Here is a 72,089-nt window from a genome sequence, read left to right on the forward strand (position 1 = left end):
TATTATTTTTATACCCATCTTTATTTATGGAGTGCACTTGAGGGTCTAGCTCAGTGGTCAACAGGTGAGGCTTGCTTTGCCCCCGTCCCGAGTTCGACCCTCCATGTGCACGCCTGTCACCCCCATGGTGCCTTACCTGTCTACTGGGCTTGCAGGATGTTCAGTAGACCCAGGGAATAGTCGTGGTGCGCGCAAGCTGGCCCGGACACCCCGGGTTATCAAAAAAAAAAAAGTTAAGGGGTGTTAGTAATTGAAGCCGGATCTGTTTTTTTTTAATTAAAATTTAAAGAAAAAAATCTTGTTTTAAATTAATATTTTAGTATTTTTGGATTGTGCAGTTAAAAATAATTTTTTAAAAATAAATAAAATATTATTTTAATATATTTTTAAATACAAAACATTTTAAAAATTAATATTTACTGCTGGAATACCTGAATCTCAATTTCTTATACATTTTTTTATTATTAGAAAGGGCATATCTCCATTGAAGATTCACGTTATTTCTTCATATTCAATTTCCATTAAATAAAATAAATAGATCATACAAAATTAAGTATTTTATATTTATTAAATATTGTTTTTATAAAAGTAATCTTATAAATCAATTTACATATAAATCTTAAAAATCATATATATATATATATATATATATATATATTCGAGTATAAAGGTCATTATGATATTATATTTACCAAATAAATTGAGTAATTTTATCCGCCTCCACCTCTACTTCAATAAAATAAAATAAAAAGTTTCTCCACGCCCACTTTTATTAGAGGATACAGAGATGAGCCTCGAAAAAATAATTACTTAAAATCTCCGCATCATATTATGGGATTGGGAAAAAATCGAATAATTTTTGAGCATGTGTTCGAGTAAACGGTTTAATGTAGGGGTGATTGTTTTCTGTTGGATTTGGTTTTTATAAAAAAAAATAATTAAATCGAATTTTTTTTTAAAAAAAAACCAAAACCGGTTCAAACTGACCGGTTTCGGTTTGGTTCGGTTCGGATTTTTAGAACAAAAACTGGTTCAACCAGTTTGACTCGGTTTTTTTTGTTTCTGTTCGGTTTTTTCAGTTTCAGGATAATAAAACCGAAACCGAACCGAACCAGTCAGTTTTTTTAAAATTCTAATCAATTTTTTTTTACGGTTCGGTTTTTTTGGTTATTTGTTTTTCCAGTTTTCTAATTTTTTTCTCACCCCTAGTCCAATATCTAGCTCACATGCATGTATATGAGAATTGTCACATGCTATATCTAACAAAAAGAAGAAGCTAGGACTACTTTTAGCTATGATACTAATAAAGAAAAATCATCTCTAGTTAATTAATGTACTATAGCTCAGGTGATGTCCACATTAGTCCATGCAAATTAGGGCAAATAAAATATATAAAAAAATTATCAATTACCTAAACATGATATGGCACAAACTGATTTAAATAAATATGTTTTTTTAAATAATTATCTTATTTGATAATAAATAAAATATGATTATTGTTAAACCCAGCTCGAATCCCAACCAAAATCTAACCCAAAATATATTTTTTTATTATATAAATATGTATGTAGAATATTTATTTTTATTTTTTGAATCTAATAGAATATATACATGTCTTAATATATATAGATATAACACACACATATACACACATATTGCTATATTTTTTTAATAATAAATAATAGTCGGGCAATGAATATCCATATAGATTCCCAATGGATATAATATAGACATCTAAAATTCTCAATCAAAGAGTATTAAATAAAGTATAAATATATAGAAACTTGACTTGTGGATATCCATTATCATGCTTACTAAAACAAATAAAGATAAAAACTAAGTAATTATAGTTGCACAACAAACTAAAAAAAGGAGGCTTTTATTGTTACATTTATTATATGTCATTCTCTCATAAATACATTATGGATTAGTGTAATATATTTATAGGGTCATTTTTAAATCTTCATCAAGCACATAAAAGAAGAGAAGAAAGAATTGTTTTTTTAATATTTGATCATTGTAATTTTCACTATATGCCCTCTTTAAACCTTTGTTTTTCATATTTGATCCTTGTAATTTCTAGTTTTAACATTTAAATCCTAAAATTTTATTTTTCTCATGTTTAAATCTCTAGATATTGAGAGATAAGAGAAAGATACTGGAAAATAAGAGAAGAGAAAAATATTTTGATTGGTCATATTATGCTCACAAAATGATCAATTTTAGTATCAAAATGTTCATTTTGTAGAAGGAATTCCGATAAAAATGACAGAGCTTTTAATCATGTCAAGAAAAGTAGATCACAACCCATAAAGCTTTTTTATATTCAATTTAATTTGAGTTTTGAGCTAATTAGAGAGTGTTTTAGGATTGAGAATGAAGTTATTGAAAAAAAATCATCATGGATATTCAATGAGAATGAAATGTCTTTATTTATTTATTTATTTATCATGGAGTGGTTTTTATAAAAATTTATCAAATTAATATTCCTATATTGTCACATATTACCATAGAGATTATCAAAACATAATTTTGTTGCTTTTTTATTTGAACTTGTTTTTCAAGTCATGATAAATCTTTATTAAAAAAACATGATTAATAAAAATATATATAAGTTATTTTCTACATAAATTTATTAAATTTATTATTCTTTTATTTTTTATATATTCATGTATAAATTATAAAAGCATGTTTTTAGATTGAAGCTTGCTTTTTTTTATTATGATATTTTTTATTTTTTTTAAAAGGCTTTTATTTAAAAAAAACATGTTTTTATCAAAACAAAAAAGAAATACATGAATAGGGAATGGGAGTTTTGATTAAAGGAATATTTTTTTCTTCTTAATTTAAATCAATGAAAATGTTATGAATATTTATTTTAATTACCTTAAGTTTCAATTCAAAAGATCATGTTTCTAATAAAACATCCATTTTTCCACAAAAAAAATATAAATGTGTAAGTAGGAAAGAAGAAATTTGACTAAATTTCTTTTTTTTTCAAAATATATATACTTTTGATTTTTTTATATTTATTTTAATTTCCACATAATTTAATAAAAAAATTTCGAAAAGGCCTTGAAGGACCACCATACTACTATCTCAACTACTTTAAAAATAATATATATATATATATAATTGATTTCTATTTTTGTATTTGAGTACCTAATCTTTATTTGTATCTATTTGAGTTACAAAATTTCTCTTTTTTCTTTTTTCAACTTGTAGCTAGATGGTCTCGCGCATCGAAGAATCCAGAGTGACCTTCTCTACATGTTGAGATTGCTTGGGGATATTCCATGCAGCAACTGTGTCCACTTCCATTAAATTCACTTTTTAAGTTCAAACCCATATATATGCCCAGAAGAAGCCATAGAGACCTTCTGGCCCAGGAATGTCTGTATTGATATTAAGAGCGTGTTTGGTATTGTGGTAGCTTTTGTGGTTGTGGTTTAAAAAAAGCAGTTTAATAAAAAGTACTTTTTTGTAAGGTTGATTTTAAAAAAAGTTGGTGTTTGGTTAAAACTATGGTTGAAGTTGTGGTTTAAAAAAAAACAGTTTCTTGTGTTTGGTTAAAAAATTGTGGTTGAAATTGTGGTTGAAAAAAAGCAGTTTTGTGTTTGGTAAAACTGTGGTTTAAATTGTGGTTAACAAAAATAGTTTTTTTTGTTTGGTTAATATGGTTTGTGTTTTATATTTGATTTGAATTAATTAAAAGGACATATATAGACACACATATATAATTCCAAAACATAGATGTTTTGTAATTATGATTACATAACAAAATGAAATATCATTATACATTAATGTACTCCTTTATTGTTCCATCAAACTATTTGCAATTTCATCGCGTACAAAATCCATACGTGAAGGCCTTTGTGAGCCTTGAACGGCCGAAGCCTGAACAATATCAGGTAAAAAGTCATCTGGAATTAAATTGGGGTTGCGATCATACTCAGAAAAAACTGCATCATCTTGAGATCTCCTTCTAATATAGTTATGTAGTGCCATTAATGCAACTACAATCTCAACTTGTGTTTTGTATGGATAAGCAGACATGTTTTGCAAAATTTTCCACCTCTGTTTCCATACCCCAAAAGAACGTTCGATCACGTTACGTAGTGACGAGTGTGCACGATTAAACACTTCTTTCCGACCACTTGGTTGTCCACGCCGCCTAAATTCTTGGAAGTGATACCTCTCGCCTTTGTAGGGACCTAAATACCCATACTCGTTTGGATATCCAGCATCAACCAAATAGTATTTTCCTGCAAATAATAACAACATGGTAATTAATAACAGAACTTTTTTTAAAAAAATATTATATTCCTTCAATTACCAAATCTTCAATTTAGTCAAAATCACAACCTTCCGGAGGTTTTGGAAATTTGATATTGCTATTGTCAATAGCCTCAAGAAAAATACGCGTATCGTGGGCACTGCCTTCCCATCCTGCCCACACGAACATAAATTGCATGTCGAAACTACAAGCGGCCATGACATTTTGTGTTGGTACACCTTTTCTTCCAATATATGGAATTTGATTTGCAGATGGTATGCAGACACGAACATGTGTTCCATCAATTGCACCGACACAATTCTACAGGCCAAAAAAACATTAAGTACTCATAAACATTTATAACATATTTCATATTCATTTGAACAACTTAATTAAACTACTGAATTAAACAAAAATTCATCTTACCTTGAAATGTGGCATAAATCTTGGATTCATAGCAATTTCTCTTGGTATGCTCGTAAATTGTGGATCTACTGGTTTTATGACTTCCACAGCAAACAAACGTAATGATTTAAGCACTTCTTTAAAACATCTACTAATAGTTTCACCTGAATGCTGAAATCGTTCCTGCACTTGTCTATTTGACGCCCCAACTGCTACTGTAAATAAAAACATTGCCACCTTTTCAATAACGCTCATTCTTCTTGACGGTTTTAAGCCATGATGCGTTTCTAATTCAGTGCATAGACTCAACAAAGTGGTTGCGTCCATCCTGAACATGTTAACACTTCGTTTCCAATGACCTCTTAAAACCTCTGTCAACCAACGCATCCCTGTATTATACGAAACCATACATGGTTCTTTATACATATAATTAATATAACACATGTTTATAGCTCCAGCTGTGCATATAATTAATTTTTTCATATCAAAATGCGTCATTAAAATAAATTCATCGTCATCATCACTGTCATCGTCACCGTCATCATCACTGTCATTGTTACTATCGTCGGCGTCGTTTCCATCACTGTCATCTCCAGCACCAGAAAATGAGGCACCACTACCTTCACAACTAGGATAATTAATGTGGTCTACAATGCGGTTCATTACATTATCATAATTGCCATCGAAATCCCCATTAAATATGTCATTAAACCGTGAATCATCCATAACTTCAATTACATGGAAAAAAAAATTATATGTTGTTAATAAAAATATTTAAATAATTACATATCATTCAATAAAAAAGAACTATCAAATAGTTGGTGCAACATAAGTTTTTTCATACCTGTAAAGCCAAACAAAAACAGTGTTCCACTTGCTTGTATGAAATGCAGTTGAGGAGGTTTGAGAGATTTGTTATGAAGCAAAAAAGTTCTTTGAAGTTGGCTTACAAACAATCCTCTTTATATAGAAAAAACTCACTGCTTTTTACGTCTCTTTTACAAGCAATTTTATTCAGTTTACAATACAAGTACATTATCACATGTAGACTGTAAAAGTAACATATAATGTTACTTTTACAGCTAATATATTCTGACATGTATTTTTTCACCTTTTGTTCTCATTATATTATTCAAGATTCCTTGGCCCACTTTTTTTTTCTTTTCTTATCACCATGACAGTGCACACTAACGTGTACATAAATCATCTGAAAAGCAACAAATATTGTATTCCAAGAACTGTAACTGGAGATTCAACTGACACCTCACAAAATAAACATAATTTATATATGTGAACTCCAACAGCAACGCACAAAAGAGAGCAGCATGTATTCCAATAATAGGTGACAAATCCAGCAGCTCAAACAGCAATGACAGTAGCACATACACATATATTTCATGCACTGGCTCCTATGCACACAGTAGCTAAGACAATATTCAAAACTCACTTGCACACAATAGCTAAAACAATCATGTTAACAGCAATGAATAGCATTAACTACACAAGCACAGAAATGCTCAGCTTCCATCAATTCTCACTGCAGAACAGAACACAAATGCTACTTATCACACTGCACAAGCACACAGTAGCTGCACATGGTATCTCAATTACTTGCAGCTTTCTTATCACCATGCAGCACACATCAACTCACAGCAGAAAAAGAAAACAAACAAATATTCACACAGCTTCACACATACGGCTGCAGCTCCCATCACCTCACGGCAGAAAAGAAAACACACCAACATTTCACACAGTAGCTGCACATGGTTTATTACAATTAGAGCTGGACACACAAGGCAACAGATCCCATCAACTCATGGCATAAAAGAAAACAAACAAGGCTGCACATGGTATATTATAATAGAACATACATTTTAACAGCAACACTCAATATTCAAGACCTTCAGGGAATAACACAGTGAAGGAAAATTACCAACAAATTCAATCCAATGGTCAACCATTTTAACATTAATAACAACAGAAGTGACAGTTTTAATTCATTGATAAAATACACCATTAAAAACCAACAATATCCTCATACAAGTATATTAGCTCCCGAAAAGTAGTTTAATATAAATACAACAATAAATAAATTACCGCAAATGGAAATGCCCATATATCTCAACACGAAATGTGGAAGAATACAATGACTCGGATAAACTTCGGCAATTGGAAAAAACTCATTTTTAAAACCGGCATCCCATTATTCTGCAACAATAAAATAAAACTGTATAAATACATTAAGCAAGTGAATAGTTAATTGATTAACGGTTAAGAAAATGTAATAATACCATGTCAGCTAAGCACGTTTAGTGCATGCATACATTCGTTGCAGCCATCTCAACTTCTGCTCCTTATCACCCATACTAGCCCACATTTCTCTTTTCCTTCTTAAACTCAAATACTCTGTAGCAAAGTCGTGGAACTCATCTTCAATTGAAACTCCAGGAATTGAGTGCAGCTCGGCCATCACCTCGCGAATACTACAGCCTTCGCGATCCAAAATAACAGACGTGGAATCACTCTTAGTCGATATACTCTCAAGTAGTTGATTGCACCTTGACAGCAGCTGAATTCCAGATGCTTTCTTCTTTCTACCTCGCACATCATAATGATCTCGTTCTTTTCTTTTGTCACCGCTTTTTGTGTTGCTGCTGCTAGACATATTTACCCCTCCAACCATTCGAGCCATGTCAGTCTAGAAATCTGGAATCACATCTTCCTCCGAATCACCGCTGCCCTCTTCCAAACCATCATGAGCAATGCCGGCATTGCTTGTACTAGGATCAACATCACTGTCAATAGGTACACCTGATGAAGGAGCCCATGCATACGCTCCAGTTGCGACAATGTTGGAATACATTCGGTCAAATTTATTCTTCAAAGACTGCTCAATACCGACATGTCTGAATTTTTTTGCTCCTCTAATTTCCTGCATATAAATTAAATCAAGTAATAAAGGATCAAGACTAGTAAAATTTTGGTGTTGGAATTTGACAACAATAAAAGAAATTGTTAGGATGATAAGGAATGTACCTGAATTTTTTGTTTCCACCACTCATCGCTAGCTGAAATTGTGCCTAATTCACTATTCCAGCCAACACCAGTTTCAGAAACCAACTTATTCCATATCCTCTAATCCTTTTTGCATCCATCCCATTTGTTTTTCAATTGTGTTTTGGTGAATGCATGACCAGTTTGTTCTTTGAATGATGTTATGAGAAATTTCCACCCCGTTTTATCGAAATGAGTATTAGGTCTCATTCCCATATCAATTGCCTTAATGCATATATCACAAAATATATGCAACATTTCCTTTGTCCAAGCAGCCTTATCAAAAGATTCAAGACCTTCCATGATATCTTTTAAAACATTTAACAAAAGTTTGAAATCAATCAATGATATCAATTACATTGTGGGACATACATAAATCGTGGACTAAAACAATAATAGAACACTCAATGTTCAGCATTTATAAAAGTTGTGTGGTTAGCAACAAACATTAACCATGCATGTATTTGAATGAAAATGTTCCCATTAATGCGTAATGAAAACTAATTGAAACCCATTAATTTTCAACTGTTCAGGAAACTCAGTTTCAGCCATGATATAATATTTGAATTATCAAGAAACACTTCAATGTCATCATGTTGTTTGGAAGCTAAAAAAAGAAGGAAAAAAACAAATAGAACATAATCTATTTCTACATTCAAAGTAACCCAACTTTCTTTCGCAGCATGCAAACACACAAAAGGAAACTCAAAATTTTGATTTTGACTGCACAAGTAGAAATAAACATAATCCTACATGACATGCTAACAGGGCACTCATTACGATTACAATAAACACACGCACAGTAAAGAAATCTACGGTTGCTCAAACAGAAACAACATTAATGTGCATTGTAAACATATCAGACCATGAAGAACAACACATAAATGAAATTTCAAAGCATCACATTGTTTCCAGTAAGCAAATAATCCAGCAGCAGCACTATCAGCTGGTAGTAGACATAAAAAACAAAACCAGATTTAAACAAAGAACAACAGCAGACAAGCAGTACATATAAGCAATTAAACACTTCTTTCCGACCACTTGGTTGTCCACGACGCCTAAATTCTTTAAAGTGATACCTCTCGCCTTTGTTACTATATATTGTGCACAAGGTTATCACAATCCATCATAATATCCATGTCCAATATTACAAATCACAAAAGTGTGAGCTATACTAGCAATAATCAAGGTTTTGCTATCTATTAGCGATATGAGAAACTAGAAAACTAAGAGATCTACATACATGTATTATTGATCATGTCTTGTATGAAAATCTTGTTAAAGAGATAAGGGAAATATCTAAACCAACAACCAAAAAAAGTCGGCATTTATGGACAAGACCATCAAATTCAACAAACAAGTGAATCTTATGAAATGAAAAGCAGAGAAACAAATCAGTTTGTATTGTAACAGTAGGAAACTACCAACCAACGAAGTGGGCCGAGATATTTCAACTGGGAACAGAATACAATAGAGCAAATAATCCAATTGACCCAAAATTAATTTCATGGTGCCTTAATTCCAATATAAAACACACGTAATGTGCACAGTAAAGAACTCTACAGTTTATCAAGTAGAAACAACCTCAATGCGCACAGTAAACAGATCAGCATGGATGCATGATATTGTTTCCAGATTAATTAATTTTAATGAAGCAGCAGCATTGTAGGCTAGACATCAACAGAAAAACAAATTTCAACAAAGAACAACATATAATTACGCACAATACAAAGACCAAACAGCAGCACAGAAATGAAATTTTTAGCTCAAGTAAAAAAAATTAAAGAACGCATATTACAGGTCATGAAGCAACACAGAAATGCAATGAAATTTGCTCAATTAAAAAAATTGACGAAGACACAATAAACAAAAGAGAAGCAGCAACATCAAACTACTCTTTTTAGCTTAATTCAAACAAACCAAGAACGCACAGTAAACAGATCATGCAGCATCACAGAAATGCAATTTTTAGCTAAAAAAAACTAAAGATGGAGATAAAGGCAAGAACTTACCTCTGTCTCTCTCTTATGTGACTTTTCCCAGCACGGTTCTGCAGCGTTTTTCTACAAAAAGAAACAACGGAGACCCAAAACAGAAATGAAATTTTGAGCTAAATTTTAAAAAAAAATTAACAAAGATAAGGCAGGTACTTACGGGTCTCTCGCTCGTGTGACCTTTCCCAGCATGAAGCTATTGGGTTTTTCTGCAATGGTAACAATGGAGGGACAGATCAGTGAAGGTTTGGGTGACGATCTTTGTAGGTGTTTGGAAAGAAGAAGGGACTGGGGAAGGATGCTCTCAGAACTGGCGTCGTCCTATACGTGATTGTTTTTGCAAAATTTTGAAAAAGGGTTGTTGTCGGCAAGAGACGAGAGATGGGAACAGTCTGGGGAAGGTGGAAAATGGGAGTTTGCAGATCAATGGCCAAATTGATTTGCCAATTAACCGTGCTGTGAACAATTTGGGTGAGGGTTGGGAAAGTTTTGTGACTGTAACGGGAAAGCAAGGGGAAAGTGTCGGTGATGAGAGAGAAGAGAAAATGCATGAAAAGCAATTGGTAATTGCTTTTCAAAAACTGCAGTCCAACCTTACTTTTGGACTGGGACCCACACCAATAAAAAATATGGTTGGTGTTAACCAAACACTATGTTGTAGATTTTACTTTCAACCGCGACCGCAATAGCAAATCCAAACAGCATCTAACAGCCACGAAGAACGAATGAAATAGTTTGGGGTATAGTTTAACTAGTCATGTTTTAAATTTATTATTTAAAAATTACCAGTTTGAATCTTACAAGCTTCATAGCTATTGAAAATTTATATGATTATTAATTTTAAAGCTCATAAAATTAATCAAAGTGTATATAAGTTAACGCAAACAACTGTGTTAATAAAAAAAATATATATATTAATGAGCATTTGCATGCTTATAATTGATTACATCATAGAATTAAAGCATGCGATTATCGTCATGTATGATGTCATACAGTGCAAATATGACAACAGCAGGCAACCTAGCACCAGCAGCCACTTCACACAAATATGAAGCTGAGAACTCTTTATATATTAATTCCACTAAACGAATTTAAGATAGAGTAAGTTAAAACCTAGGTCGGTCCAACCATGATTCTTCAAGTTCTGTATGAACGTGGTAATACTGGGAAAAAAAGAGAGATGAAAACCAGAGCTGCTGGTTGCCTATTTCATGATTTTGGTTACATCAGAACAAAACCCCTACCATAAGCAGAACAAGAATGGAAATAGGTTAAACCCTACCGATTCCAGAAGCAGGGTAGGGTTTAACTCAAATTGTTTAGCTCAAATTGTTTTGCCTATTTCATGTCAGAATTGTTTAGCTCAAATTCAGAAGCAGCAATCAATTAACAGAATTTTCGTAAGTTTTTGATTGGGAAAGAACTCACATATATCATTCTCTAGGGAGGTGACAGTGATCGGTGAACCTCAAGGAGTTTAATGCCAAAACGAAACCAATTGCTCATGGTACATCTGTTCTCGTACTTTAATACTTAATATTGCGTCGACCTTTATTTTTTTTTTAAATAAAATTCTAGCATCTTGTTTTTAGAAAAAAAAAAAAATCTGATTTAAGAAATTATCACCTAATATCATGGTCACTAAGAACTTTAACTAGTCAACAAAGATTTTACAGTATAAAACTAATTACGCAAAATGAAAAATAATATCACCCCTTAAACATCTTATCTAAGGTAGGCTGCATTGTTGATTTTGTCTTAAATTGCTAAGAATTTGTTGTATTATGCTTTTGATGGTCTGCCTACAATATACCTGACTCTAGCGCCAATGAATATTCAACTACAAATACTTCAATTCCGGTATTGATAAATATTACGTGAAGAAAATATATAGTATCCCTGATTTTAGCGTCAGTGAATATTGAAGGATCAGAATAATTCTCAATCCTAGTGTCAATATTCAAAACTCTGATGTTAGTGAATACCGAGAGCACTTTTAATTTTGGCATTAGTGATTACGAATATTCCTAACTCTAGTATTAATATATAAATAAGTAAAATTTGAATTGAAAGCAAAACATATTTTTGTATTTTTGTAATGAGGGAGCTTTTTTAAAATAAAAAAAAAAATTTATTTTTTAAAGAAAATTTAGAGAAAAAAAAACAAGTATATATTTTATACCAGATTCATATTTTATAATATAAATCTAGTCCAATATTAAGTAAAGTCATTGAAAAAAACAAAAGAAGGACCCACATACAAATTCAAAAATTTCCTTCAAAGTTTTCAAAATTTACTAAACTTTTTAAAAACCTGTTTGACTAAAACAAAAAATTAAAAATGAAAAGAAATGAAATAAGAGTATGTTGTATGGCTCAATGAGCTGGAAAATACGAATAAACAGTTCATGCTTATATTAATTATTTATGATGACACGATCAGTATAATAATATTATTTTACTATTACGAGATTACATTTCTACACCTCCTACGTTGTATGAAGCAGGTCAAGTCAGGTAATATAAAAGAAAGCTTAAGTATCCAGAAAAAAGGTTTGAAACCTTATGCTTTGAGACATAAACAAAATCTTTCTTCTCCTTCTTCTCTAACTTCTACATTTTCTTCTCTTTCTTCCTCTTTATCTTCATAAAAGCTCATTAATATCTTCATTAATGTTTTTTTGCCATATAAAAATATCTCATACTGACTTAATCTTCGGAGGGTCCTCCTTCAACACCCTCAGGGGTCTCTAAGAGACATTATGCATGTATTCATTGAAGAGAAGATTTACAATCTTTGAAGATATACATTAAAGAAGAAGTCATTGTAGTCTGAAAGTGAAGGTCGTAGAACACACTGTAAATGATATACAAGTATCTTAAGAAATAATTCATTCCATAATATTCCCTTTGATTTTTTGCAGCCTCATCACTATGAAACAAGAAAATTTGTATTCCAATAAAGTTCAACAGCAAACCATACTAATTAATAAGCTTACAATAAAAGTGCTCCATCCTACTTTGGTACCAGCGGGCATGCTACTCAAATCATAGTTGCAAAAGAAAGTGTGAATTCGAGTTTTCTCTGGATTGCTGATGACCTGAAGAAAGAAAACGGTTTTGATCATAAATAACACATATTTTCTACACCAACAATTGCAGTTGCTAAAGTTTGAATGAAACAGAACCAAGGTCTAATATTGTCAAAGGTGGAAGAAACAATTTGAAATAAACAAATTCATCGAATGTCAAAGGAACTCATGATCACCAAGAAGGTTTGCAGAGAGATATGAAGTAGCAGCAGTTGTATTCGACCTTTCATGGGTATACATACGCAAGCGGCTCTCGACAATTTGAGAATCATCATTACTGAGGCATCTTTTAAATTTGTGTCCCCTATACTTGTTCGATGATGAATTCCCTGCGAGATCGATGGATGCATAAGACAGAGTAGATAGCAATCTCCATCTATACTGGAGATGATTCTCGAAAGAAAGACGACCAAACCAAGTCAGCAGTGCCTTCCAAGGAAGATGGACGAAACCCTTTGCAGAAACCATTAATGACTTTAAATTAGAAGCATGTTTCCTAAAAACTAGAGTTAAGTGTGTGTGTGTGTATCGAACTTCTAATCTATCATTCAGGTTAGATTTTTAAGCCAGAACACCGGAGATAGTCGAGTGCTTTGCAAGTGATACAGAGTTTATCCTTGAACATCTGTTAAGTTTCTAAGCAAAGTGCTTCTCACATGCAATTCACCTAACAAATTTTGATGGGTTGGCCTCAAAATCTCGCCAGAATGATATGCTATAAACTCAATAAATAATCAAGGATAAAATTGGCTCCAAGAATATAAGAACAAATTGGAGAAATACTTAATCATATAAAGATAAATTGAGTTATTAACTCCAAGCAACTTTTTTGAAGAATATATATTAAAAAAATTAAAATTAAAAGAAAAATGATCTTTACTGTAAGAGGGGATTTCATAATTGGGGTTTTGAATAAGACGAACTTTTCATTTTATTTTTTTCATATTGAAAAAGTAATAAGAATGAGAGGTGTTAAGCTTTTTATCATCCTCGCGTCGAGCTATTTTTCCGCAGGACCCTCCCTATAGTATCTTCACCGCATCCTTGTAAAACACTATTTATTATATTGTTGTTGTTTTTTTTCAATTGATACTTTTTTTTAAAATTTAATATTATACTTATTTTTTATTGGGCCTGGTTGACTCAGAGTTTTTTTTAATTAACCTTTTGTTTTTCATAATTTCATCCTTTAATATTGGGTTAAATCAATGATTTTATTATTTTTTAAATCCTTTAATATTATATTTGTTCTTTATTGGGTTATCTTAATCTCAAGACACACATCACAGGTTTAGCGGGTTAATCCGATTGATTTGAGTTTTTTTCTTAATTAACTTTTAGTTTTCCAACTTTATCGTTTCAATATTGGATTGATTGAAAATTAAATTTCATAATTTATTTTGTTTGCTTTCTATTAGGTTATTCTAGCTTCATGACACATGAATATTGCTTAACATGTTAACCCAAGTTGATTTGGGTTGTTTTTGTGTTAATTTTTTAAATTGATATTTTATTCAATTTCATCATTTAACATTGGATCGGTTCGGGATTGAACTTTATACTTTGTCTTGATTTGCTTTTTTTGGAGATATCTTGGTTTCATGATGAAGGTCGTGGGTTTTGACATTTTAACCTCGGTTAAATCGGGTCATTTTTTTTATAAGAGGTTATCTCGGTCTCATGACCTAGGTCACAAGTCCTCCACATTTGATTTGCTTTTTACTAGATTATCCTAATTTCATAACTCAGGTTGTGGGTTTGACATGTTAACCTAGTTGATTCAGTTTTTTTTAATTGATTTGTTTTTCAATTTCATAGTTTAATATTGTGTTTGATTGAGAATTAGGCTTCATGATTTGTTTTGGTTTGGTTTTTGTTAGGTTATCTTGACCTTATAATCCGGGAATAGTGATTAACGAGTTAGCCTTGGTTGATTTGGCTCATTTTTTGTGTCATCTTTTTAATTAAAAGTTTTACAAATTTCATCGTCCATCTCATGATTAGATTCGCAGATCGACAAGTTAACCCCTGTTAAATCAGGTTGCATTTTTTATGTGTTTTTTTTCTAAGAAGTTATCTTAGTCTTATGATTTGGGTAATGAGTTTGGTGGATTGACTCAAGTCATTTTTTAAGTACTTTTTTAATTGATTTTTTTAATCTCATCCTTCAACATTGAGTTGTTGGAAATTGGACTTTGTAATTTCTTTTGATTTGCTTTATATAGAGTTATCTCAATCTTATGACCTAGGTAGTGGGTTTGATAGGTTCACCCGAGTCATTTTTTTAAATCTTTTTTTAATTGATTTCTTTTTTCAATTTCATTATTTAACTTTGAGTTGATTGAAAATGAAACTTTTTTATAATTTGTTTTGATTTATATTGTATGGAGCTATTATAGTCTCATACCCGAATAACAGATTTAACATATTAACTCAGGTTGATTCAAGTTAATCCAATATGTTATTATCTTAATATTAAAAAAAGATATATCTTAAATTTTTTTAGTCAAATTATGTTTTTAGTGGTCGTCCAGGTTGCTTTTGGATCCGCAAAGTCAATTAGATCACATCAAGTCAACCCTCACATAATTTTTTTTATTAGAAAAATATTAACAATACTTGAATATTTTTTTTATATTTAAAAAAAAATTAATTTGACCCGCAATATAGCACGAACTAAAAAAATCTACTATAGTAGAAGGACCTTTTGATTTAAGTCCAAAATAATTTATAAGCATATACTTTATGACTTTTCTATAAAAGCTATAAAAAAAAAACTTAAATCAATTCGCAAAAGTCATAGCAAACAAAACCGCAACTTAATTCATGTCCAATCTAAGAAAAACAGGCTTAAGGCAGGCTGTTATCTCGTGCACGTTTTGTTTTGCATCATTCTATGTAGAGACACCATATCCTTTTAACTGAACCAAGACCTAGTCCTACAGGCTATTCAGGTCATTTTGTTGCAGGTGGTGGTAGTGCATGTATTTTTAGCTTGATCCATAGCATATCACCATGATAGGACCTGCCAAAGAGATACAGGAGCAGCAGGCTAAACCAGGCAGAAAAATCCCAGCACGTGCCTAGCTCTCTCAAGATAAGACTCTCACGAAAAATCCCATCTTCATGATGATGCATCCAGCCTAAACCCACTTCACTTGCTCAGTTAAAAGCAGATTACTGATGCTAGAATTAGAGATAACCCAAGGTTTGGAAAGGTCTAAAGCCGGACTTGTCTTTTGATGATATTTTAATTTTAGTGAATTAGAATAATACAAGTAATTGTCACTCACAAGTGCTGGCTGATATTGCTTTTGAAATCACTGCACTCAATTTGTACTCCCACAATTTCCTTCCTCTCAGACACAATGAGGACTTTGGGCACGACTCAACCTTTCATGAAGTGCTTGGGATCAACCTCTTTCACATAGCAGTTGATCAAGTTTTAAGGAAGACAAGAAGCATGAGCTGCAAAAAATTACCTTCGTGTATGAAAAAGCAGATACAAAACAGAAGTGCAAGGATATGTCAAAGACAGGTTCAATCCAGTTCAGTATGAACAATTAAAAACAGATATATCTACTGATATGTGTAATTGACCAAGGGTGTGAGTTTCAATTCAAACCATGTAACCTCATATGCCAATCTTCGATTACAAACAATTGCAGGATATAACTGCACATTTAATGGCATACCATGAAAACATAAGCTCATGAAAAATTGTTACGTGTGTTGAAAACACAGCTAGAGTTTGCTAAAAAGGTCTTGCTGCCTCTTCCATCATTTTCTTTACTCTTGTCAGTTTTTCTATCTCCTTGAGTACCTGAAAGTGTCAAACAGAAGGAAGAAACCTCACTTTTAGGGTACCAGTATAACTAAGAAAATCTTCACAATGAAATGTTTTGCATCTTCACCTCCAATGCCAAGTCCTCCGTTGTTACCGAATCCAGTTCATCATAACCTAATTTGACAGCTATATCTGCAAAAAACATGAAGCAATTAGAAACCGTAAAAAACCTGAATTCCTCTAGGACAAGCAAAGATAAATTGCGGAGATATACTCTGGAGCGAAATTTTTGCATCAGCTGTAGCATAACCAGCTCTCAGCTCTTCATATGTAGCGACTACCTGCTCTAACACCTGGTGAGCAAATCTATCAGAAATTAGGAATGCACGGGGATTCCCAAACATATATGGTTTGACAATGAAAATCTTTCAAGCATGAAGCAGATCACTTAGGTTAAATAATTAATAAGCTGAGAATGAAGAAAAAACCTCTGAATGAGATTCTGATGCAGCAAGTTGAGTCTTGTCTTCAACCATCCCCCTTGCAACAATGTCTAAGGGTACATCAATCCATAGTGAGATCCCATGTCTCAGAAGTCCCCTACAAAAAAAATCAAAGGAACTTTCAACTCGTATTAGTTACAAAATACTGTCCATTTGGAATTTTGCACACAAAATTAAACACAAACCAGTACAATCAATGATCATGTTCATACAGGTTGGTTGAACTTTGAACTGCACCATCTCCAGCACATACCACGAGCCGACCCATAGATGTTAGCTGCTTCAATACTTCAGTCTGTTGCAAAATGCCACGTCGACAACGTTAAATTATAATCCTCAATAATACAACTACATAACACCCATTCTGAATGTTGCTGTACCATTATCGTGCCAGTCTCAAGAACAAACATAAGCAAATACGAATACAAGCCTAAAAAACATTCACCTCAGATTCGCGAAATCCCTTCTCATCTCTCTCCTTCAAAGATCTGGCAGCAAATTCACCACCGGCAGCTTCCTCAACCAAACTATCACTGAAAACAGAATAATAATGTAACTACATGAGTAATTTGAACTATCAACCATAGTGCAATTCCTTCAATTATCTTAACAACAAAAACACACCCATAATCCATACCTGTCAAAATAATAATATCTCAATGCATCCGCCAAAAGCTTACCCAAATTGGTTTTTAGAGGACCTCTCATTCCTCCATATCAAAAGCAAACCATCCCATAATAACAATTTATCGTTAGATTAACTCTCCAAAAGAATTGATCAATGTTAAAAACAAAAATAATTACTTACCTAAAAGGAAAATAGAAGTTCCCTTCAATTCAGGGGACAAATCAGCTGCTCTCTTCTGAAAATTTCACAGTTAAAAACACAATCATTTCAATTCTAACGCAAACATAAAATACTCAAAAGGGTAGATAAAAAGTAAAGGAAAATCCACCTTCACTTGAAGAGAAGTGTCAGCACCAGCAACCTTTGTTGCTGTACACAAAAGCCTAACTCAGTGAGAATAATTTGGAAAGACAAAAGACAACGAAAGAAAGCAAGAACAACCAAAACCCAGTTCACAAAACACGAAATAAAACATAATTCAATCACTCACTGGAAGTAGTTGTTTCATTGGGAAGAGAGCAAGTAGCGGTGAGAGACGTTGGCCGAGACACAAGAGGGAATTTAGAAAAACCAGAATGTGAATAAGGTCGAGGTCGAGGTCTAATTGTTGAAGACAAGGAGCTTAAGGAAAGATTGTGAATTGCTGCTGCTAATGTTGATGTTGCTGTTGCTTTCGTTATCTCCATCGAGTGGTTAGTTATCCCGTTCCTTCTCCGCTGTTGTCTGGTTTCAACGCCTTTCTTGCAATTCAGAGTCAGGGCTGTTTTTAAAAGATTTTTTTTGCAGTGGCTTAGCCCATTTTTGTCAAATGGAGTGGTTCCATACTTTAAAAGCCCAATAATCTAGGCCTAAGATCGAGAATGATGCCTTTGACATGACATGGGATAAACGAAAAACACCCCTACATCTCTTGTAAGCTTTGTACCAATTAGGTTAAAGCTTTTATTAAAAAGTAAATCACCAATAAACCTTTCACTCGGAGTTTAGGAATACACACACACAAACTTTTAAAGAATTGTGTCTTGGATTTTTGGCATATAAATTATTAAATATAAAAACATTTTCATCTTTCATCATTTTAATATATATATATTAAAACATATGGAAAAAACACTATATATTTATTGTAGTTATAAACTCTTTATATTATTGATGATATTGTAACCATTGAGTGTGTTTACACCAGTGTTTTAAGACCTGGCCCGGCCCGACGGGTCGACCCGTGACCCGGGCGACCCGGGTCTGTGGCCGGGCCGGGTCCAAGCAAAAAACAGGCTGGGAATTGGCCCGGTCAGACCCGGTCGACCCGGAGGGTCGACCCGGGACCCGGCCAAACCCGGCTGAGACCCGGGTATATTTTTTTTATATCCTAATGCTCGAAACGACGTCGTTTTGGCCTTTACAATTAAAAAGCCAAAACGACAACAGCAGAGGGACGAAAGCATTGCAATTTACAGAGCACCGAACTGCAGAAGTGAGAAGAAGACCTAATTAATTTCAAGAAATTTTCAAACCCATTTCACTCTCAGTCGCGAAGAAGAGTAGATGAGCAGAAGACTCTTGAATCCTTGATCGCCGTTTCAATTCTGAGCATAAGGTTAGATGAGTTTTTACTGGTTTCTTTCTTCTTTCGCCTTTCCCTATCCTCTGTTTCATCTTCTTCCCTCTCGGTTGAACTTGCAGGAGAGTATAGCAGTGGCATCGGTTCTTCCCTCTGTTGACCCATCAATTCTTCCCATCGATTGACCCAACGATTCTTCCCACAGGTATGTATCTCGTTTTCTCTGTTCTTTAATTTTTCTGCAATTTCAAAGCCTCGGTCGGAGACCTTTACAGTCACCTCCTTTATCTTTATAGTTAGTGGTTTTATCTTAGTTTCTTTCCATTTTCGTTTTAGATTATTATTTTGTTTTTTCGACAGTACTGGATTGTGAAAACTGAAATGTGAATATTTCTTTCTTTAATTTTTGTAGCTGTGAATATTCTGCAAGTAGCTGTGAATATTGTTGTTAATTTTTTGGCTGTCCCTGTGAATATTGTTGCTTCAGCTGTGAATATTGTTGCTTCAGCTGTGAATATTCCCGTGATGTTGATATATTGATTTTATGAATGGTGTTGGCCATTTCAGTTTTCTGTGATGTTGAAAGTGTCTGTGAACTGAAGTTATTGAACTTGTTGAGTTCTAAGATAAGACAGGATGAAGTATTGTGTGCAGTAGCATGAAATCAGAATTTTGTTATAGAAATGAATTGAAATTTTAATTATGGTAGTAATTAGTAATCTCGTTGAAAGAATTTTCCAATGATATCTTATAAATTATGCCAGGTCCTTAAAATGTCTTCACATGATGGTAGTACTCCAAGTAGTGATCCTTCAACGGCCCAATCATCTCAACCTTCAATTTCCATGTCAAGTGGTAGTAGAGGAAGAACAGATTTGGCATGGGGTCATTGTAGAGAAGCTCCTGAACTTAGTGTTGGATGTAAAAAAACTAAATTAGTATGTTTATATTGTGCTAAAGTATTTGCGGGTGGTGGCATTAATCGATTTAAGCAACACTTAGCTGGAGCTAAAGGAGAAGTTGAACAATGTCGCAAATGTCCTCCTGATGTTCGACATCAAATGCTTTTGAACCTTAAAGGAAATGTTGAAACAAAAAAAAGAGTTAGAGAAATGCAAGCAGATTTCAATCCATTTAATGCACAACAAAGAGAGCATGAAGAGATGATGATTAGGCAATTAGAAGATGATGGTGATGATGATGAGGAGGAGGAGGATGATGAGGATGTCAATACTAAAAAACATATGTTACCACCGAAGGTTGCAAAAAAGAAAAAGATTCAAAGCACCAGCACTGTAAAACAATCAACTACAAGTTATGGAAAGCAGAAGAAATCTGCAACATTAGGGACATATTTCATGCCGAGAACAACTCCTGGTGCTCAAAAGTCTCTTCAGAATTGTTGGCAAAGGAAAGAAGCAGTTGAACGGTGTGATCTTGCTTTAGCAAAGTGGATGTTTGATGCATGTGTGCCATTTAATGCTGTTAACTCTGTGTATTATCAGCATGCCATAGATGCTGTAACAGCCATGGGTCCTGGTTATAAAGGACCAAACTTGCATGCTATCCGTGGTTATTACTTGGCAAAAGCGGTTGATGAAGTGAAGATTTATGTTGAGAGTTATCGAGAGATTTGGAAGAAGACTGGTTGCACATTAATGGCTGATGGATGGACTGATCAGAAGAGGAGGACTTTAATTAACTTCTTAGTATATTGTCCTAAAGGAACAGTTTTTTTGAAAACTGTGGATGTATCAGATGTCTCAAAGACTGCTAGATTGTTGTATCAGTTGTTTAGAGAGGTTGTTTTATATGTTGGGGTAGAAAACATTGTGCATATGGTGACTGATAATGCTGCAAATTATGTTGCTGCTGGCAGGTTATTGATGGAAGAATTTCCTTCAATATTGTGGTCTCCTTGTGCTGCTCATTGCATCAACCTCATACTCCAGGACATTGGTAAATTGCAGTCAGTTTGTTGTGTTGTTGAGCATGCTTCTGGTATCACAAAGTACATTTATAATCATTGTTATCCATTGTATTTGATGAGGAAGTTCACTGGAGGAAAAGAAATACTTCGTCCAGCTCCTACTCGTTTTGCCACCAATTTCATTGCATTGCAAAGCATTTTAGCTCATAAAGATGAGTTGAGAGCTATGGTGACATCTAGGGAATGGGTCTCATCTGCTTATGCTAAAGATATCAAAGGAAAAAAGTTTGTTGACAGTGTGCTAGACTCTTTGTTTTGGGAAGAATGTGTAATAATTGTGCGAATGAGTGAACCTTTAGTTCGAGTTCTACGATTGGTTGATGGTGATGATAGACCTTCGATGGGATATTTGTATGATGCTATTCATCATGCAAAAGAAGAAATGATGAGGAGATTTCAAAAGAGAAAGCCTAGAGTGAAACCTTTCATAGACATTATCAATAATCGGTGGGATAGATAATTTTATAGAAATCTTTTTGCAGCGGCATTTTGGTTGAATCCTCGATTTCAATATGATGCAAATATAATGGATAAACATATGGGCACCATTTCTGGACTTCTAGATGTTCTTGAGAAGTATGCACATGGAAATCTACCATTGCAAAGTAAGATTACAAGTGAGATGAAGTTTTTTAGGAATGCTGAACATGACTTTGGCCGAGCGTCTGCAATAAATAATCGCACCCTTATGCCTCCAGGTATATAATTTTTATATTTAAAAATATTATTTGACATAGTCTTACATAATTGACATAGTTTTACATTACTTATTATTTTTTTGTATAGATGAATGGTGGATGACATATGGAACCAGCGCTCCAAATCTACAACAATTGGCTATACGAGTGTTAAGTCAAACTTGTAGTTCTTCGGGATGTGAGAGAAATTGGAGTATGTTTGAACATATTCATTCCAAGAAGAGAAATAGATTGGAGCACCAAAGGCTTAATGACCTTGTTTACGTCCACTGCAATCTAAGATTGAAGCAAAAGTATTTTTCTTTTCTCTAATTCCTTAAATATTATTTTATCTTGTTTAGTAGCATTATTAATACTTATATTGTGTTTACCTTCACTTTTAATATATAGGAATTATTGGAAAGGAAGAAATTATGATCCAATTAATGTTGAGACAATTTTTGACATTGAAAATTGGGTAGTCGAAGATGACCCATCAATCTTGACAACGGAAGAAGTAGAGAGTTTTCACCAAGCTCTATCAACTATGACCATACAAGATACTTTAGATGATGGTAATTAATGATTGATTATTTAGTGATAAATATTATTTAAAATAAAGTATTGTTTAACACATAATATTTATTTGTTAATTATGTTTGAAATGTAGATGTCATAAATGTTAATGAGATTGAAGATGATTGTGATGATGAAGTTTCAAAGGAGCATGCTGATGATTTATTAGGTGCTGACAAGATTGGCTCATTTCCATCAACATTTGATCCAAATTTTGCTGCCATAGACACAGAAGAACTTAATGTGTTCATTCAACAAAAGTGAATGTGTTGTTGATTTAGAATTTATGTTGTTGGATGTTTTGTTTAAAATATTTTAGAATTTAATTTATGTTGTTGGATGTTTTGTTTAAAATATTTTAGAATTTATATTTGGTTTGTGTTTTGGATATTGAATTAAATTTATGTTGTTGGTTTAAAATTTAAATTTGGTTTATGTAAGTGTTGCATTGTAAATTTGTAACTAGTTAGGTGTTTTTGGGTTGACCCGGGTCAACCCATCTGACCCGTGACCCGATCACTGGACCGGGTCGATGACCGGGTCGGGTTTTAAAACTATGGTTTACACTATAGACGACACTATAATATCTATAAAAAGTGTTGTATTTTCTATATTTCATCATTAATTATTATTAAATTTGATTGAGTAGCTAGATCCAATATTATAAATCTAGCTGAGCAACTGGATTCAATAACATTCGAGCTAACTGTGAAACCCAAGAACACAAGAAATATCAGCTTACAGGACCCAAAAAAAAATCCTTTTTGGGATCTGGGCCACATGCCTTTTTCTCCCCTCTAAGATCCCCATACTTGAATCCGAGAATTGCCATGAAAATGGACATCAGAAGGAAGCCGCCTAGCTGGATTATGAACCTTCCGATCCTATCAATGAAGAACACAGTAAACCAGTAACCAGGAACAATTGCAACAAGCGCGATTAAGGACATTGCCTTGGAGAGAAGGTACATCTTTCTTGAGGAGGCCTTATTTAGCAATCCAGCAGCTGGGTATACAACTATACATCTTTCTGGGTTAAATTGAGAGTATAGAAAGCACTATCCAATAGGAACCAGGTGCTGGCTGTCCCAAGAAGTTGAGTCGCATGCTTGTAAACAAACTCTTTAGAAAAGAACCCATATGAAGAGTTGGGATTGAATCAAGAAGAATGAGCTATCTTTGATACGGACCTCCACCAATGAAAAAGAAAGAATAGAAGAAAAAAAGAGTAGAATCAGTAACAATAAAAAAGGAATAAAGAGAAGAAGCACGCTTCATTCGTTCGACCAGTTAGGGTTCAGGGATACCGTAACAAACGAAAAGATAATCTTTCTTATAAGGACGGCAGGCGGAAGGTAAGGAGGAGTGGTGCAATTTTTCCTTCCCATCGGTATGCGATATCAGTATGTAAAGTTCATATCTCTCGGAGGTCCGCTTTTGCAATTTCTGGTTTGAGGGAACTTGCTTCATCAATAGTAAAGTCCTTTTCAAGAACCTTGGCCATATCGTTATAGCAGCCTTCTTATGGTTTCCCTCAACTAAGGCAGTGTACCTAGCTGTTTCTGGCATGTTCATTCGCCAATAAGAGGTTAACGCTGCAGGGACTGAACCACATAAAAAAAAATATTTTTTTTCTGATATTTTTGTATTGTTTTAATGTGATGATATATAATATAAATTTAAAAAAATAAAAAAATATTACATCAATATATTTTTTTAAAAAAAATAAAAAATAATCGTTACGTAATAATATAATAACTAACATATTGGCCCGCGCTCCGTAGTCGGTTAATAACAATTTTTTTTTCAAATTTAAAAATGTTTGAGTTGGGTTAAAAATATGGAATGTATTTGTACCATCACCATCTTTAAATAAAGTATTTTCTAGAATAGTACCATGAATAGCGTATAGCAGAGCAACACCCAATACATCGACAACTAATTTCTTTCCCTTTAATTTTTTTTATTTTAAGATATTTCCAATGAACTCATTGGGGTGGTGAAGAGAGGGTCCCAATTGGTTAAAAAAAAAAAACCCGCAACCCCTTGGGATTATCTTACACTTGAAAGAAGAAGTAGAAAGAGGAAAAAATATAGTGATAATTTGATTCTTCGTAATTTGTTTTTCTTTTATTTAATTTTTTTTCATAGTATAAAGAGAAAATAAATTAATGAGACTTTTTTTTGATACTGTACAAAAGTTGGGTGATGATAATTTTTTTTTTCATTTGAGGTTGGGTTGAATTTTTTTATTGAAGAATGTTTGTTTTATCGTTTTAAAAATGCTACTAAAAAAATTTGAAAATTTGTTATTTTTTTCTTTGCTTCAAATCCATAATTTTTTATGTTTTTGTATTATTTTGATGTGATAATATAAAAACTAGATTTTAAAAAATAAAAACAAAATTATCTCAATATATTTTTTTAAAAAAATATTTTAAAAAAATAACAATGCTTTTAGGTCTGGTTGCGAAGCCAAATCCAATCGCATTGGTTCTTTCTGCGGAGCCAGTTGGGTCTGCTTCCCAGCTAGACCCAACTCTATTAGGTTCTGCAGACCAATAGGGCCCAATAGCATTGGGCCCTGCTGCCAGCATGACCCAATAGCTTTGGGCCCTAAACATACTTTTAAAAATTTTGAGAATTTTTTAATTTTTTTTTAATTTTAAATTAATATTTTTTTGATATTTTTATATTATTTTGATATAATGATATAAAAAATAAATTTTAAAAAATAAATATATTATATCACTATATTTTTTAACAAAAAAAATTACAAAATAACTGTTACGTAATAATATGATAACTAACTAGCATATTGGCTTGCACTCTACAGCCGGTCAATAACAAAAAAATTTTCAAATATAAAAATGTTTGAGTTGGGTTAAAAACACGTAATATATATGCATCATCATTATCTTTAAACAAAGTATTTTCTAGAGTAGCACCATGAATAAAGCATAATAAAGTAGCGCCCAATACACTGACAACTAATTTCTTTCCCCTTAATTGTTTTTCCTTTTAAGATATTTCCAATATATCTTAAGTATTTTAAATGATGATATAAAAAATAGATTTTACAAAATAAAAAAAATTATCTCAATATATTTTTTTTAAAAAATATTTTTAAAAATAACAATGCTTTTTTAAAAATATGTAGACAGACCCAATTACATTGGCTCTTTATGCGGAGCCAGACCCAACATTCTTGGTTCTGGCTATCCATCCAGACACAACTCTATTAGGCTCTTCAGCCTAGCAGGACGAAATAGTCTTGGGCCCTGCTACATAGCAGGACCCAATATAGTGGGGCCCCGCTAGCAAAAGGACCCAATTATGTTGGGCCTCGCTACCAACAGGACTTAATAGGGTTGGTCAAGTTTATTTCATTCAAAATCCGGACCTGCAATTGGTAGCCAGATCAAATTGCATTGGCTCTTTCAGAGGAGCCAGTTGGGTTTGGCTTCGGAAGCCAGACCTAACATCCTTGATTCTGGTTGTCCATCCAGACCCAATTCTATTTGGCTCTGCAGCCCAGCAGGATCCAATAGCCTTAGGCTCTGCAGCCCAGCAAAACTCAATAGTGGTGGGTCCTGTTGTCCAACAAGACCTAATACAGTTCGTTCCTGCTCCCAGCAGGACCCAATTGTGTAGGGCCCTACTACCAGCAAAACTCAATAGGGTTGGTCGAGTTTGTTTCATTCAAAATCCAGCCCTACAATTGGCCCGAAGTAAATCGGTCAACCCGTCGGGTCAACCTGAAACCCGGGAGACCGGATAAAAACCCGATAAAGACCTTTTTTTTTTTTTTAAATGTGTTGTTTCTCTTACTCACAGACCCTTTTTTTCATAATTTTTAATTGGTTACTAACTCATTTCAAAGTTCACTATATAAATACTAGAAAAATGTTTTATTTTTTCAATGTGGGATTTAAAGCCCTTTAGTATATATATACTCTATGTTCACAAGAAAAAAGTTATGTTTTCTCATTGTGAGATAATAAACCTTTTTAGTTTAAATACTTAAACTTAGAAAAATAAGATAATATATTTCCAATGTAAGATAAAAAAACCTTTTGAAATAATCTTTTAAGCTTAATTATTTACAACATGGATAGTTTATATCTACATGGATTGTTTCTTAATTTTTTATATAAAATATTAAAACATCAGATATTTTTTTTTAATTTTTTCAGGTGACTCGGGGCCTTGGCTGAGTCTGTTTCATTCAAAATCCAGGCCTGCAATTGGCCAAGAGTAAACCAGCCAACCCTCCGGGTCAACCTGAAACTCGGGTGACCTGGCAAAAACCCGGTAGAGACTTTTTTTTTTCAAATGTGTTTTTTCTCCTACCTAGAGACCCCTATTTTTTCATATTTTTTAGTTGGTTACCAACTCATTTCAAAGTTCACTATATAAATACTAGAAGAAAGTTTTATTTTTGCAATGTGGGATTTGAAGCCCTTTAGTATATATACTCTATGTTCACAAGAAAAAAGTTATGTTTTTTTCCATGTGGGATAAAAAAATCTTTTTGGTTTAAATACTTCAACTTAGAAGAATAAGATAGTATCTTTGAAATGTGGGATAAAAAAATCTTTTGAAATAATCTTTTAAACTTAATTGTTTACAACATGTATAGTCTATATCCACATGAATTGTTTCTTAATTTTTTCATATAAAATATTAAAACCGCAAATATTTTTTTTCAATTTTTCCGGGTTGACCCAAGTTAACCCGTGTAACCCAGGACCCGACCCCTTAGCCAGATAAACCACTAAGCCGGTTTTGATAACTATGGTTGTCATTAAAATATAACTTTAAAAAATACAATTGAAAAGAAATAAAGTGACGTGACCGGTTAAAAAACTAAAAACTAAAAAAATAGACAAAACCTCTTCTCTTTTATTTTGTTTAGGGGCCTCTTTTAAAAAATAATGATTTTTTTGTTATGTGTTTAATTTTCAGAGTGGTTTTTCTGGTTCATCTATGGTTTCGTTTTTATCTTTTATATAAATAAACTATGTTTTTTAAAATAAAAAATATTTATTTTTAGATGATATTCTTAATATATATATATAAAGATTCATTTATTCTAAGGATTATGCCAGTTCATTATTTTTGAATATATCAGATTTCTAGCAGGATTTCTTTTATTATTAGACCATATCAAGATATTGACAATGACATAATTCATAACAATTCAACACATCAATCCATTAATGGTTCATAGAATTAATAATAATAATAATAATAATACCCAACTTAAGTAAGAGACAAACATAAAAATGGTTTAATTACAATATTCTAGCTTCACTCAATTAACTAATTACAATACGCATAATCTAATCCATTAGTGATTACATTGTTCACACAAAATAAAATACATCCATCATATACGTACGTGCATGACGACCTAAATTCAAAATACATAATGCCATGCTTAAATAATTTATCAATATCTACCCATTAAACATTCTGTCACATTCATTATTCCTTAAAATATCACACTAGTCAACTTTAACATTATTCTAGTCGTCAAAAAATTTGATGCCTCTAATATTCCAAAATATTCCATATTTATCAACAAACAATACGTATTAAATGTTTATAATGTAACAAATTAAACATTTATGTTACATTAATTAGAAAATCTAAATTTTTAGGAATCTAATTAATTACCTAAGTGCTATTGAGTGAGATAGAATTAATCTGAGTATGACCACTATATCCTCATTTATGTTACTATATTTTATAAAGATTCATTTTCTAAACCAAATTGTTAATACCAATAACTAAGTTTAAATGGATGATAAAATAAAGCTCTACTAAAGAAAGGTTGGTTAATTCTTTAATGTGGATCAAATTTATTTTATGGTATTAATTAAATGACCAAATCTAAGCATAATATCATCAATTAAATTAATTTTTATAATAATATTTTTAGATATCCCTTTTAACAATATAATATTTTTTTAATTTATTGGAATAATTAATTAATTGTTTATTTATAATAATTTATATACGACAATAATAAAGAACAAGATTGTAATTTATTTCAAACACAGAGAAAAATGATAGTTTTTTAGGATCCTTTATTGCACACAAATACAAAAGTTTTAAACTTTCTGAAGTTAAAGGGCTGTTAAAAAACATGGTAATACTTCAATTTTCTGGAAAAAAAAATCAAAACATAAATAAAAATAAAAATTAAGACTTTCTATTCAAATGGAATATTCCCTCATCTAGAGTTTTATAGTGTTTCAAATTTATACTAAATTTGACAAATATATTTTCGAGGCTGCTCAAAGTTTTTCTTTAAAAGTTTTTTATTATTTTCAAATAAAAAATCTAAAATGATGACTGACTTAATATTTTTCTTTTATATATAGAATTTTGGACAAAGTAAAATATTTTAGTTCTTTTATATTTTCATTTTTAGTTATTGTCATAAACTTACTTTTTTATAAATATAATATAAAAGATCTTTTATTGTGTGAGTTAATAAGTATAACATTTTCATGAAAATCTTATTTGAATGAAAAATTTTAATATTTTATTATTAAATTTTTTTAAATATAAAATATTAAGATAACTATTATAAGTTATGATTTTGGATATTGTTTTATGCAAAATATTTATAATCTTGACATATTTATTTTTTTTTCTTATGGGAAAAGCTTTTTCTTCCGTTCTCAAAACATTCTCAACAAATGAACAGATATTCTAATTTTTTATTGAAAAAAGAAAAACAAAATAAGAAAATGGAAAAGAATGGTTTTGTGTTATTAAATAGAATTAATGATTCCAAAATAATATATAAAAAGGGAATTTGTCTAAATGAGAATTCTTAAACGCTAGGGCTTCAACTGGATCTCTTAAACATGCAATGACATTATTTTTATATTTAATTTGATCACCAAATTCATGCATTAATCTGATCACGTCAGAAACAAGGATTTAATAAACAAGCAATGGAACCCTGTTCGGGGGCGAAAATACAAGTCCCAACACGTTCTATAAGACTTTTTCCCAAACCTGCTAGTCAACGTCCTTGCATGCATGAGCTTTCAGAAATTGACGAGAATATTGATGAAACGGATCTCCAAAAACTCATGAATGGTAGGTGGATCGATATCCATGGCGGACCCAGCAAACTCGTGTTCGCAACTCAGCATCAATTACTTAGTTTTGATAGCATGATCGGTCAAGATGAGACAAACTGGAAGGAAGGGTCCTCCTTCAAAATCTAGGCTTGCAACTGGTCCGGAATAAACCGGCTGAACCTCCATGTCAACCCGGAACTCGAGTGACCCGAAAAGAACCTGGTATAGATTTTTTTTTCAAATGTGTTCTTTTTCCTACACAAAAACCCCTGTTTTTTCATATTTTTCATTTGTTTATTAACTCATTTCAAAGTTCACTGTATAAATACTAGAAAGTCATTTAGTATATATATTCTATATTCACAAGAAAATAAGTTATGTTTTTTATATGTGGAATAAAAAATATTTTTAGTTTAAATACTTCAACTTAAAAAAATAAGATAGTATATTTTCAATGTGGGATAAAAAATCTTTTGAAATAATCTTTTAAACTTAATTGTTTACAACATGTATAGTCTATATCCACATGAATTGTATTTTAATTTTTTCATATAAAATATTAAAACCTCAAATGTTTTTTTTTCAATTTTTCCGGGTTGACCCGAGTCAACCCGTGTAACCCGGGACCCAGCCCCTTAATCGGATCAACCCCCAAACCGGGTTTGATAACTGTGGTTGCCATGAAAATATAACTTTAAATAATGCAATTAAAAAGAAATAAAGTGACGTGACTGGTTAAAAAAACTAAAAAAAAAAGAAGATAAAACTTCCTATTTTTTATTTTGTTCAGGAGTCTCTTTTAAAAAATATTGATTTTTTTTTTGTTATGTGTTTAATTTTCAGAGTGGTATTTCTGGTTCATCTATGGTTTTTTTTTTATCTTTTATATAGATAAACTATGTTTTTTAAAATAAAAAATATTTATTTTTAGATGATATTCTTAATATATATATATGTAGCCTTACATGTTATTACTTTTTTTCTTTTTATTTTATTCAATCAATTTAATGTTCTATTTTTAAGATTCAATATATTGATCCACATTTGTCTCTCGGTTTTTCAAGTTTTGTTTTTAGGTGTCATTAATGATTTTTTATTGATTTATTAACGAACATAATTCTTAGTTTATTTAATTACATGCATACATAAACTTTTTGATTTGTTATATTTTTTGAAGTATCAAAATTCGTTGAAATAACCTACATAGATAATTTTAAAATATTTGACCAGTGGCGGAGTGTGGGTCATACATATATATATATATACATATATATATATATATATATATATATATACATATATATATCCATGACAATCCTTTTTTTTTGTTAGCATTACCAAAGCTCCGTTCATCCTAAAATTTTAACCAGAATTTATTCAATATATTTTTCATGAGGATTCTTTTTTTTTGTTAGCACTACCAAAGCTCCGTTCATTCTAAAATTTTAACCAGAATTTATTCAATATATTTTCCATGACGATCCTTTTTTTTTGTTAGCACTACCAAAGCTCCGTTCATCCTAAAAGTTTAACCAGAATTTATTCAATACATTTTAAGATCCCTCGTAAATTTTCAGCACAATCTGATAGTCGGATTGAAAATTACGCCCTATAATATAAAACTGGTTAAATTGTGATTTTTCATCACATTTTTTAATTTTTTCAAAAATTCTGAAATTTTAACCAAAGTTAAAGATCATATTAGAAGGCTCCACGCAAATTTTTATAATTTTTTAATAATTTAATCATGAATTATAATTGTTTTTTATATAAAACTAATAAAAAAATATTGACATGGACTATAGTCCACCCAAGCCTTTGACATGCCTCTGCCCTCGGTTAAAATGACTTTGCTGATGTTATGTTTCAGTTAGCAAAAGCAGCAGCACCTGTAGCGAAGTATGGTTGTCCAGATCGATGCGGAGACATTAGCATTCCTAATTAATTACCCTTCTGGAACTAGAAAAGAGTAGAGCTTTTATAAGTCGAATCAAAATGGAGGTGCTGAATATCTCAGTACTTGAAACAGGCATGGCTACCGTCAAAAGTCCAGCAATATCCTTCAATTGTACTGGCAGGGAAGATGGTGGATCTCTGAATCTCGCCGGATCTCCCATTGTTTTCTCCGGTGTCGGGAATGTGTTCATTGCAGTAGGTTGTACTCAATCTTTCATGAGAGGGATTGAGCCGAAACTCGTCGGTTGCGAGCCTACATGCGGTAACCAGCAGAATAACGTTAGCTTGCAAGACAATAATGTGTTCGAGTCAAATTGAAAGAGATGTAAGCGTATCCCAAAAGCAAATAAAACAAAACATTATAAAATAAACATTTCATACTTATATTTCTTTAATTAAAAAACAAAATTCATTTTGAAAAAAGTTAAATTCATAAAAGATTGAAAAAACCCACTAGGTACTTCCAAAACAACTAAAAAAACTTATAAAACACAGAAAAAAAGAAAAAAAATATTGGAAGATGAAAATAAAAGTTTAGAAAAGAAAAAAAATCAAGCAAGCCTGGATGAACCTCTTAGACATGGATCAATTTCTCAAACCTGCAATTTATTAAATTCTAGACCCAGACTCAATCCAGAAGCTCAACACCTGACCAATTAAATATTGGAGGATGAAATAAATTAATTTTATTTTTTAAAAAGATAAATTTAACAAATATAAAAAAAAACTCAAGGCAACCCGTGTTATTTTCAAAATGACTGAAAAATTCCCTAGAAAGAGGATAAAAAAGATCTCAGATGATGAAACCGAAAAAAAAATAAAGAAAGGGAAAAGAACCCAAGCAAAGCTCGGGTGAATCTCATAAACTAAGGTTAATCTCTAAAATCTATAATCCATTAAATTTTAGACTCGGGTTCAACCAAGAAGCTAAATACAAATCCAATCAAATATTGAAGGATGAAATCGTAAAAAAAATCAATTTAAAAGAATTTCCAAGGTGAAAAACTAGTAATCAACGAAAAAATGATCAAATTTGATAGGAAAAAAATATCAAGAAGAATGAAGTTGTAAAAAAAACCAATTTCAAAAACTATCTTAAATAATAAAAAAAAACGGGGACCAAATCTAACAAATAAAAAAATTCATGGGCGATGAAATTGAAAATAATTTCTAATTTAATAAATTATTTCAAATAAAAACAAATTGTAATAAAAAGAATATGAACCAAACCTTAAGGAGAACAAAAATAAAAACATATTGTAATAAAAAGAAATGGAGATCACTTTGAAATTTTAGAAGGCTTGTATGAAAATCGGGGAGGAAAGAGGAAAAAAAAAAAGAAAAGAGCACTCGTGCTAAACTGGAGATAATAAGGTCACATGTGCTATGTAGTCATGGAAGGGATGTTAAGGTGCTTTGATCACCACCTCATAAGAAGTATTTTGGACACTAGACGACACCACACGTGTCGTTCAAACCCTGTAACTGCTACTCACACACTTCCTAGTTTTTTTTTTAATTTTCTTATTTAGCAAATGACATTATCACCCCTAATTAAACCCAATAATTATAAAATAACCAAGTAAAAGACAAAAGCATCCCTAAACTAAAGGGCAATAGTTTTTAATTTGAAGGGTAATGAAGTAATTTAACTATGTTTAATTTAAGTCGAAGACCAAAAAACTCTTGAGTGCTAATTTTTTTATGCCAAGGTTAAATTAGTAATTTGACTATTCAAAAATAACCAAAAGGACAATAAATCCCCTAGATCAAGGCTTAGAAAATTCTGCTTTTAAGGGAAATGAAGTTACAAGCACTTAGAACTAAAATTTGCAATTTAATGACTTTTCTTCTTCCCTTTTTTTTTTTATTGTATTTGTGATTACTAATTTTCTGTGACAGTAACAAAATCAATGAAATGTTTTTTTTTTTTTTTTTGTCAATGCCACAACTAAAGAAGGAGTAGGAGAATGAAAAACACTAAATTTGAACTTAAAAAACTTGAAAAAAAAATAGAAAGATAAAACCTGTTTTTTAGAGCCAAACTCTAATACCAAAATGCAAACTCCATGGATATAAAGATCTAGAAACCAACAAGCAAGCTTGAACACATAACCAAAAAGCTAAAAATAAAATTTGAGATAGAAAGCATGACATAACGATTACCTTGAATTGAGATATCAATACTATTCGAATTCAAACCCCCACCAATTGATTAGAAAATCATGAACAAGAATTATATGAAAGACTTCACGGAGATAGTTGTTCTTTAATAAGTCAATTTTAATTCTTTCAAGAACCAAAAAGTTTGAGATTTCCTCACACACACACAAATATTATTCTAAAATCAAAATCTCTAAAAATCTAAATATAAGCTAAATAACCTTATTTATAATAGGTGAAAAATATCATAAATAATGTTGGAAAAATAATAAAATAATTCTAAATAAAATAGTAAAAATAATCCTAAATCAATTAGGAAACTAATATAAATCTTGATTAACCTGAAATGTTAACTGTACATATAACATGACCTTTGAAAACCTCTGGTAAAATTTAAGCCTAGTCAAATGGTCAGATAAAACATATACTTGTTAGTGTAAAATTATGCATTAGAAAAAATACTTGAATAATAAAAATTGTTGTTGTTGACTTTATCTCTTCTAAATAAGCATGAAAATCTTTATGATAATTGTTTCCTCTTAATTTTCTTATAGAAGATGGAAACTCCTAAGATATTCTGTCAAAATATCATAAAAATAATAATATTAATATTTTTAATATTAATACTTTTGATTATAGTAAAAATAATAATATTCATAACACAAATGATAATATTTTTAATATTAATACTTTTGATTATAGTAAAAATAATAATATTCATAACACAAATAATACTATTTTTAATTCCAAGAATATTGAGAAAGCAAATAATATTATTTTTTTATATTAAAAATTTGAATTCTTATAAAAATAATAATATTATAACATAAATAATAATATCTTTAATATAAATAATAATATTTTTTAGATGAATACTTTGTATTATAAGAAAAATAATAATATTTACAATGCAAATTATAATATTTTTTATATTAATACCAAGAATTGTTGAATATTTTTAATAATACTATGTCGCGGGCTAAATTTTTATTTTAAAAAACAAATACCATAAAAATTTATAATATAAATGATAATATGTTTTCAATATTAATAGCAATATTTTCTTTGAAAATTATTAACTATTTTATTAATAATATGAATTATAATAAAATAATAATATTTCTAAAACAAATAATAATATTTAGAATTATAGGATCTAGAAACCTTGGGTCTTGATAGAGGAGCCAACAAAATTGGGTCCTTACGCACGACCCATTGATCTTAAGTCTTGACGACGGACCCATTCCCATTGGTTCCAGCGCAATGACCCAAGTGCCAGGTGTCCCCAAGTGGAGAGCGGGCATGGTTCCTGCCTAGCGCAACCTAAGTGCCACATACGTGCAAGGGTGTGCCTCGCACGGAGCCAGGCAGAAGCGTTGTGTGGGTGCAGGGGGTTGCCCAGCACTGAGGCAGGACCCAAGTTCCACGTGTGCATTCGGGTAGGAGCCCAAGCACCATGTGGGCGCACGTGGTGTGCCCAAACCCCAAGCAACAACCCAAGTGCAACGTGTCCCCTCATAGTTTTTCTGCGATAGTAATAACAATTTTTTAAAATTTATTAATGATGATGATGATGATAATAATAATAATAATAATAATAATAATAATAATAATAATAATAGTAATAGTAATAATAATTTTTAGTTTTACCTTTCAAATCAAATCTATGGTTGTTTTTCAATATTAAAAATATTTTTTTTCTAATTTAGTAATTATTTTATTAATAATATTAATTATTATAAAAATAATAATATTTATAACACCAAAGATAATATTTTTAATATTCATACTTTTGATTATAGTAAAAATAATAATATTCATAACATAAATAATACTATTTTTAATTCCAAGAATATGGAAAACACAAATAATAATATTTTTTTAAATTAAAAATATGAATTCTTATAAAAATAATAATATTATAACACTAATAATAATATCTTTGATATGAATATGTTGAATTATAAGAAAAATAATAATATTTTGATATGAATACTTTGAATAATAAGAAAAATAATAATATGTTTTGTATGAATACTTTGTGTTATAAGAAAAATAATAATATTTACAACACAAATTATAATATGATTTATATTAATACCTAGAATTGTTGAATATTTTTAATAATACTACGCCGCGGGCTCACTTTTTATTTTTAGAAAAAATACAAAAATAATTTAGAATATAAATAATAATATATTTTCAATAGTAATAATATATTTTCAATAGTAATAATAATATTTTTTTTGAAATTTATTAACAATAATATTTTTAAAACTAATAATAATATTTAGAATCCTACGACCCTAGAACCTTGGGTCTTGATGGAGGATCCAACAATAATTGGATCCTGACGCTAGACCCATTTATCTTAGGTCCTAATGCCGGACCCATGCCTCTTGGGTCCAGCAGCACTAACCAAGTGTCATGTGTCCATACGTGGTTTTTCTTCAATAGTAATAACAATTTTTAAAAATTTATTAATGATGATTATACTAATAATTTTTAATTTTACCTTTCAAATCAAATCTATGGTTGTTTTTCAATATTAAGAATAATTGTTTTCTAATTTAGTAATTATTTGATTAATAATATTAATTATTATAAAAATAATAATATTTAAACAAAAAAGATAATATTTTTAATATTAATAATTTTGATTATAGTAAAAATAATAATATTCATAACAAAAATAATAATATTTGTTTTATATTAAAAATTTGAATTCTTATAAAAATAATAATATTATAACACAAATAATAATATCTTTGATATGAATATGTTGAATTATAAGAAAAATAATAATATGTTTTAATTATATGAATACTCTGTATTATAAGAAAAAATAATAATATTTACAACACAAATTATAATATTTTTTATACTAATACCTCAAATTGTTGAATATTTTTAATAATACTACGCCGTGGGCTCACTTTTTATTTTTATAAAAAATACTATAAAAATTCATAATATGTTTTAAATATTAATACTAATATTTTCTTTGAAAATAATTAATTATTTTATTAATAATATTAATTATAATAAAAATAATAATATTTTTAAAACAAAAAATAAAATTTAGAATCCTATGACCCAAAAACCTTGGGTCTTGATGGAGGATCCAATAATAATTGGGTCGTGACGCCGGACCCATTGATCTTAGGTCCTGACACCAGACCCATTCCCCTTGGGTCCAGCGGCACTACTCAAGTGCCACGTGTCAATACATGGTTTTTCTTTAATAGTGATAACAATTTTTTAAAATTTATTAATGATGATTATAAAAATAATAATAATTTTTAGTTTTACCTTTCAAATCAAATCTACGGTTGTTTTTCAATATTAAGAATAATTTTTTTCTAATTTAGTAATTATTTGATTAATAATATTAATTATTATAAAAATAATAATATTGATGACACAAAAGATAATATTTTTAGTATTAATACTTTTGATTATAGTAAAAATAATAATATTCATAACACAAATAATAATATTTTTTTTATATTAAAAATTTGAATTCTTATAAAAATAATAATATTATAACACAAATAATAATATTTTTGATATGAATATGTTGAATTGTAACACAAATAATAATATTTTGATATGAATACTTTGAATACTAAGAAAAATAATAATATATTTTATATGAATACTTTGTATTATAAAAAAAATAATAATATTTACAACGCAAATATTATTATAAATGCATTAACATCAAGTCGACTTACTGGAAATGAGAGGGAAGGCTATCTCGACGGCTTATGAGTTTTACAAGTACTGGTTTCGTGTAGAATTACTAACATTAACATCAAGTCGACTTATAAATTTCAACAAGTAGGAAGTTATAAATGCATTGGCTTGAAGCTAACGTTAATAATTCTCCAAGAAATTCCAGCTGCGAAACTTACTAGAAATGAGGATGCAGATAAGCATAATGAGTATCTCGTCCTTCCAAGTTCCAACAATGGTGGGAAGATCAAGAAAGTAACTCTTCGCTCATATTAAAGACAGGGTGTGGAAAAAAACTGAAGAACTAAAAAAGCAGCTTTTTTCTAAAGCACTAACACTACTAAAAACAGTGGTCATTAGCATCTGAATTTAGCAACGGATAATTCTGTTGTTAAATTCAGTAACAGATTTGCAACAGATTAAATATATATTATTTTTTAATATTAGCAACAAACTTTAGTAACGGAAAATCCGTTGCTAAAAACAACATAAAGTTTGCAACGGATTATCTGTTGCTAATTTAAAAAATAATTATTTAAATATTAATATAAAACTAAAATTATATAGACCGTTGATTATTTTTGATATAATAAAATCACAACCGTTTAATTTTGGCCCCCTACTAATTCAACACCTGCCCCCCCGGTTTCTAAACAAAGAAAAAACCAACAGTTGACAATTAATTAATTCCCAGTCTCCTTCGTCCCTAAACCCCCCTTTCTAAATAGAGAAAACAAAGCCAACAGTTGAAAACACAGTTGGGTTAATTTTTTTTCAAAATTAAACAAAACCAATAACTGATTTTCCTTTTGTCCCAAACTTTTCATCTTCTTCTCATTCGTTTTCAGCATCGTTAATTTTTTTTCCTTCATCTTCTTCTCCTTCATCTTAACAGTTTCAATCTTTCTCTGTAAACCACCAAAAACACAGACCCATGGCAACATCGCACCAGACCCATCATTATCACCCTTTCTCTTTGTAAACGGGTTGGGTTTTGCACTCTCTTCTTCAATAAATCAGGTAATTAATTTAGGATTTATGTTTTTCTCCGTTGCAATTTAACTTACACTAACAAGTTTTAACCTAACTTTCACAATCTCAGGTGTTGTTCTGTCGTGTAGATTCATCTCGCTCATCTATAACTCAAGAACACAGGTAACGATTTTTTTTTGTCGATACTTTGAATAATGGTTTTAGGCTATTAATTCGATAATATAAGGTTTATGAAATGTTTTTACCATGATCTATAACCTAATTATGCATGTTTAATTGAAAATTTATCAAAACCCCCAATTTAATTTTTAGGGTTACGGTTCATAAATTGAATGATTTTAGGCAACTGGACCAATGCTGGTAATTCATGTGTCTGGAAGAGAGTGATTGATGGAAATTATGCATGTTTAATTGAAAATTTATCAAAACCCCCAATTTAATTTTTAACAAGTAGTCTTATTGATGCTGGGTGTTCTTTAGGAGCAAGGTGGCTGGTTGAATTGAGTGTTGTTAATGTACTTTACAAATGTTTTATCTGTCACAGTTAACAGCATCTTTCTGTCTAAGAACTGATGTTTTTCTTACTCATTGATTTCTTGATCCAGTCATTGTTAAATTTGTCTCTGTGCTTGATGTTTCGAGGTAAAAATCATTTAGAATCCACAGTTTATAAACATGAAATCTTATAGCAGCTGTTGTTTTGATTGGCTTTTTTACAGAGGGTCTTATATTCACGAGAACCATTTGGGTTATGTTTTCATATTGCTCCATGGATCACATGTCGGCCAAGGTTTTACATGGTATGAACTTGTGTATCACTTCAAGTAAAAATTAACTTCTTCAATCAGGTGTTAGCTCTGCAGTTTTTTTATGTAATTTATTTTTCATGCCTTGAGAGATCCTTTCCCACCTAATTGCCATGGAAAAATCACTCACATCCGCAAAGGTCAGATTGTTTGCTTCCTTGCAATCTCTTAAACTATGCTTTTTTATTTATTAGTTTCAAGAAAATTAAATAAATAAATCTCTAAACTTTGATTGCAAGGAGGAGATTTGTGAAGCCATCAAATTTTACGAAGGAGATGGATGCTGATAGGGTATGATTGCTCAATTTTGTAAACTGTTATTGCTTGATAATATTGTTAAAAGTCAATTAGCAGATGCTCTGACTTGCATTGGAAATTTTGTATTTCCTTACTGATAGATTACTATATTTATTGATTTGAAAACCAGTGTACCTGTAAGGGTGAAGCAGGTACTACAGATTTGTTTTGTATTCACAGCCTCTTTAAGATGCACTTTGATTTATTGAAGAGTTTAAAACCCAGATAAACTTGTTCTTTGGGTGATAATTATGCGTCTATTACTGATTACCAGCGCTCTTATTACAGTGGGCGCTGAGTATGAGCTGACGCTATAACTGGTCCAGTTTTGTTAGATTTGGTGGCTGGTTCAACTATCCATTTTATGCAGTTCTGGAGAAATTTTCTGTGTGTTTTTGTCATCTGCTTTTTTTTAATATAGTTTTTTCCAGCTGCAGAATTTGATTATTGTGGAGATGTAAGGGATGGTTATTTTCCCATATATGGAGATTATACTGTGCAACTGCTCTTATAGAATCCAAGCCAGTCCTCTGCTCCTTCTTCATCTTTTATTCCTTTTATCTGTTTTTTTTTTAATGAGGATGTGTAAGAATTGCTGTTTTTTTTTAACTCAAATAGTGATCGAAGTTCAGCCAAAGTCCCAATGCAAATCACTGCTAGCAATGGTATGGCTAGTGTAAATAACTCACTCACCACAACATCTACAACCACGTCTACCAGCACTATTGTGGGGCTTCTCCACCAAAATTCAATGAATAATGCAAGCAGTCCCTATGGAGGAAACTCTGTTCAGATTCAATCTCCTGGTTACTCCACCTTGACCACTATATCCTGATTCATTTTGTGTAGATCCAAAATATCATGGTTCGTCTCCGCAACCAGCACCATGATTGTATCTTTTGTTGTTTTTTTTTATTGTATTTCGACTTATTTGTATTAATGCAAGTTTAACTAAATTTTTATAATATGAATATTATTTTTATTTCATTTTTTATTAGTGATACAATTATTTTTAATATTAATTTATGTTGGTTATATATATTCCACAATTTTTAAAATATCTATAAATAATTAATTAAACAAATTAAAAGTCATTTTGATAAATAAATAAAAAATTAATTTATTAAAAATAATATAGTCAGCAACAGATAATCCGTTGCTAATTGTAAATAATTCATCAATCAGCAACGGATAATCCGTTGCTGATTCACAAAACCAGCAACGGATTTTTCGTTGCTAAATTAGCAACGGATTTTCCGTTGCTGCAAAATCAGCAACGGACAAATCTGTTGCTAAAAAATCAGCAACGACAAATTTGCATCTGATATTTGCCGTTGCTGATTCCGTTGCTAAATTGTTTTAGCAACGGATTTTAATGTTATTTGCAACGGAGTAGTTAGTTGCTAATTACTATATTTTTTAGTAGTGTAATGAACTTTTTAAAAAATTTCACATAGAAATTAAGCTTTTCATGAGCCAAGACATATACACTTGAATATGAACTTTGTGTCCGAGCTTGGTTATTCTTGAAAAAACAAGTCTCTTGTAAGGAGTGAGAAACTCTATGATTTTTAAATCAATAACTATATGAGAGAAATGAAAAAAACATATAAGAGAAATAATGTGAAGAGCGAGAAAAAATGTGTGAGGTGCTCTAATTATTGAATTTAAAATCTCCTCATGTTTACCTGGTGACCTAAAAAATATTTATAGACCTTTTATTATGTCAGCTTACCTTAGGATGTGTAGAGTTGCATGATAATTTATTGGTAGAAACATTGGTGACATTATTGGTTATAGTATTTGGTTCTGTTATTGGTGGAGAGGTTGGTGATTTTCAGTGACACTTTGGCAAAAAATTACCATTTGTGAGAAAAGAGGTGCATGGTTTGCATAGAATGTGGTTCATGTTTTGCATGACGGCTATTGACTAGAAATATGATGTCACTCTTGTATAAAAGTGTGTACTTATAGAAAATTTTATATGCGTGGATGGTTTATGGTGCTTTGGTCTAACTCCTTGGGACTAAAAAAATGTTCAAGTATGTGATAGCCCATATACTAAGAAAAAAAAGGGGAAAGGTGTACGAGGAAGAGGGGAAGAAACTTAGCCATTTGGGCTAGACCTAAACGACTAGGGTGCTACCTTTACCCTAAATCTTAATCTCCCTGATCCTTTTGAAATATTAGAGACATGTGTGGAGATTTAATGGAGACATGAAGATCTCATTATGGATGTTTTTCATCGAGATAAATTTGGAGACATGGAGATCTCATCATGAAGATTTTCATATAGATACTTTTTTAAACATGGAGATTTTGATGGAGATTTTTATTGGAGACATTGGAGATATGGAGAAAAATTACTATTTTTTATTTGAAATGTTTAAAAGATAAATACAATTTCTAGAGATAATCCAAAGATTATCTGATCTCATATACCTTATCAAGTATGCAGACTTCTCTCCTTTCTTACTCTAGTTTTACTTCTTTTTTCACAAACTGTTGGAGGTAACCATTGGCGATCAATCTTTCTATCTTTTTTCTTCAAGGCATGGCATTCATTAGTTTCATGCTTATGATCATGGAGAAAAAGGTAGAACTTATTACGGTTCCTCATGTTCATGTCATTTTTCATATAAGAAAGATATTGTATAAACTTTTTCCTTTTGACAACTAGCTCCTTAGTACTTATGGTAGTCAAAGGTGTAGTTAAGAGCTTAAGAAATATCAGGAGATCATGAATGTGCCTCTCAGTGCTCCTTTTAAATGCTTTGATGAGAGACTAATGGCTTTAAGGAGACTCTGATATGTGTGAGTGGAAACAAGGTGGCCTTGTCTATCATGTCATCTTCTTCCACTAGAATATAGTTTTCCATTGCCTGTTTAATGCTTAGAAAAGTTATGTCAAAGTAGTATGCAACCTTTTCCACAAGGAATAGTTAAAGACACCATTAATTAGAGCTTCTTTTTCCCTCTCTAGTTTAGGTAAATTAAGGACTAAATTGAAGTGTGAAACCCTGTTAAATTATAATTAAAATATGTGGATGACTTAGTAGAAATTCTAATAGGTAGAATTTGTAACAAGACGTGGAACAAAATATATGGGTTGAAATCGAGTAGATAATCCTAAACAATGAGATTTTACTAGAAGTCGAATGGAACATTGTAAAACTATTTTTCATATAGTACATAAAAACAGAGGAAAAATTTTAAGGGATAACCAAACAAGACTTAAGCTCATTAGTAGGGGTATAAAAGAAAATGGAAGACAAAACTTCCATGCCTTGTCTCCCATTAGGTTTGGCCAACCACTCTTAAAACAAGGAACCAAGTCCTTATTGTCTCATCACCTAAACATCTTACATGTGCTGCCATGGAGAAGCCTTGAAAGGAAGTGTGGTCAAGTAAAAGGAAGAATAGACTTTTAGTGTGAAAGAGAGAGAGAGGGATGGTTTCAAAAAATGGAATAGTTGGAAGGAGAAGCAAGGGATTCTTAAGAAGAAGAAGAAGAAGTTGGAGATAAAATGGAAGCAGGACAAGCATTGTTGTAAGGCCCATCTTGTCGTCTTCCACCGTCAGATCGATCCAATTTTTGGATAAGGTGTTTTACTCAACCTCGTCTATAATCTTACCGTTGGGTATTCCACAACCAGATTTCCTTAGGAAGTTACAACCAGCAAGGTGAAACTGTACAGAGCTGGGATTTCTTGCTTTAGAGTAGTCAACTTCAGCACCGTGTTTCTCCCTCATCTATCATTAGATTGCTACGCAATTGGAAAGAGAGGTTTATAAGCTCAGGTTATTACGTATGCATGGTGTTTGAAATAAAGCCACAAGGAAGAAATTGTTCATATTTAATAGTAAGGGTCTAGAAGCCGTAATTTCCAAGTCAGTCAGGTATAAAAGCAATCTTGTCTAATTTAACCATTGGATCATTTTCATTTTGAGTTATTTTGTGTAAGACACCGAATGCTATATATTGATCGTGGGGTTGCAACATATGATTTATGGTTAATTATTTATTGCCTTTTGAATCAGCTGGTAATTTCAACAAAATTTGAAAAACTTGATTGAATACATTTTTTGATGAAAATGAAATTGTGTGGGTGTTAGGATTTGTATAAATGTTTTATATTGAAAGATTGATTGAAAAAACATGTTAAGTGACAATAAAAGGACACAAAACGAAGGAAGAAAAAAAATCAAATGGAAACCCCTAATATTAGAAGCGACCAACCTTTAACAAAGAAGGAAAGGAAAGGTATGAATTAAATGTGGTAATGCTTAATGTTAATAAGTCCTGGGTGGGATAAGTTGTGATTAAAAATGAAACCTTGAGTAAGTGGAAGAATGATGTGTTCTTGAATACATGGAAGGGTGTTTGGTGAAAAGCATGGAAGGAACATATGGTAAATACATTAGAATGACAATAAAAAACTAAAACCAAAGGAATAATGGAAGAAATTAGGACAAATAAGGTAGGATTCCTACCCCTAAAGGGTTGGCCAGATTGGTGTGAAAATGTTAATGTTAAATGTTTAACAAGGATGTACAAAGGTCATAAGAGTCATTAAGTGATTTGATGGGTTAGGTTAGCATGAGAAGGGGGTAAACTAGAAGAAATTATGTTAACCATTGAAAACACCTAACCATAGGGCTAGAAAAATTTGGTTGATAGGGGGATTGTACTTACATGTGATATATAGTATTTAGTTGTTTTTCAAATCCATAGATTGATAAATTGGACAACTTTGTCACCTAACTTCTCAATGAGATTAGGAATTGAAAATGATAAAATATGAAATAGGTTTCTTAACAAACATCGTAGGCATGAATGTTTCCTTTCAAATGAAACTGCCCTTGCTTAATTTGGAGTTTTATAACTTCAATATGAGCCATATACCGAGTAAGGGTCTAAACCAACATAAATACTAAATAAATTTTGGATGCTATTGTTATTATTCATGTTGAACCTTAAAATGATGTAATTTGAAATTGGTTTTCTTCACAAAAGTTGCAGGTATGGGTGTTACCTTTCACAAAAACTTGATCGTGCTTAAATTGGAGTTGTATAACTCCAAATATGAACCAAAAACCAAGTAAGGGTCTAACTGGTATAAAACTGGATAGATTGTAGGCACTACTATGATGGTTTTAAATTAAGCCCTAAAACAATATAATTTAGAGTTAGTTCCTTACAAAAGTTGTAGACATAGATGTTAGCTTTCGAATGGAACTAGTCTTGATGAATTTAAAACTATATAACTCCCTATATGACTTTAAAAAAATGAAGGGAGGTTGAATTCAACCTTGCTGGACAATTTTCATTAAGTATAATAACAGATGACATTGGGTACTTTAAGGATAAAATTGGGTTTTCTACCCTTTAATAAAATTATAGATTAATGTCTTATCTTTCAAAAGAGTCAAGTCACGTTCAAAACCGAGGTCTAGAACTCTACTTATAATTAAAATATGAAACAATGCTCTAGAGTAATGAAATGGGATAAAAAGTGTAATAAGAGAATTAGTTGAAGGAAAATGAATTCATACTAATGAACTTGTGTGAATGAGATTTCAATAATCTTATGAGAATTCACGTTATGGTAAAGTTATGAAATGATACTTATGATATCTTTTAATCCAAAATAGGAGAGGTGTTACAAGTAGGTGTTCAGATGGAGGAGTAGGTAGGTGTCTCACACCTTATCTTTTTAATCCGTGTAAACTTATTTATAAGTATCAGAATTTGTTGTTGTATTGCTACGCTAATACTGGATTGGATATGAGTACCTTATGCACATTAGTATGGATCAAATTGGTTATGATAATATTGAAATGGATATGAGTACTTTGCGTTCTTTGATATGAATCAATTAGTTATGATAATGTTTGAATGGATATGAGTACCTTATGTGCACTGTTATGCATCGAATTAGTCATGATATTATTGGAAAAGATATAAGTACCTTGCGTGCATTGTTATGTATCAAATTAGTCATTATATTATTGGAATGTATATGAGTACCTGACGTGTATTGATAAGCATTTTATGCCTCGTTAAACTGATTATAATCTTATTCTTGAATTTTGTGTAACTACAAGTATATCCATTACGTCAGAAGTATATAATGAATTGAAAATAGAAATTTAATTGATTAGTTTTCTAGTTTAAAAACTAATGGCGTCAACGTGTGTGATGACTGATAAAAATCTAGAAGAAAATATATGTAGTATTGAATTGATATCTAAGTGAGATATCGAATGGATATTGACTTTTATGTGAAAAGTCGAAAGAAAAGATATATACTATTGAATTGATATCTGAGTGAGATATTGGTTGGATATATGCTTTTATGTGAAAAGCTGGAAGAAAAGATATGTAATATTGAATTGATATTTGAGTGAGATATCGGATGGATATTGGCTTTTATGTGAAAAGTCGGAAGAAAAGATATGTAGTATTAAGTTGATATCTTAGTGAGATATTAGATGGATATTGGTTGTTATAGAAAAGCCAGAAAAAAAGATTGTAATATTGAATTGACATCTAAGTGAGATAACGAATGAATATTGACTTTGATACAAAAAGCCGAAAGAAGAAATGTGTGTGGCACTAAAATAGAGTACTGAAATTCTTAGCAATTGACCTTCTGATGACCAGGAATTTTATTTGATTAGTTTCCTAGTTTGAAACTAATGGCGTCAGTGTGTCTGATGATCAAGATTTAATTGATTAGTTTCTTGGTTCGGAAACTAATGGTGTCAAGATATCTGACGACTGGGATTTTAAAATTGATTATATTCTTGGTCTAGAAATTAATAGTTTCTTGTCTGACGACTGTGACCAAGATTTTTATTGATTAGTTTCCTAGTTTGGAAACTAATGACGTCAACATATCTGACGACTGGGATTTTAAAATTGATTATATTCTTGGTCTAGAAATTAATGGTGTTAGCGTGTTTAACAATCAGGATATGAATTGATTAGTTTTCTAATTTGAAAACTAACGGTGTCGGTATGTCTAATAACTAGGAATGTAAGAAATTAGTCACCAGTGAGAGACTTGTAATATCAATTATTGGATGACTAGAAATCGACTAAATTATGGCTCTTAGTGATAATAGCTTTGTATAAATTAATAAATAATGCAATTAAATATACGAATGTGATGATCCATTAAATAAGTTGTGTGTATTTTGTGTAACATCAAGTGCATCTCAGCCTTGCATGGAGTAGTAGATGTTTCTCGCTCACATTATGCGAAGCTTTAAAAAAGATATCTTATATACATTAGAATTTCATGTAACATTTAGAAGATCATTTTTAATTATGTAGTTATATATCATTTTTAATTATGTAGTTATATATCATTGTACATATTTGATATTTTATCTACATTGTTAAAACTTTATCTTTTGACCTTATCTCTACTTCTAAACTCTAGATGGTTTGAAAGATTTTATCGGATGTATTCATAAGCTTTGATCATCCTAATCATCTTGATTACTCTCTTTTATGGATGCTAATAGTGGATTGAAGTCAACAGGACTTGTGATAATACAATGACACTGATGTGTTGGTTGGAAATACATGTTGTTATGATTGTTGATAACTTGGTATTGCTATTGTTAAGGGGGACTCTATCAAAATTTTATCAGAAATGAAAAAAAAAGTACACTGAAAATTCCCAATGTATCGTGAAAAATGATGTAGAAAATCAGGGTCATTACATGAAGAGTTGTTGAAGAATCAGTGATTGAAATGGAAAATGAGAGGGAAATTATCTAGTGCGTACATTACATGTGCTAGTGCATGGAATAACTTACTCACTTAAGGTGGTCATCCTTAGTGTTGTTAGATTTGTTTCGGCTAGGCCTACCTCTTAGTCTAGCAAGTGTCGATGGTAGAACTCTGGTGGACTGTCCTTCCTTTCTCCTTTTTCATTTATTTTTTCTCCCACTTCTCTTTGATTTCTAAGTCATTATTCTTCTTATTCTTTTATTCTTAGCCTAGATGCCACTTTTTTATTGGTTGTTGGGAATTTGGCCCAACCACCTAACAAAACAATTTTTTTTCTTGTTAATTAGAACTCAGCCCGAAAAATTGTTTAGTTTTGGCCTTTAACCTAACTATGCTCTTTTTATTTATTATTGTTTGTCAGTTTGGCTACTAACCAATAAATATCTAGTTAAGCTACTTAGCTAGCCTAACAATTGTTTGGTCAAGCTATCTGACTAGCTTATCAGTTGCCCGATCAAGCCTTCTTCTTCTTCTTTTTATTAGGCTTTGACATTTTAGTTTGGCCTTATTAATTGCCACCTCTAGTGTTTGAATTTGTATGCAATTTCAAATACTCTTAAATTTTTCTTACCAAGCTAATTGTCAAAGAGCACCAATGGTATATGTACAACGAACTAGGCGATTAAGAACATCTATTGTAAAGAGACGACTTCTATTGAGGACCAAGTTAAGAGAACAATGTATGAAACCTTTTAGCTCTCTATTTTCTAAAGAAGGTCACCTAAATGGAAGGTGTATCTAAACAAAGAGTATGGTTAAAGAGGTTGTTCATGCTTAAATAACAATATGGAGAATTTTTATAGAAATTGTATTGTTACTAAAAAATTTCTAAGCTATGTGTAAAATGGCCACTAGTACTTTTAGGCTTTCATCGAGAGTTTTGACATTTAAGACAAATGAATATTATTATATACCCAGACATTAAAGACCATTTTCATATAAGAAGGAGAATGCTTTGGTCCTAGAAAAATGTTATGTCAATGCAAATGTTGTGCTAACATAAATGGGGGTGGTCCTATGATATTCCTTTTAGCGTCTTTATTGTATTGGGTTTAGGTGTTGTTAAGGAAGCTTTCATCCAAGATGGAAAATCACATGGAGTAATTACCATGATAGATATTAAGAAAGATCATTATGTGGAGACATGGAGATTTCATTTTGAGATATAGAGGTTTTTCATGAAGAATATATAAAAATCAAGCCAAACCATCATATACTCGAATAACGATTATATTGTACTCGAGTGAGAGTAGGTAATCATATATGCTTGAACGAGATATTTATAACCAAATGACTTATTTATGCTCTAATAGAAAATCATATAAAGACGTGAAGATGAGTAATACTATGGGTAAAAATATACGGAGACTAATCAAATATATAATATTGTTTTTATTGAAGATTTTAAAAGATCTTCTTATGCAAGTGAAGGTAAATTCCTAGAAATTATATGATCTTGAGCAATGTATTATAAGTGTGCTAACCTCTTTCGCTCCTTGTTTGAGTTGTATTTCTTTATTGACAAATTGTTAGAGACAATCCTAGGCAATCAATCTTTCTATCTTCTTTTTTAAGGGCATAACAGTCCTTGACATTATGCATGTTATCATGATAAAAGAGATAAAACTTATTGAGTTTCATGTTTTCAAGTTTCTCTTTATAAGAAGGGGTATTGCAAAAATTTTCTTCCCTTATTGGTAGCCAATATCTTAATGTACATGTTGTTTGAAGGTGTAGTCATAAGCTTGAAAAATATCAAGTGATCATGAATGAACCCATTTGGGTTCTTTTTAAGTGACCTAGAGCTACTAATAGATCAATAGTGATTGAAATATTATTTTCTTTATTGCTAAAATCAGGGGTGTCCTTGCTTGGTCATACATATCTCCTTTATATGAATGTGGTTTTTCAATGTTTATTTAACTTTTGAAAGGGTTTGATTGGGGACAACGTATATTCATTCCCATAGAATATAATTATGGATCCTTTTTAATAGAGCTAGACAATGAGTTGTGTAATTATCTAAGTTCATCTTTGTGAACACATAATCCTTGTAGAGACGAGTTTTTAACACTCAATTACAAAATAAAGAATCTCTAACTTGGAGGGGGCAATATTCATTCTCGGAAGCTTATATCGGTATTGATTTTATCTAATATTGATGTCTTTTTTGTTGAAGAGCAGGAAAGTGAGATTTGGTAGGGGATTAGTAGAGCGGCCACTATTCTGGTCATGACTTATCAATGCTCTACTTTTAGATTTTTAGAGATCACCTCTAAAGCATCATGTTTCACAACACTCATCATGACATGACGAGAGTGAATCCCACGTAGGATTGGAGTGTGATGATTTTTATGCCTACTTTCTTGCACATCAACAATATATATATATATATATATATATATATATATATATATATATATATATATATATACACACTCATTGATTACAAGGATTATGCAAGTTCATTATTTTTGAATATATCATATTATTATACCATTTCAAGATATTGACAATGACATAATACATAACAATTCAACACATCAATCATGTCCAATCATCATGTACCAATACCACAACACTTCGCACATGAATGAATGATATCCATTCTCCAATAAACAACATGACGACCTAAATTCAAAATACATAATGTCATGCCTATATAGTACTAACCTATCACAAGTAGTAATAAGAGGAATATTGACTATTCTGCATGCTGTGAAGGACCGACCTGTCATAAATATTGCAGTTTTATTTATTAGTATCAATGCAAAAACAACTATAGTGCATGTATCGAACAATTCATGAGGAATTATTTTCTTTTTTTTTGCATCGAGTTTATGCTTAAATAAATAATTTATCAATATTGGTTGATAATCATATATCTACCCATTAAACATCCTGTCACATTCATTATTCCTTAAAATATCACACTAGTCAACTTTAACAACATTCTAGTCGTCAAAAAATTTGATGCCTCTAATATTCCATTCCATGAATACTAGTCAACTTCAATCCCTTTTATTACACCTAATTCCATATTTATCAACAAAGCAATACGTATTTAAAAAATTTGCATATACTCAATTAAAACAAGTCCTAAAATATATTATATAAGAGAGCGAAGTACCTACTTAATGCTTGAACTCTACTAATAATCATCTACAATGATGCGACACCTACGACCTTACCTGTTCCAACAATTGAACCGCATTATTATTATTATTATTATTTTGTCTAAACAAAAAACTTCCACATTTTTTTATAACAAATGAAATTTGTTCTCAACCTCACATTAAATGTTTATAATGTACCAAATTAAACATTTATGTTACATTAATTAGAAAATATAATTTTTTAGGAATCTAATTAATTACCTAAGTGCTATTGAGTGAGATAGAATTAATTTGAGTATGACCACTATATCCTCATTGTAAAGAAAACCTTCAAATTTATTTACATACTATATTTTATAAGGATTCATTTTCTATACCAAATTGTTAATACCAATAACTAAGTTTAAATGGATGATAAAAGAAAGCTCTACTAAAGAAAGGTTTGTTAATTCTTTAATGTGGATCAAATTTATTTTATGGTATTAATTAAATGACCAAATCTAAGTATCATCAATTAAATTAATTTTTATAATAATATTTTTAGATATCCCTTTTAACAATATAATATTTTTTTAATTTATGGAAATAATTAATTAATTGTTAATTAATAATAATTTATTATACGACAATAATAAAGAACAAGATTGTAATTTATTTCAAACACAGAGAAAAATGATAGTTTTTTAGGATCCTTTATTGCACATAAATACAAAAGTTTTAAACTTTCTGAAGTTAAAGGGCTGTTAAAAAACATGGTAATACTTCAATTTTCTGAAAAAAAAAATCAAAACATAAATAAAAATAAAAATTAAGACTTTCTATTCAAATGGAATATTCCCTCATCTAGAGTTTTATAGTGTTTCAAATTTAATTAAATGACCAAATCTAAGCATAATATCATTAATTAAATTAATTTTTATAATAATATTTTTAGGTATCCCTTTTAACAATATAATATTTTTTTAAATTTATTGGAATAATTAATTAATTGTTAATTAATAATAATTTATTATACGACAATAATAAAGAACAAGATTGTAATTTATTTCAAACACAGAGAAAAATGATAGTTTTTTAGGATCCTTTATTGCACACAAATACAAAAGTTTTAAACTTTCTGAAGTTAAAGGGCTGTACTTAAAAAAACATAGTAATACTTCAATTTTCTGAAAAAAAAAATCAAAACATAAATAAAAATAAAAATAAGACTTTCTATTCAAATGGAATATTCCCTCATCTAGAGTTTTATAGTGTTTCAAATTTATACTAAATTTGACAAATATATTTTAGAGGCTGCTCAAAGTTTTTCTTTAAAAGTTTTTTATTATTTTCAAATAAAAAATCTAAAACGATGACTGACTTAATATTTTTCTTTTATATATAGAATTTTGGACAAAGTAAAATATTTTAGTTCTTTTATATTTTCATTTTTAGTTATTGTCATAAACTTACTTTTTTATAAATATAATATAAAAGATCTTTTATTGTGTGAGTTAATAAGTATAACATTTTCATGAAAATCTTATTTGAATGAAAAATTTTAATATTTTATTATTAAATTTTTATAAATATAAAATATTAAGATAACTATTATAAGTTTTGATTTTGGATATTGTTTTATGCAAAATATTTATAATCTTGACATATTTATTTTTTCTTATGGGAAAAGCTTTTTCTACCGTTCTCAACACATTCTCAACAAATGAACAGATATTCTAATTTTTTATTGAAAAAAGAAAAACAAAACAAGAAAATGGAAAAGAATGGTTTTGTGTTATTAAATAGAATTAATGATTCCAAAATAATATATAAAAAGGGAATTTGTCTAAATGAGAATTCTTAAACGCTAGGGCTTCAACTGGATCTCTTAAACATGCAATGACATTATTTTTATATTTAATTTGATAACCAAATTCATGCATTAATCTGATCACGTCAGAAACAAGGATCTAATAAGCAAGCAATGGAACCCTGTTCGGGGGCGAAAATACAAGTCCCAACACGTTATATAAGACTTTTTCCCAAACCTGCTATTCCAAGTCCTTGCATGCATGAGCTTTCAGATTGATGAAACGGATCTCCAAAAACTCATGAATGGTAGGTAGATCGATATGCATGGCGGATACAGCAAACTCGTTTCGCAACACAGCATCAATTAGTTAGTTTTGATAGCATGATCGGTCAAGATGAGACAAACTGAAAGGAAGGGTCCTCCTCTAAAATCTGGCTTGTAATTGACCTGGAGTAAACTGGCTGAATTTCTGTGTCAACCTGGAATTCGGGTGATCTGGTAAAAACTTGATAGAGACTTTTTTTTTTCAAATATATTTTTTCTCTTACTCATAGACCCTTATTTTTTCATATTTTTCAGTTGATTACTAACTCATTTCAAAGTTCACTATATAAATACTATAATAATATTTTAGTTTTTCAATGTGAAATTTAAAATCATTTAGTATATATACATTATATTCATAAGAAAATAAGTTATGTTTTTTCCATATAGGATAAAAAATATTTTTGGTTTAAATACTTCAACTTAGAAAAATAAGATAGTATCTTTCCAATGTGGGATAAATAATCTTTTAAACTTAATTGTTTACAACATGTATAGCCTATATTCACATGGATTGTATCTTAATTTTTTCATATAGAATATTAAAACCTCAAATATTTTTTTCCAATTTTTCCGGGTTGACATAAGTCAACCCGGGACCCGACCCCTTAACCGAATCTACCCCCAGACCGGGTTTGATAACTATGGTTGCCATGAAAATATAACTTTAAAGAATGCAATTAAAAAGAAATAAAGTGATGTGACTGGTTAAAAAACTTTTAAAAAAATAGACAAAACTTCATCTCTTTTATTTTGTTCAAGTGCCTCTTTTAAAAAATATTGATTGTTTTTGTTATGTGTTTAATTTTCAGAGTGGTTTTTCTTATTTATCTATGGTTTTGTTTTTATCTTTTATATAGATAAACTATGTTTTTTAAAACAAAAAATATTTATTTTTAGATGATATTCTTAATATATGTAGCCTTACATGTTATTACTTTTTTTCTTTTTATTTTATTCAATCAATTTAATGTCCTATTTTTAAGATTTAATATATTGATCTACATTTGTCTCTCGGTTTTTCAAGTTTTGTTTTTAGGTGTCATTAATGATTTTTTATTGATTTATTAACGCACAAAATTCTTAGTTTATTTAATTACATGCGTGCATAAACTTTTTGATTTGTTATATTTTTTGAAGTATCAAAATGCGTTGAAAAAACCTACATAGATAATTTTAAAATATTTGACCTGTGGCGGAGTGCGGGTCATATATATATATATAAAAGAAATAGCTCAAAAGGGAAAATCGACCCGACAACTAAGTTGTTGACGAATCATTTAGCAGCGTTTGGTTATTGTCCTAGGATATAAGAGACAGAGACATGACCCGAGTCAATGCATGAATAAAATTTGTTATTATCATAATTTTAAAACATGATTCGAAAGTTTACTTGGGCCAAGGCCTTGGATCGGGAGGATCAATGTAGTTTGACCTAATTTTTGTTTTTTTTTTAAAAAAAAAGCAACCTTGTTTTGACCCTTTTTTAAAAAAAAAAGTCAATGTGTTTTTTACTTGTGCTTTATTTAGGGTCGAACTATGTTTTTCTTGGATCAACCTGAGTTTTTTACTTGGTCACGTCAGGTCAATACTTCCTTTATTTTTTTCTAAACTCTGACTAATACAAGTCTCGAGTTGACCCTCCTGACCAATCTAGATTTTATAACTAGAGTTATTAAAATATTAATTTCAACACTTAATATAAACCAAAGTTAAAAAAAAAATATCTATTTTTTTAACTTTCTATGTTTGACAATAATATATACTAGTTAGGTGGCTCGCGCTACGCCGCGAGCTCATCTTTTATTTTCTTAAAAAGTTGGGTCTTGACACTGGCAGGACCCAAGGCTATTTTTGGTCTGCAACATGTAGGGCCCAATGATAGTTGGGTCTTGGCGAGCCCAAGCGCCACGTGAGCACTGGGGTATGCCAAGCCCCCAAGTAGGTAGCAGAATGTCATGTGTGCTCAGGGGTGTGCCCAGCATAGAGGCAAGACTCAAGCGCCACGTGTGCGTAGGGGTGTGACCAGCATTGAGGCAGGACCCAAGCGCCATATAGGCGCAGGGGTGTGCCCAGCCCACAGGTACCAACCCAAACGCCACGTATCCCCACATAGTTTTTCTTCGACAGTAATAACATTTTTTAAAAATTTATTAATGATGATAATAATAAAAATAGTAATAGTAATTTTTAGTTTTACCTTTCAAATCCAATCTATGGTTGTTTTTCAATATTAAAAATAATTTTTTTTTCTAATTTAGTAATTATTTTATTAATAATATTAATTATCATAAAAATAATAATATTTATAACACAAAAGATAATATTTTTAATATTAATACTTTTGATTAAAGTAAAAATAATAATATTCATAACACAAATAATACTATTTTTAATTCCAAGAATATTGAGAACGCAAATAATAATATTTTTTTTATATTACAAATTTGAATTCTTATAAAAATAATAATATTACAACCCAAATAATAATAATATCTTTGATATGAATATGTTAAGTTATAAGAAAAATAATAATATTTTTTAGATGAATACTTTGTATTATAAGAAAAATAATAATATTTACAATGAAAATTATAATATTTTTTATATTAATACCTGAAATTGTTGAATATTTTTAATAATACTACGCCGCGGGCTAACTTTTTATTTTTATAAAAAATACCATAAAAATTTATAATATAAATGATAATATGTTTTCAATATTAATAGTAATATATTTTTTTTAAAATTATTAACTATTTTATTAATAATATTAATTATAATAAAAATAATAATATTTCTAAAAAAAATAATAATATTTAGAATTCTAGGATCTAGAAACCTTGGGTCTTGATGGAGGACCCAACAAAATTGGATCCTTACGCACGACCCATTGATCTTGAGTCTTGACGACGGACCCATGTCCATTGATTCCAGCGCAATGACCCAAGTGTCAGGTGTCCCCAAGTGGAGAGTGTGCATGGTTCCCGCCTAGCGCAGCCCAAGCACCACGTACGCGCAAGGGTGTGCCTAGCACGGAGGCATGTGGAAGCGCCACGTGGGCGCAGGGGGTGCCCAGCACTGAGGCAGGACCCAAGCGCCATGTGGGCGCAGGGGGTGTGCCCAAGCGCCATGTAGGTGCAGGGGGTGTCCCAAAGCTCAGGCAGCAGCCCAAGCGCAACATGTCCCCACATAGTTTTTCTACTATAGTAATAACAGTTTTTTAAAATTTAATAATAATAATAATAATAATAATAGTAATAGTAATAGTAATTTTTAGTTTTACCTTTCAAATCAAATCTATGGTTGTTTTTCAATATTAAAAACAATTGTTTTCTAATTTAGTAATTATTTGATTAAAAATATTAATTATTATAAAAATAATAATATTTATAACACAAAAGATAATATTTTTAATATTAATACTTTTTATTATAGTAAAAATAATAATATTCATAACACATAATAATATTTTTTTTATATTAAAAATTTGAATTCCTATGAAAATAATAATATTATAACACAAATAATAATATCTTTGATATGAATATGTTGAATTATAAGAAAAATAATAATATGTTTTATATGAATACTTTGTATTATAGGAAAAATAATAATAGTTACAATGCAAATTATAATATTTTTTATATTAATACCTCGAATTGTTAAATATTTTTAATAATACTACACCGCGGGCTCACTTTTTATTTTTATAAAAAATACTATAAAATTTTATAATATAAATAATAGTATGTTTTCAATATTAATACTAATATTTTCTTTGAAAATAATTAATTATTTTATTAATAATATTAATTATAATAAAAATAATATTATTTTTAAAACAAATAATAATATTTAGAATCTTACAACCCAAGAACCTTGGGTCTTGATGGAGGACCCAATAATAATTTGGTCATAACACTGGACCCATTGATCTTAGGTCCTGACGCCGAACCCATTCCCCTTGGGTCCAGCGGCATTACCCAAGCGCCACTTGTCCATACATGGTTTTTCTTCAATAGTGATAACAATTTTTTAAAATTTATTAATGATGATAATGATAAAAATAATAATAATAATAATTTTTAGTTTTACCTTTCAAATCAAATTTATGGTTGTTTTTCAATATTAAGAATAATGTTTTTCTAATTTAGTAATTATTTGATTAATAATATTAATTATAGTAAAAATAATAATATTGATAACACAAAAGATAATATTTTTAATATTAATACTTTTGATTATAGTAAAAATAATAATATTCATAATACAAATAATAATATTTTTTTATATTAAAAATTTGAATTCTTATAAAAATAATAATATTATAACACAAATAATAATATCTTTGATATGAATATGTTTAATTATAACACAAATAATAATATTTTGATATGAAGACTTTGAACACTAAGAAAAATAATAATATTTACAACGTAAATTATAATATTTTTTATATTAATCCCTGGAATTGTTGAATATTTTTAATAATATTACGCCGCGGGCTCACTTTTTATTTTTATAAAAAATAATATGAAAATTTATAATATAAATAATAATATGTTTTCAATATGAATACTAATATTTTCTTTGACAAAAATTAATTATTTTATTAATAATATTAATTATAATAAAAATAATAATATTTCTAAAACAAATAATAATATTTAGAATCCTAGGACCCAAGAACCTTGAGTCTTGATAATGATCCAATAACAAGTGAGTCCTGACGCTAGACCCATTCATCATTGGTCCTGACGCCGTAACTATTCCCCTTGGGGCGCGGGAATGGGTCACGCCCAGCGTAGCCTAAGCGCCACTTGTGCGCTAGCATGTGCCCAGCCCCAAGGCAGGCAGCCCAAGCACCACATGTGTGTAGGGGTGTGCCAAGCACTGAGGCAAGACCCTATGCGCCACATGTATGCTGGGTTGTCCCAGCACACAAGCAAGCAGCCTAAGCGCTCAAGGATTGGCAGACCGAGCGCCAGGTGGCTGCAACCCAAGGTGCGGCCAGCAGGCGTGGCCTGTCTAGCGCCCATGCCTGGCAGCCAAACGCTAGGTGTCTGCCTCCAGCCTGGCGCTTGGGCCCTGCAGGCTGCAGCCTCCCCACATGCCCCCACCAATAGTGCATTCCAGAGTGAAAGCACTCACAGTCTACAGTACCCGCGCTATAGTGCAATCTTGTGCATCACTACCAAACACAAATTTGTTTTCATCTTTTTTTTTTGCTTTATCTTCCATGTCTTCTATGTTTCTATATTTTCTGTCACAGAATAATAACCAAACACTATCTTAGTTTCTATCACTTTATATAACTAATTTGAAATTAAAAATTAAGACTTGTTGATTTTAATTTTCAAGATCCCCTAAATATGCTGCATGAGAGGGATGTGCATCAACATAACCCCCCTTGAAATTGTTTTTTTTTTTTTTTCTGACAGCAAAAGCAAGATAACATTTTAAGAAATTCTAACATAGAACATGCCCTAAATGTCTTAAGAATTTGATGAAAGAATTTTGGAGGATATGGATACATCCCGGTGGTAACACGTAAAAAAATAAATCCATTTTAAAATTGTACTTATAAAATATTAAAATAGAAATAAATGAAAATTAAAAGAGTAAGTTGATGGCAAGCCTTAGCGTAAAAGCCTTCATGATTCCGTGCCTTACAGATCTATGATAAATGTTTGAAAATCTAAATAATATATATTTGGTAATTATTAATTTATCAATATAATATTTATAACTAAAAAATTATATTATACTAATGCAATGTTAAGAAGATAATGAAACGAGGATATTTTGTTTAAAAACTATTCAGTCTTCTACAAAACTCATGTGGTAGATTAAATAATATCTATAAAAAGTATATTAGTTACTCATGTATTTATTTCTGTAATTGTTTTTAAACATGCAACAATCAAAATATAAAAGTGGAAAATCTAAACGAAGCAGCATATTTATAATATGTTTTAAGACATACAAATTAAAATACATTATTATTAATCAAAATATGGGTATAGTCGTTAGTTTTAGATAACTTGAAAAGTCATGGCTTTATGGATATAATTCTTACTGATATTTGTAGTTTATTTCGGCGCTAATGCTGATTGTCAAAAGATGAGATCGGAACTTTCTTCTTTAATTACTAACATTAACATCAAGTCGACTTATAAATTTCAACAAGTAGGAAGTTATAAATGCATTGGCTTCAATCATGAGCCAAGATATATAGGCTTGAATATGGACTTTGTGTCTAGGTTATTCCTAAAAAAACAAGTCTTTTGTTTGGAACAAGAAATCTTTAATTCTTAAGTTAGTTACTATAAGAGAGAAATGAGAAAAATATATAAGAGAAATAATGTGAGGAGCTGGAAAATATGTGTGAGGTTCTCTAATTTTTTAATCTAAAATCTCTTTATGTTTACCTAGTGATCCACAAAATATTTATAGACCTTTTGTTATGTCAGCTCACCTTAGGATGTGTAGAGTTGCATGATAATTGATTGGTAGAAACATTAGTGACATTATTGGTTATAGTATTTGGCTCTGCTATTGGTGGAGAGGTTGGTGATTTTTAGTGATACTTTGGCAAAAAATTACTATTTGTGAGAAAAGAGGTGCATGCTTTGCATAGAATGTGGTTCATGTTTTGCATGATGGCTATTGACTAGAAATATGATGTCAATCTTGTATAAAAGTGTGTACTTGTAGAGAATTTATTAATAAGACGCAGAAATTTTTATATGCGTGGATGGTTTATAGTGCTTTGATCTGACTCCTTAGGACTAAAAAAATGTTCAAGTGTGTGATAGCCCATATACTAAGAAAAAAAAGGGAGAAAAGTGTATCAGGAAGAGGGGAAGAAACCTAGTCATTTGGGCTAGACCTAAACGACTAGAGTGCTACCTATACTCTAAACCTTAATCTCCCTTATCGTTTTGAAATATTAGAGACATGTGTGGAGATTTCATGGAGACATGAAGATCTTATTGAGGAGATTTTTTATGGAGATAAATTTGAAGACATGGAGATCTCATCAAGGAGATTTTTCATTGTTTGGAGACATGAAGATCTTACCATGAAATGTTTTCACCATTTAGAGATAAGGAGATCTCACCATGAAAATTTTCATAAGGATACTTTTTAAGATATGCAGATTTTGATGGAGATTTTTATTAGAGACATTAGAGATATGGAGAAAAATTACTATTTTTTATCTGAAAAGATTAAAAGATAGAGATACAATTTATAAAGATAATCCAGAGATTATCTGATTTCATGTACTTATAAGTATGTATACTTCCCTCCTATCTTACTCTAGCTTTACTTCCTTTTTCACAAACTATTGGAGGTAACTATTGGTGATCAATCTTTGTTTTTTTCAAGGCATGGCATTCATCAGTGTCATGCCTATGATCATGATAAAAAAAACAGAACTTATTATATTTCCTCATGTTCATGTCATTTTTCATAAATAAATAAAAAAGATATTGTGTAAATTTTTTTAATTTTCTAACAACTAGCTCCTTAGTATTATTGTCTATATTGTGTTGCTACTTCGTGAACTTTAGATATTTATATATTTCAAGTCACATGAGATTGCCTCATAGACAATGGAGTCATAGAGATATCATACATGAGTAATCATGCATAATAATTATTTTTACAACATAAATAACTTATAAAATAAGTTGTTCATATAGCGTCACAGTATCAATTCATAAAATATAACTTTTAGGTAGATATCATACTCACAACCATTCATGCACACACACTAATAAGAAAGTCAACTTAATCAATGTTTGACATCCCAATATTTTATTTTTTTTCTATTTTTCCCTCTATTGTCTAGCAGAATTGAGAATTGGATTGAAGAGTGAAATACAAATGGAGGGAAATTGATTGGCTTGCACTTTACACTCTATTGTGCGTGGAACAAGCTATAATCTTATAGTGGTTATACTCGATGTCGTTAGATTCTTCTTGGCGAGACATATCTCCTAGTTCAGCTCATGTTGAGGTCGAAGCTATGGTGGTTCTCTCATGGCCTATCCTTCTTTCTTCTTCTTTTTTTTCCTTTTTTTTTTCTCCTTCTTCTCTTGATTTGCAAATTGGTCTTCTGTCTTTTTTTCTTTCAAGTTCAATTTAAGTTTGGCCTATCGGATTCTATTTAGATTACGTTCAAATTTACGAAATTAGAAGGAAAATGGGTTAGGAAAGGAAAATTCCGGACATTTTTGCAAGTGGCTTGCCTAAAATGTATCCTCATTGTAAAGTTTGGCCTATCCTAAATGCTAGTAAGATAGAATTTGAGTATGACCAAAATATCCTCATTGTAAAGAAGACCTTCAAATTTATTTACATACTATATTTTATAAAGATTCATTCTCTAAACCAAATTATTAATACCAATAACTAAATTTAAAAGGATGGTAATAGAAGCTCTACTAAAGAAAGGTTTGTTAATTCTTTATTGTGGATCAAATTTATTTTATCGTATTAAATGACCAAATCTAAACATTATATCATTAATAAAATTAATTTTTATAATAATATTTTTAGATATCCCTTTTAACAATATAATATATTTTTTAATTTATTTGGATAATTAATTAATAGCTAATATTAATAATTTATTATACGACTATAATAAAGAATAAGAAATACTTAAAGGGCTGTTAAAAAACATAGTAATATTATTATAAATTATGATTTTGGATTTTGGATTTTTTTTTATGAAAAATATTTAAAATCTTGACATATTTCTTTTTTTTTTTTTCCGTTCTCACCACATTATCAACAAATGAACAGATTTTCTAATTTTTCATTGAAAAAAGAAAAACAAAACAAGAAAATGGAAAAGAATTGTTTTGTGTTACTATGTAGTATTTGAAACAAGCAATGGAACCCTGTTCGGGGGCGAAAATACAAGTCCCAACACGTTCTATAAGACTTTTTCCCAAACCTGCTAGTCAACGTCCTTGCATGCATGAGCTTTCAGCAATTGACGAGAATATTGATGAAACGGATCTCCAAAAACTCATGAATGGTAGGTAGATCGATATCCATGGCGGACCCAGCAAACTCGTGCTCGCAACTCAGCATCAACTAGTTAGTTTTGATAGCATGATCGGTCAAGATGGGACAAACTGGAAGGAAGGGTCCTCCTATATTCTCTATGCTGATTTAAAAAAGTCAAAGAAATCTTATCGTCTCCCTTCGTGTCAGTAGTCAAGGAGAACTCATCTTCAAGAAAAGGAGAAACAATACATGTCCAAATTATCGCTCTCTCTTGCCACAGAACAATGAAAACGACCACAACAAACGCAGAGACAGATCAGAAAGTCAATAAAGTCGAAAAATCTAAACTGCGGCACCTCAAGCTATAGGGTCTCTTACGTTTCTCAAGCTCCATGCATGGCATCCTTTAAATTTCGTTAGATGACTATTTAGCTGGGTTTTTCCTTGTATTTGTCTGTGTTTTTAAGGGTTGTTGCAGTTATTTTTTATAATATTTTTTATTTGAAAATATATTTAAATAATTATTTTTTGTTTTTAAAAAATTATTTTTAACATCAGAATATCAAAATAATAGAAAAACATAAAAAATATTAATTTAAAATAAAAAAATAAAAAATAAATATGTTTTTTCAAAAATACTTTTTAAATATTAAAATAAATAGGCTTTTGGTATCTTGTAGCTGAGTGATTTTTCTAGTCAACGACACAATATTAAGGTATTGTTTAAGACTGTGATGGTAAATAGTGTTTAGTTTTGTGATTTTTATTTAAAAATATATTAAAATAATATATCTTATTTTATTTTTAATATTAACCCAATCTAAAAATTTTTAAAAATAATTTAAAAAAAATATTTAATTTTTTTATAAAAAAAACACAGCCGCAGAAATTTCAATTTTCAAAGGTCGTGGAACACGGATTTTGAATTGAAGAACTAGCTTTCGACACTCAATCAGTTATCATTGTGAACAGTACAATGACGTCAGCTATCATTGTGAACAGCTCAAATGGCATCATTGAAAGTGAAGCTTATCACAAACTCATATATGTACCCACAATCGCCTCAATATCCAAACTCCATTCCCACCACAAAATTTCTTTCTTTAAAGCTGAGTGTTGTCTTCATCTTTTTTTCCCCATTTCTTTCTTCCAAGAAAACAAAATCTTAACCGCCGTACATAAAGTATATCCTCGTGCCTTCCCACCAACCAACCATGACAGGTTCTTCGAGCTCCAAATTCGACGAGTTTCAATGGGTCAATACCATCCGTCGAACGCTCGAAAGGGAACTGGAAGACGATACTGATCAAATTCCGGTGTGCATTTATACTGTCCCCAAAACCCTAATGTCTAGCCATCCCGACTTTTATACTCCACATCAACTTCCACTTGGTCCATACCATTATTGGCGTCCAGATCTAAGTGAGATGGAGAGCTACAAGCTTTCGGCAGTAAAAAAGCTCCAAAATCAATTTCAAAGCGACAACTTTCAGAATCTTGTCGAGAAATTGGTAAAGCTTGAACCAAAGATTCGGGCATGCTACCACAATTACTTAAATCTCAATGCTGAAACACTAGCATGGATGATGGCTTTGGATGCTTCGTTTTTACTCGAGTTTCTTCAAATTTATTCCGTCAAAGAAAATGAAGTTTTATGGACGATTTCCTCGAGGATGACACATTTGCTTGATTATTCAAAGAGGAAATCGGCACATTATGTAATTCTCAGGGATATAGTGATGATGGAGAATCAAATTCCACTATTTGTATTGAGAAAGGTGCTTAAGTTTCTGCTCATGTCAGCAGAATCAGCTGATGACATGCTGATTTCCATGTTACTAGGGTTATGTAAAGAGCTCTCTCCTTTCAAGATGGTAGAGTTGGAAAAGACTAAAGTCTTGGAGCATTCCCACTTGCTAGACTCTTTGTATGACATTATGGTGCCCAGAGAGGAAGAACTACCGATTGAGATAACAATTGAAGATGTTGAAGAAAATCGTTCTGAAACTGAGCAAGAAAACGAAGGATCTGGAATTGATTTGAATCTTGTGAAAAGTTTTTTGAGCGAGCTCTGGAATACGGCTTCTGAACTAAACATAGGCCCAATGCGTTTCCTCAAGAACGCTTCAGCATCAATGACAAGCAAATTAGGATTTTCCTGGACAATACTAAGTAAACTTCTGAATCTATCAGCCTCAAATTATGGCATTGAGCCAGAAAATGAGAGCGCCAGAAATAACCAGCAGCTGCCACCTTTGGTAGAAGAGATCGCAATTCCTTCAGTCACTCAGCTCTCTAATACTGGTGTCCGTTTTTTACCTACCAAGGGTAACATCTCCACCATTAACTTCGACACGGAGAAAGCTGCATTTTACATCCCCATGATTAGTTTAGATGCAAACAGTGAGTTTATCTTTAGAAACTTAGTGGCATATGAAATATCGCATGCATCAGGACCCATGATTTTTGCTCGGTACATTGAATTGATGAATGGGATTATTGACACCGAGGAAGATGTAAGATTGCTTAGAGAGAGAGGCATTATTTTCAACCACTTGAAGAGTGATCAAGAGGTGGCAAACCTATGGAATGGGATGAGCAAGTGCAAGTCCATGAGGCTGACAAAAGCTCCGTTCTTAGATAAGGTGATTGAAGATGTTAACAAGTATTACAACAGCCGATGGAAGGTCAAGATACGAAAATTTATGAAGCACACTGTGTTTTGTTCATGGCAGTTTCTCACAGTGCTCGCTTCCATTCTGCTCTTGCTCTTAATGGCTGTGGAATCATTTTGCTCAGTTTATAAATGCAATAGAATAATCTAATGCATTTAGGCTGCTGATTTCTTAAGTATCATTCAAGGTTATGTTGATGGTACATATCTTGCTCAGTCTCTATTTATTTATTTATTTATTTAAGTACATAAATAATTGTTTCATTTTTATTTTTTTATGAATTTCGACTGTTTATTTTACTACAACATTATTTTTACTATATAATTATTGTATAAATAAATATTTTCAATTGTAATGTAATGGGGGAGGACTGCCCCTCGTTGTGTGGTCCAATAACTCTATTCATAGCACAATTAATGAATAAAACAAATTCATAAATTACAGTATAATCACATTCTATTTGTTTTCTAAAACTTAAACAAGAACATGATTGAACTCTGTGGAATCATTTACGCATGTCCAAAGGGACTATATTGCTAGGAATATTTGGCAAAGTCTTGTAAATAGTAGAGATCTGAATTCACTACTAGAAATTTGACAAATATAAACAAAAATACTGATGGAATTGTTTCGTTGATAGATTGCGTTGAATTTTTCTGATTGAATATACCCTCGCAGTTTCCATCAATAAACACCAATGAAAATATTTCATCGGTATATATCGAGGGAATTACAGTGATAAAAGAAGGAATGAAAAAAATCAAAAAATACGATAACGTGTTATTTTTATAGACAAAAGTATTGACAGATTTAAATTCATCAGTTAAATCCATTGGTAAATCCGTCTGTAATATATAATTTATGACCTAACCAGCAACCCTGATCATCTCTCCCTCCCCCATTTCTTCTTCTTCCTCTATTTTTCTTTGCAACAAACAACACACACACCCCCTACAAAAAAAAATCACAAATCAACCTCCCATTACAAATCCAGTCACCCCAACACTTATTTTATCAGTATCTTTGTTTCGAATCAAATTTTATTGAGGATTCTCCACTTCAAGTAAGCAAAACCATCCATTTTTATTTGAACTCAATTTTAAAATGTTAATTTTTATTGCATATTTTTGTAGTATATGTATTTTGTTTGGGTGTTTATTTTTTTATAGCTTTTTCTCATAGAAATTTGTTATACAAATATATGATTTGTACATGTTAGGGTTTGTTTGAGATTTTGTAAAATTATATTTGTTTGTAAATTGATGAAATTTATTTTGAATTTGTGACTTAGGTGTTTTGTGATGAAATAAATAATAACTTATTGATTACAAAAAAAAAAAACCCTAATCTCAATTGAATTATTATGTCCTTGCTCTTTGTTTTGAATACAAATGTTGGGGTTGTTACATTTGGTATCAGAGCCCTGGTCTGGGTTCAGGAATTGAATTGGAATCTGATAAGTATCAAATTGGTTCAAGGTAGTGCATATAAGACAAGGTGAGATGGCGGATCGCTCTCCAGCACGGGATCTGGGTCAAGATCTCGGGTTCGAGCATAGCGAGAGAGAGAGGATTCTTTGGAGGATTCAGCCTCTCACATACCTGCAGCACCTCATCTAAGAGAGGTGCCTCCTCTAACAACAGCAGTGCCAGTGACAACCCCTGCACCATATTCTGATCCGGTGTTTATAGCCCAGATTGTGAGAGCTATAATAAAGACGATGCCTCAATTACCAGTACCGACACCCCCAGTGGCACCAGCAACACAGATACCGCAAGTTGCCCCTACACCGGTGGATAATGTGGTTACACTAGTTCGAGTAGTGAAGAGTATGCGGGAGTTGGGATGTGACTCATTTTCAGGAGAGCCTGATGCTGAGATAGCAGGTAGATGGTTACGTACAATAGAGGACGTTATGGAACAGATTCGGGTGACAGAGGATTTACGAGTAAATTGTGCCACTCACTTACTATCAGATAAGGCACGATCATGGTGGGATATAGTGTGATCTAGGAGGCCTGCGGGGTCTTGGACATGGACTGAATTTAGAGTTCAGTTTGAGAACCAGTTTTACTCATCATATCATCGAAAGATGAAGGAGCAGGAGTTTCTAGCTTTGAGGTAGGAGGGTATGACAGTACTTGAGTATGAAAGGAGATTTCATGATCTTTCCATGTTTGCTCCACAGTTTGTTCCCACCGAACAATACATGATTGACAGACTATGGGATGGATTACGCCAGGATTTAAGACAAGGCTTAATAGCACTTAGATTTGGGACAACCAGAGAACTTATAGAGGCAGCACAAGCTCTTGAGGCATGTATAGTTGAAGGGCAGCAAAGTCAGACAAAGGTGGGTAAAAGGAAGGATATTGACTTTTCCTCAAGTAGACCTCCTCTTTCTAAAAAGGGTAAGGGACAGTTCATCCAGTTTAAGAGGAAGGGAGGAGCAGTGTCTAGGCCTATTCAGAGTACTGGTGTTGGGACTACTAATAGACAGACATCTTTTCAAGGAGGTTCTGCTGAAGGGGCATTAGGATTAAATGCCTTATCTTATCCCCAATGTGTTCGGTGTGAGCAGAGACATCCAGGAGATTGTTCAGTGTCACCAGGACGATGCTATATTTGCAGAGCTGAGGGGCATAGATGGCGTGATTGCTCTTATTTAGGCAGAGGATATTACTACTGTGGAGGACAGGGACACATCCGTAGAGATTGTCCACGAAGAGCTGAGTTCATACAAGGGCAGAGACCACAAACCCAAAGCCAGCAACAGTCTATCACAGTGGATAGACCGGGTAGACCAGCACAGTTGGGGGCTAGTGGAAATAGAGGTTGGCCGAGGATGCAGGGTGACAGGACCCAGGGCAGAGTATTTCACATAACACAGGAGGAGGTCAGAGTCGCCCCAAATGTAATAACAGGTACTTTACAGTTAAACTCATTACCTGTACATGCATTGATTAATCCTGGGGCTACACATTCATTTGTGGCTAATAAAATTATGGGGAAAATAGGAAAAAGACCTAGCAGGGTAGAAAGAGGATTTATGATAAGTACTCCTCTAGGTGAAGTTGTAGTCATTGATGTAGCCTACAAGGGAATTGGAATTAGTATAGATGGGCTCGAGTTGGGAGTAGATTTAATTCCCCTAGAATTACAGGATTTTGAAGTAATACTAGGTATGGATTGGTTAAGTGTATATAAGGCTTAAATGGACTGTTTCGCGAAAACAGTGACTCTTCAAGGACCAAATGGAATGAGAGTGATTTTTAGAGAGGAAAAGAATGTTATACCGAATTGCATCATCTCGGTTATGACTGTAAGGAAGATGGTTAAAAAGGGATGTGAAGCTTACCTTGCTTATGTGTTTAATTCGAAAGAAAAAACTGGAGAGTTGACAAACATCCCTATAGTGAGAGAATTTACAGACGTGTTCCCAGATGAATTGTCGGGGTTACCACCAGATAGGGAAGTGGAAGTTTCCATTGATGTACTACTTGGGACCACACCTGTTGCTCAACCACCATATAGAATGGCGCCTGCCGAATTAGCCGAGTTGAAGATTCAGCTACAAGAATTACTGGATAAAGGATTTATCCGTCCAAGTAATTCCCCCTGGGGAGCTCCAGTATTATTTGTGAAGAAGAAAGATGGGACCCTTAGACTCTGTATTGATTACAAACAATTAAATAGAGCAGCAGTAAAAAATAAATATCCACTCCCGCGAATAGATGATTTGTTTGATCAACTTAAGGGAGCCAGGGTGTTTTCGAAGATAGATCTCAGATCCGGGTATTATCAATTAAGAATAAAAGAACAAGATGTGGTAAAGACTGCATTTAGGACTCGGTATGGACATTATGAGTTTCTAGTAATGACATTTGGGTTAACAAATGCACCGGCAGTGTTTATGGATTTAATGAATCGGGTTTTTCGACCTTATCTAGATAAGTTTGTGGTGGTATTCATAGATGACATTTTGGTCTATTCCAATTCATATTTGGAACATGAACAACATTTGAGACAAGTGTTATCAACCTTAAGGGAGCATCAATTGTATGCCAAAGTAAGTAAGTGTGAGTTTTGGTTGAAAGAAGTAGTTTTTCTAGGACATGTTATATCGGCTCAAGGAATACTAGTAGATCCCAGAAAGGTTGAAGCAGTATTGAAATGGGAGAGGCCTAAGAATGTGACTGAGATTCGTAGTTTTCTTGGATTGGCAGGATATTACAGGAGATTCATTGAAGGTTTCTCCACTATAGCCATCCCGATGACTCGACTGACACGGAAGGAGACAATGGGAATGGACCGATGAGTGTGAACAAAGTTTACAGGAGCTGAAAAAGAGACTAACAACCGCACCTGTGTTAACCCTTCCATCTGGGACTGAAGGATTTATAGTTTACAGTGATGCTTCAGGGAAAGGATTGGGTTGTGTTTTGATGCAGCACGGTAAGGTGATTGCCTATGCCTCAAGACAATTGAAAACTCATGAGATTAATTATTCGGTGCATGATTTAGAATTGGCAGCTGTTGTATTTGCTCTCAGAGTATGGAGGCATTTTTTGTATGGATCCCGAGTTCAAATATTTACCGATCATAAGAGTTTGAGGTATCTAATGATGCAAAAGGAATTGAATATGCGACAAAGACATTGGGTGGAGTTAATTAAGGATTATGATTGTGTAATAGAATATCATTCGGGGAAAGCAAATGTGGTTGCAGATGCTCTTAGCCGCAAAAATAAGATGATAGATGTAGATTTGGATGACAATGATGAAAGAGAATTGCTTGAGTTGAGGAAGATAAATGCTAAGGTAGAAGTTGGACCTAGAGGTTCTTTAATTGCTCAATTGCGAGTAAGGTCGATACTCCAAGACAAAGTATTAGAAGCACAACAAAATGATGACAGAGCCAGCAAAATAAGGGACAATCTGAAGTCAGGAGTTGGGACTTCCTTCCAAATCCTGGAGGATGGAATGATAGCATTTGGAAAACGAATGTATTTACCTGATGATGAAACACTAAAAAGAGAAGTGTTGCAAAAAGCACATGAGTCTAGATTTGCAACTCATCCCGAGAGTACTAAAATGTATCAAGATTTAAAAGAATGTTACTGGTGGCCGGATATGAAGAAAGATGTAGCTGAATATGTGGCTAAGTGTGGTGTATGTCAGCAAGTAAAGGTGGAGCACCAGAAGCCTGCAGGGCCTTTACAGCCATTATTGATACCTCAATGGAAGTGGGAAGACATTTCTATGGACTTTGTATCAGGTCTGCCTAAAAAGAAAAGAGGCAATAATGTTATTTGGGTCATAGTGGATAGATTGACCAAGTCTGCTCTCTTCTTGCCTATGAGAAAGACGGATTCGATTGATAAACTAGCACAATTTTATGTAAATTAAGTAATAAGATTGCATGGAGTGCCAGTGTCTATAGTATCAGATCGGGATCCTAGATTCACATCTCGATTGTGGCCAAGCATACAACGGGCTTTAGGGACAAGATTGAATTTAAGTATAGCCTTTCACCCTCAAACTGATGGGCAGACAAAAAGAACAATTCAAACCCTAGAAGATTTGTTGGGGGCTTGCATATTAGAATTTGGGGGCAATTGGGAGGATCATCTACCATTGATAGAGTTTACGTATAATAATAGCTACCAGACAACTGTGGGGATGGCACCGTATGAAGCCTTGTATGGAAGAAAATGTTGAACGCCATTATGTTGGGAAGAGGTAGGGGAAAGGAAGTTAAATGGACCTGAGATGGTTCAAATCACCACAGAAAAAGTGAAAATCATAAAAGACAGAATGAAAGCGGCTCAAGATAGACAAAAGAGATATGCAGATGTTCGAAGAAGACCTCTTGAGTTTAATGTGGGTGATCTAGTATACTTGAAGGTTGCTCCCTGGAAACACATGTTAAGATTTGGAATGAAGGGGAAATTGGCTCCAAGGTATATTGGTACCTATGAAGTCATCGAAAGGATTGGATCGATAGCTTACAGATTGGCTTTGCCCTCACATCTGAATAAGATCCATGATGTATTCCATGTTTCGATGTTAAGAAAGGCTGAAGTAGATCCATCTCGAGTCCTGCCACAAGTTCCTTTGGAGATTGCAGAAGACCTGACTCTGGAAGTGAAACCAGTGAAGGTGCTGGATTATAGTGAAAAAGAACTGATGAATAAAAAAATTCTTATGATTAAGGTGTTATGGAGAAGTTCACAAATCGAAGAAGTAACGTGGGAAAGAGAGTCCGAAATGAGAAGGAAGTATCCTGAGTTATTCATAAATACTGGTAAGAATTTAATTTCGAGGACGAAATTATTATAACGTGGGGAGGATGTAAAACCCCGAATAATATTATTGATATTAATAAAAGTCAGGATTTCAAAAAAAGAGGGAAAGTGATAAATTAAATTATAAGAATGATGATATATTCGAGAATCTTAATTAAAATATTTTGTTCAAGTGTTAATATATATATAAATAAATAAATAAACACGAAAATGTGAATAAAATTTTTATAGAAGTAAATTTCATGAAACTAAAAATACCAATGAGTAACTTAGTGAAATTCGATATAACCCGGGCAAGATTTTGTATAAACAGGTACCAGGATTCAGGAAATTTTACCCAAAAATCATAAAAGTTACTGTTGAGGGATATAGAAGGCATTTAAAAAAATTAAAGAAATAATATGTGTGCTAAAGTGTGTGTGCGGGAAGAAAACTTTTACGGACATAGAAGGTATTTTTAAAAAAGTTAATATATATATATGAGTGCAAGTGAGTGTGTTGTAAAGAGGAAAAAAAAAGAACAAAACTTGCTTTTCAAATAGAAAGAAGCATTCGAGAGGAAAAACAAATTCAAGCAAGGCAATTTTCTCAATTCAAAAGTGTTAAAGCTTTGGCTATTGCTTGGTAAGGTGCCCTCACACTTTTAAATAAGATTCTTGAGGAATTAATGCTTTAAATTGATTGAACTTTGTGAAATGAGGAATTAGGGTTCATGATAAATTTTGGGGAAAATTACAATTGATTGTGAAATTGTGTTAAGGTTGTTGAAGTGAGTAGAGAAAGTAAGAAATTATGGTAATTGGAGCAAAATTTTAGGTGTTCTTGAAGAAGGGATTTTTTGGAAAAAATAATACTAAGAAGAATAAAATTTAAGAATTTGAATAAGATGAGATTGTATAGGAAAGAGATGATATTAATGTTAAAGAGTGAATAAATCATGAATTTGTTTTTCCTTTAATTTAAATTTTGGTAAAATAAATTAAATAAATAAATTTAAAGAATATATATATTGTTTTGAATGATGAAAAGAATTGTGTTAATGTGAAAATTGAAAGAATAGGGAGGAAATTTACAAAAGGAAGAAGAGAATTTTCATGTTTCTCTCTGAATTTTATTTTGGCAAATGAAAGGATAATTGAAAGGATTTTATTTATTGAGTGTGTTAATATGGAAAGTAGAATAATGATGTGATATACTTATCAATTCAGGAGAGGCTGTCAGGCCGACACTACAGCAAGGAACTTCGGCTCGAGCTCAGTCGTCAGGTAATTACACGATACCCAAATTTAATATTGGTCAATATGTATCTTTTTATCTGATTAATTGTGGTTGATATATTAGAAATTATTATGTTGTTTGCTTGAGAAAATAAGATATGCGATGTGATGAATTAATTCCTAAATTAATGGGATTAATGCCCTAGTGAATGGGCGTGAT

The 72,089-nt window shown here is 31.4% G+C and overlaps 3 protein-coding genes and 1 long non-coding RNA gene across 4 annotated transcripts; 2 read left to right on the top strand and 2 right to left on the bottom strand.

The window, feature by feature from the left end:
* Positions 1-7,379: 7,379 nt before the first annotated feature.
* On the bottom strand, positions 7,380-8,038 carry LOC112324790 (uncharacterized). Its single transcript, XM_024589328.1, has 3 exons — positions 7,914-8,038; positions 7,718-7,769; positions 7,380-7,613 (listed from the first exon to the last, which is right to left on the bottom strand). Exons 1-3 carry the CDS (start codon positions 8,036-8,038, stop codon positions 7,380-7,382), a joined length of 411 nt encoding a protein of 136 aa, XP_024445096.1.
* Positions 8,039-16,377: 8,339 nt separating this feature from the next.
* LOC18107134 (probable inactive shikimate kinase like 1, chloroplastic) lies at positions 16,378-18,493 on the bottom strand. Its single transcript, XM_006373065.3, has 10 exons — positions 18,230-18,493; positions 18,068-18,108; positions 17,920-17,974; positions 17,749-17,821; positions 17,557-17,644; positions 17,324-17,406; positions 17,097-17,208; positions 16,883-16,961; positions 16,736-16,800; positions 16,378-16,644 (listed from the first exon to the last, which is right to left on the bottom strand). Exons 1-10 carry the CDS (start codon positions 18,423-18,425, stop codon positions 16,576-16,578), a joined length of 861 nt encoding a protein of 286 aa, XP_006373127.2. The 5' UTR covers positions 18,426-18,493; the 3' UTR covers positions 16,378-16,575.
* A 1,547-nt stretch (positions 18,494-20,040) lies between these two features.
* Positions 20,041-22,536, top strand: LOC112328238 (uncharacterized). The gene is made up of 3 exons (XM_052448693.1): positions 20,041-21,988; positions 22,077-22,281; positions 22,379-22,536. Exon 1 carries the CDS (start codon positions 20,041-20,043, stop codon positions 21,748-21,750), a length of 1,710 nt encoding a protein of 569 aa, XP_052304653.1. The 3' UTR covers positions 21,751-21,988; positions 22,077-22,281; positions 22,379-22,536.
* A 15,722-nt stretch (positions 22,537-38,258) lies between these two features.
* LOC112324642 (uncharacterized) lies at positions 38,259-39,468 on the top strand. The gene is made up of 3 exons (XR_002978621.2): positions 38,259-38,525; positions 38,608-38,660; positions 39,218-39,468. It is a non-coding gene; the product is annotated as an uncharacterized LOC112324642 (long non-coding RNA).
* Positions 39,469-72,089: the final 32,621 nt, after the last annotated feature.

This window comes from Populus trichocarpa, chromosome 17 (genome assembly GCF_000002775.5).
Source record: "Populus trichocarpa isolate Nisqually-1 chromosome 17, P.trichocarpa_v4.1, whole genome shotgun sequence".
Lineage (NCBI taxonomy): Eukaryota > Viridiplantae > Streptophyta > Magnoliopsida > Malpighiales > Salicaceae > Populus > Populus trichocarpa.

Bases quoted from the DNA above. Each gene is read 5' to 3' on its own strand.
- LOC112324790 (XM_024589328.1), bottom strand. From the start codon at position 8,038: ATGGAAGGTCTTGAATCTTTTGATAAGGCTGCTTGGACAAAGGAAATG. The intron at 7,770-7,913 runs GTGGAAATTTCT...TGGCTGGAATAG, and splicing joins ACTCATTTCGATAAAACGGG to TGAATTAGGCACAATTTCAG. The intron at 7,614-7,717 runs GTACATTCCTTA...ATTTATATGCAG, and splicing joins GGTGGAAACAAAAAATTCAG to GAAATTAGAGGAGCAAAAAA.
- LOC18107134 (XM_006373065.3), bottom strand. From the start codon at position 18,425: ATGGAGATAACGAAAGCAACAGCAACATCAACATTAGCAGCAGCAATT. The intron at 18,109-18,229 runs GTGAGTGATTGA...TTTTGTGTACAG, and splicing joins CAATGAAACAACTACTTCCA to CAACAAAGGTTGCTGGTGCT. The intron at 17,822-17,919 runs GTAAGTAATTAT...TTTGATATGGAG, and splicing joins AACTTCTATTTTCCTTTTAG to GAATGAGAGGTCCTCTAAAA.
- LOC112328238 (XM_052448693.1), top strand. From the start codon at position 20,041: ATGATATCTTATAAATTATGCCAGGTCCTTAAAATGTCTTCACATGAT.